Source organism: Capsicum annuum, chromosome 2 (assembly GCF_002878395.1).
Source record: "Capsicum annuum cultivar UCD-10X-F1 chromosome 2, UCD10Xv1.1, whole genome shotgun sequence".
Classification (NCBI taxonomy): Eukaryota; Viridiplantae; Streptophyta; class Magnoliopsida; order Solanales; family Solanaceae; genus Capsicum; species Capsicum annuum.
The window spans coordinates 68,969,477-69,041,565 of NC_061112.1; the positions used below are offsets into that span (position 1 = coordinate 68,969,477).

The 72,089-nt window shown below is 35.3% G+C and overlaps 1 protein-coding gene across 1 annotated transcript; it reads right to left on the minus strand.

Moving 5' to 3' along the window:
- Positions 1-18,236: 18,236 nt before the first annotated feature.
- On the minus strand, positions 18,237-40,916 carry LOC107857646. The gene is made up of 2 exons (XM_016702500.1): positions 40,808-40,916; positions 18,237-18,961 (listed from the first exon to the last, which is right to left on the minus strand). The coding sequence occupies exons 1-2, from the start codon at positions 40,914-40,916 to the stop codon at positions 18,237-18,239; spliced, it is 834 nt and encodes a 277-aa protein (XP_016557986.1).
- Positions 40,917-72,089: the final 31,173 nt, after the last annotated feature.

Consider the following 72,089-nt stretch of genomic DNA (forward strand, 5'->3'; position numbering starts at 1 on the left):
TATCATGTTACATGAAGGTTTTTTAACCCAAGCAACATCAAGTAACATAACTCGTAAGAAAAAAACTGAAGGACTAAACTCAACATCTTATACAATGTGGGAGGAGATGTGATAGCTACCTGGAAGGGCAAAACTGAACATCTTGTACAGTATCATTATGTCCATGGAAAAAATATCTAGCTTGAACAGTCTAGCCTTCAGTAGAAGGTTTTGGGTTACTTGATCCATACCCCGGACACTTTGCATCTCCCAGGTCTGCTGCCAAATTACACACTTGATCATGAATGCTCCACAAAACAACCAATTCATCCTTCCCAGCAAAAATGAATCCATGATTGGATTAGCTTTATTTTACACAAGCTTGGAAAAGTTCACATATGTGAGGTAACAACTAAAAGAGGTAATAATAACTCACTGAACGCATTAACAATAGTAAGAGGCTGAACTCTGAACCAAACTCATACAATAGTCGGCTAATCGATAAATAATGAGGCTTCCACACGGCTAACTTCACCACACACAACCAGGACAAATTTAACCACGAAAACCAGTTTAACGAAATGTAATATGGATGTACAAAGATTTGCATAATTGTTATTAGAAGGATACAGGCCCACAAGATTAACGCAATTGAAAGACAAAGTTGAGTTTAAGGAATTTCAACGTGGTAGTTTCATCGGCTACTTATGTCTGCTTTATACTTTTAATAAGAGAATGTAAGAATAATCTAGCATTCAACATTCCAAAACCAAATTAAACAGTGAAAAAAGTATCTTTAGTTACTCGTAACTTTCGATCCATCCTACAGAGCTGATCTGGAATGTCCACTAATGTTGATGGTGCTAAAGGCAGTTGCCGTCCCTTCAACTTGAATGGCCACTTAGAATCATTAGGAGACATAATAATTCTTGGTATTGTTACTCTTGAGCTGATGTTCTCTTCGAAGATGATATTTGCGGTAGAGAACCAATTACCAAGATGTATAATAATCAATCTTTTTTCGTTGCAAAGGCCTTCACTTTGGTTTAGATTTCTAAGAAACATAACTGGTGTGCCTACTTTTAAGTGTATGTCATGATTAGGGACACTGGGAAATCTTAGGTTGTTTAAGAATTCTGGTGGGTACAACTGATCTTCATCATTAGTGTTCACACTTGCTTTACACACATTGTCTGAGCTAAAATATGTTTTTCCTTCACCTGGTATAATTTTCATAATTATATCATTCAACTCCTGCACCATTTTATTTTTGGGTGTTAGTATTGCTCTTTCTTTCAAATATGTTGGGTCATTATAATTCTACAGGAGCGATGGGTAAACTGCCTTGATGATTGAGTCGGTTGGACCGTTGGATGATGTGATGCATATATTAGGAGGCAATTTAATAAGCTCATTATTGACACTGTCATAAAAAGTTCCTTCTCTAATTTGTAACAACCATTTGTCAAAAGTGGTAATTTCTGTAGCTTCAAGGTCAGTTATTTTGCCACTACAAAGTCGCATATTTTTCTTCAACTCATACACAGTTAAAAATGACCACAAGTATGAGGAGTTTAGTGAAGCATCTACAATATCAGCTTCAAATGGTTTGTCAGAATTGTTTTCATATTTCACACGAAGGATATCTCTCAAAGTTCTGTCTAAGGTTTCAAAATAAAATTTATTTGCCATTGGTGCCTCATCCCAGATGATCAAAGAAGTTTTTAGTAGTAGTTCAGCTAACTGACTTCCTTGTTTGATTTCACAAGTTGATTCCACACTTATGTCCAAAGGAATATGAAATCGTGAATGAGTTGTCCTACCATTTGGTAGTAACAAAGCTGCTATTCTAGAAGTAGAAACTGGGATAACTATTTTTATTGTGATCTCAGCTTGGAAATTATTGTATTCCATAGAAATGACTTTCCAGTACCCCCATGCCCTGTTATAAAAAATAAATGGCCTTCTTCGTTGGAAACTGATGCTATTATTGCTTCATATGCTAAATTTACATTCAAGGTTCAAGGAAAGATATATCATTTTATATATGATTTGGTTCCTTTAAATGAGAAGCCCCAAAATTTATAACCATACTTTTATGATCATGATATTGAACTTCCAAATAGAATAGCCGGCTCAAATAAAGTTAATGAATCAACAGTGCAAAAATTAATGAATATATTGAAAGTAAATCTGTATAATATTTTTCTCCAATCACTTTTAAATGTTCTTGACTTATCAAATTTTTATATTGCGCTTAGATGTGACTCAACCTTAGATCAAAGAAACTATAACTTACCTACTGCCTCAGAGATTGCAGCAATATGGGTTGAGAAAAATTCAACACACTCTATTTCTGCACCCCATATTAGAATCTAGACTCATAGTAATAAAACTCAATTAGTAAACTATTACAATGGGTGTTATCATCTGCTACAATATCTATTATTGTTTTCATATGAAGAGAATGGATGACACTGTGGAATCAAAAGAATTATTCAAACAAATAATGTGACTAGAAGTAGAGCTCACTGTGAACATGAGCAATTGCCCAGTATATAAAATATGTGTTCAATAGATCAATTTCTTGATATGGAAGCTACCTTAATGAAAAAAAATGAAAAAGAGATACAGTATCTTGCCGTGAGTATTATTGTTATAAATTTCAAATGAGAGATAATGAAACAAATAAAATGCTACATTTAGGGGCGGATTTAGGGATATAAATGAGGGTTCCCGAGAACCTAATAACTTTTGTAAGGATCCTGTATTTATATTAAGAAATTTAGTAAATATATAAAATTAATAAGTTGGGAACCCATAATCAAAGTGTGTTATTGGTCTAGTGAAACAAAAGAGAATGCTAAAGCCTTGAAAGCTTTTTGTATGGGTTCTAACCCCATCAACCACTATATTAAATTTTATTTTTTCCATAGGAACCCACAAACTTTAAATTCTAGATCTGCCTCTAGCTACATTGTGGAAGAATATTACAACAATTTATAGTAGATGTATACATAAAGCTGGAGACATAAAATTAGACCTTTTCTCATTCAACCAAGATTTATTTAGGTATTACAAGGAATTCTTGATATTTTAAGATCTGGAGAAAGGGAAGCCTCTAAAATTGAAAAGAAAAAAAATTATTCCTGTTACTTTTATAGAAGGACCAAGAGATACGCGTCGATGATATATGAATGCTATTGCATTAGTACAATATTTTGAAAAACCTAATTTGTTTATAACTATGACTTGCAATCCATCTTGGCCAAAAATAAAAGAACACTTAATGTACATTGATGAGGTCCAAAATAGGCACGATTTGATTAGTAGGATATTCAAATCAAAAGTAGAAGAATTAAAAAAGGACATACTAAAGAAACAAATTTTTGAAAAAGTTTTTGCTTTCATGTATACTATAGAATTTCAAAAACATGGTCTTCCTCATGCTCATTTACTTATTATACTTTCTATTGGGCACAAATTGTTGACTCATAAATCTTATGATAAATTTGTCTATACTGAATTACCAGATTTTGCTAAAGAGCGTAATTTATAAGTGTTTGTTATTAAACATATGATACATGGACCTTGTGGTAAAATAAACCCCACTAATAGTTGCATGAAAAAAAAAGGTTGTTGTAAATTCAAATATCGAAAAGACGTTGAAAAAACATCTAGAGGAAAAAATTTATATCCAATATACAAAAGAAGAAAAACAAGAGAATGTATAAGAAAGAATGGTTTCTACTAAACAATTCATGGGTTATTCCATATAATCCTTTTTGTTATGCAAATATAATTGCCATATGAATGTTGAAGTCTTTTCTGATATCAAAATTGTCAAATACTTCTATAAATACATTTGTAAATGACATGACAAAATTACCTTCCAAATATATAGTAGTGATATAGATATGGATGTTGATGACATAAAAGAATATCAATCCGATAGATGAATTTCACCTTCTGAGGCAGCCTGGTGATTATTTAGATTTTAAATAAGTGAGATGACTCTAGCTATATTCCATCTTCAATTACATTTGAAAGAACAACAATTTATTTCTTTTAAAAGTGTTGACAAAGTGGATAAAATTTTAAACAATCCAATCGTCGGAAAAACAATGTTAACGAAATTCTTCGCTATGAATAAAATGAATCCTGATGCTATGCAACTGTCGTTATTATATAAATAATTTCCGAAATATTTTGTATGGTCACCAACATATAAAATATGGACACGTCGAAAAAAATGTTCTATTGTTGGTCGTATTGTAACATCTCATCCAACTAAAGGAGAAAGATATTATCTTAGATTATTATTGATGAATATCAGAGGACCAAAATCGTTTAAAGATTTACTTAGAATGGATGATAAATATTGTACTGCATTCAAAGAGTCTGCAGAAAAAAAGAGGTTTGTTGCATTGTGCTAATAATTTGATAGAATGTATGTTTGAAGTTGTCAGTTACCCAATGCCTTATTGTTTATGCTGTTTATTTGGAACATTATTAGTCTACTGTGATCCTGCTAATTCAATGGAAATTTAAAAACAATTTGAAGGTCCAATGTCAGAATATTTTCAAATATTACCTAATATAAATACAAAAGATATTAGATATATGACTTTAAATCATATCAATGACTTTTTGCATTTAATGAGACATGATATCAATGAATATAAACTTATTACAAAGATAATAAAACCTGCAACTGCTATTAAGGAAGCCAATGATTGTCTGTTTAAGAGAAATATCATTGTTAAAGAAGAAGATTTGCTACTACAAAAAAAACTAAATACTCAACAACAAATAGCATATGATATGGTTCTTATAGAGTATTTTCCAATAAATCAGGAGCTTTTTTCATTGATGGACCTGGAGGAACTGGAAAACCTTTTTTATATTGATATTTATTAGTTGTTGTGCAATCAAGAGGTTTTGTTGCTTTAGCAACTGCAACTTCGAGTGTCGCGGCTTCAATTCCCCAAGGAGATCGAACTGCTTACTTCTGTTTTATGTTTTATATTGAAATAGATGAAAAATTTTCATGTAACATTAGTAAAAAAACCTCACTTGTAGCTTTAATACATGATGCTAAATTAATAGTGTGGGATGAAGTATCTATGACAAAAAAAACTACTTGAAGCTTTTGATATACTATTGAAAGATCTAATGGAAATAAACACTCTATTTGACAGAAAAATTGTTGTTTTTGGTGGTGATTTCAGATAAACCCTTCTGTAGTCTGCAGTGGAAAGAAAAATAATTTTATTTGAGAAAGTGTATTATATTCTAAAATTTGGAGTTAGCTCAAAAAATTGCGACTATCTGAGAATATGCAAGCAAAAACAGATCCTACATTTTGTGAATATTTGTTGAGAATAGAAAATGAAATAGAAAAAACACATATCAACGATAAAATTAAAACACCTAATTGTGTCATTATTTCATTTACTTCTAAAAATGAGTCATTAGATCTCCTATTTAAAGTAACCTACCCAGATCTTCATACTGCTTCCTCTAATACATCTTCTATGACTTCACGCATAATTTTGATAATAAAAAATAACTTTGTTGATGAAATGAATGATTTACTTATATCTCAATTTTCTAGTGATGCTAAAACATATGTTGCATTTGATGAACCTATTAAAGCAAATGATCAAAATCAATTTGAAGATTTTCTACACACCCTACATCCTGCTGGTTTACCTCCTCACAAATTAACATTAAAAATAAATTGTCCTCTTATGTTATTGAGAAATTTAAATTCTTGTGAAGGATTATGCAATGGTACTCGACTTATTTGTAATGATCTTCAGAAACATGTTATAAGTGTTACAGTTGCAAGCGGAGATTTCAAAAATACACATGCATTTATTCCAAGAATACCATTGTTGTCATTAGCAGACGAAAAATTATCTATTTCTTTCAAAATAACACAATATCCTTTACGATTATGTTTTACTATGACAATAAATAGAGCCCAAGGTCAGACTATGGACTTTGTTGAAATTTATTTATGAGAGCCTATTTTTTCACACAAACAACTATATGTAGCCGTATCGAGAGAAAAAAGTTTCAATTGTGTAAAAGTGCTAATTCAATCATCAACACCAGATGACAACAATAATTGTTCAACGTACAATATAGTATATGATGAAATCATTCATAAAATATTGGCCTAAATAATATACCTTTGGGTGGAACCAAATCCTTTCCAGTACATCTTTGTGCTTCTTCATGACAGAAAGTTATGTTGAAGATTAGCAAAGTCCTACGAACTAATCAGCTATTACTCCACAAGCACTTTTACTTTTATTTGTTTACATAAAACAAGTCTATATCTGAGTGCAGATACCCAACTATCCCCATATTCTATGTACTTCCAACCAAATATGGGGTAAATTTAGTATAAAACTTTATCTTGAGATACTTTACCTTGTTTATTACCAACTAATATGGCTCCTACAAGAAATAACATTCTTTTACAAGTTTTTTCCGCTGGAATCATATATGAGTTTTTCCTCTATGATGATCTTTTATATTGGTAGAATAAAACTATCATGATATTAAGACTCTTTAGCATATTAGATCTAAGCATGATTTTTTTGTTTGATGATAACCCTGGTGTTTGAGCTAGTTATTTGAGAGCTTGGATTTGAGCAGTACAAGTTCTCGAAAACCATGACAGTAGAGAATTGAAAAATTCTAGAGATTCTAAAGAATGAAATGGGAAAGATTGAGATTATATATTGATAATATACTTCAAAAATTACGTTTTACTAACACCGACTTTACAGATGGTTTTAATAGAATCAAACATTAATGTAATAATGTATATAATCTTGTAAAATAAAGACTCTTATTTGGAGAAACCATATAGGATGATCAATTAAACACCCTTTGTCAAAAAATTATCAATGTGTATCGCAATGATGATAACTCAATTACCTACTAAAGTAGTACATTTCTATACTATTTTTTGAAAGAACACTTATTAACATCCTATTCCTATCTGCCTTTCTCTTTGATTGGGAATTTGTTTTGTCTTATATTGCTTGCAATTTCAGGCCTCTTTCTTTCTGCGATTGTAAGCCCTATTCTGGACTCTTTTGAATCATCTAAGAATATTCCAGCATAGTCATTTCTCCCATCATATTTAGATATGTTTGTTGGTTTACCTGATCTTTCTTATACATAGAGGTTGTCTTCTTTTGGAGATAAGCATAAAAGTTTCTTTACAAATTATGCCAGTTCACATTCTTGTGGATGCTAAATGTGATTTTGTCAATGTCTTTCATTTTACTTTTATTTTCCATTGACATGCTTTGACTCAGACTGATGCTATATGTTGGGATTTCGTTACACTTTGAAAATTATAGCATATTTCAATGGAATGTAAACATCCACAAGTAAATGGTTGTCTCGTTTTGATTTCCTCAATTTTAACTTGATTTAAGAGGAAGCAAAGATAACCCACCTTCAAATTATGACTTTTGTTTCTATTTGGTTTCAGTGAATCAACAGGGTCTTAAACTAACCGACCATTTATTAGGCGGATTTGATTCAAAAAGAACTCTAGGTGATTTGAGAAGATATAATACTAAGCCTTTACATAAATCTTGCCAGGAGTGTCTATATGGTTTGGCGTATGTAGATTCCTGAATTATTTTAAAAAGAAAATCAGACCTTGTTGATTCATCCAAAGAGGTCTAAAAATATGTTACATACTGGAAGTAAAAAGGCATCCAAAGAGGTCTAAAAAGGTTTTAAAAGAATGTGTCTTTTTTTTAGTACTTTACTGATTCCAACTTTCCACGCGACATGTTTGAGTTCACAAGATAAAATAAAATTTTGGTACAACTTTCGACTCTAACTTTCCACATGACAAATTGATCACAGGATTAAAAGGCATTTTGATACATTTTAGGTATCTTTAGTTTATGACAAGAAGATTCTATTCATTTTACTTTGTTAAAATTTGTTCAAGTCAAAACAAGACAAACAAATTGAAACAAAGAGAGAAATTTCTTTCTTTACCACGACTTCATTTTCATAATTTAGCATTTTAATTCTTTCCTTTGTATTACAAAAAATGAGAATGAAATGCACGTTTATGGTCGTTTTTTGGTGCAGATTGATATATTTGTGAAGATTGTTCCTGGGGATACACATGCCTAGTCTGTGAGGTACAATGATGACGATAAATTAGCTATAAAATCTGTTGAAGAGTCTCATCAAGAGATGTTCGGATTACTTGAAAAACATCTCAAGTAAATCTTTCCTTTACATATGTTTGATAATAAAGGTTAGGAGTGTTTTTTTTCCCAACAAATGATTCCATCTGCATCTTATAGGAATATAACTTTGTTTCTTTCATCTGACAATGAAATGATTGAATACTTGAGAAATCAAACTGACATACTATGCAAATAAGTAAATAGGTTGAAGAGTGAAATAACATCAATAAGATCTGCACTCACGAGAAAAGCTTACTCTTTTCAATAAGAATAATAAAAATAGTATAAATGTGTACTTTACCTGGATACAGGTCTACCAGATATGAAGATAAGATTCAATACCAAAATCTTTTGATGAAAGAGAACCGGAACTATAAGTATAATGTCTTTATCTGTGTCTACCATTTGACAAATCTTCTTCTAGAGGATATGGTTAGGTTGAATTGGAAAATATCTTTTTACTGATAACTTCTTAACATGGCGATTTTCATCTGATGTCTACGATGCCTTAAATTGTCCAATTCCTTCCAGGTTGTGATCATAATTTCACACTCCTGGTTGTGTCCATCTCATCTTAGTGAGGAAAATTTAATTGTTTAAACTACGTTTTTTTCCGAATATATCAGAAACTTAAAGAGACTTATTGAAACAATTGAAATAAGGTAAAGTATTACCTAAATTGAAACTGTCAAACTATCACCAAGAAATACGACAGTCCAAACAAGTTCTATTTATGCTTGTGACTTTTGATATTCAAGTTATTATGTCTGTACTTTAAATTACACTTTGCACATAAGGCACACAATGCTGTGTTCCTCTATTTCTCTACTTATATATAATAGTATTTCATTAATTTAATGAGTGGATATCATCAAGGATAAATTCGACTTGAATTCCTCTTTCTTCGTATTTCATTAGACAACTTTCTTATGTCTCTAAATTTTCTTCTTCGTTATTGCAGGTCAAGATTTGAATACATCAGTTATTCTTTATTGAACTTACCAAGCAGAGTTGGTGAGATCTAAATATTGATTATGAACATGCTGGAGAGCTTCTTTGAACAAATTTTCATTATTTTTGGTTCTTTATTGGTGAATATTATTTGACTTGAAGTAGATCACATTTCCCCCTATATTTGTGCAAAACACAAACTTGTAATTTTTTACCAGAAAACAAACTTTTGGTTAGTGCAATTTGTTAAGTGATTTAGTGGGATTATAAGTATGTGTAATCTGTTAGTCTCAATTTTAGTGCCCATTCTTAATGATTTCTCTAAAGCATCTTGTGAACTATGTTGGGCCTGTACTTAGCACGGGCATCAGTATCTAGTATTATATAATAGAATATATAAATTTTCACAATATTATACAAATTTATACACAAATATATTTATATATCCATCTTCTCACCTTGCTTACAGCACAAAACACATTGCTTCGGCAACCATGGTCGAACTCACAACATCTCTTTGTGTTTTTGAGCTTCATCTTTTGTGTTGCTCACCTAGCCATCTTAATATTCTCTTGTCAGTGCTCAGCCTCCCACATGATATGTCAATCACGTGCTATCCTCAGTCGGTCTCAAAGTATTCAGGATCTTGTTTTGGATGTGTCGTAATAGGGCACTAGCTCAGAGAGTGCCCCAGGTATGAGTTAGTTGATCAGACAAGCTAACATGTATTTCCACACTCTTATTGAGTAGGTTATGGGATTCATTGGGCTGGGTCAGTAAAAAATGAGTATTTTTGCTTCCAATTAATAATGGAGAACTTTAAAATGTCTCCCCAAATAACTAGAATCATCAGTTTGTTCAAATTTTAAAATTTAAAACTCATTTGTAAGTCTTCAAGTTTGTAAGAACTCCAGCATTGGAGTTTTACACATATCCTTTAAAAAAATACTTATAAAATTTACATGTAATATTAATAGATACATTTATAAAAAGAAGAAGAAAGACTCCTGCAACTCTGCTCACCTAATGGGTTTTCACAAATAAAAGGCAAAAAAAAGACTTTCACATCTAATATTCAAGTTGAAAGAATGAACATGATTGATGTTGTAGCAACATTGAGAAACATCAAATAGAATCTTTCTTCCTGCTATTCAACGACCTAATGACATAACATCAGCTACTTTAATTTCTATATCCTTACAAATGGAAATCCCATCCCATGTATGTTATTCTATGAATCCATTAATTATCTCAACTTCTCCGGTTTTTCAAAAATTTATGCAAAAGGAAAAAAGTGAAAGAAAAATAAATGAATCAAGATATGCATATTTAATACTTTTTATGCATTTATTTTCTACCTCTAATGATTTAGTAGAAAAACTAGTTTAACTTGAGTGACTTTATTGATACAAAATAAACATAAATATAGATAATTGAGTGACTGTGTAGGTTATTCGCTTCATTGATCACTAATTTACGATCTTCACAAGCATATTGTTTCTGCTGAAGAGTCCAAATACTAAAACACCATGATAATAGATGAACTTTTTGGATCTTTAAAGGTGTATGAAGAAAGACTAAAGAAGACAAGACAATGATTAATCGAACAATAAGCTTTGCAAGCAAGCATATGTCCCCTATTGAATTTATGAATGCTAAGAATATGAATGCAAAGAAAATTGCACACCAAACTTGGACTACTTATGTCTTTGGTACATAATCTTCAAGGATATGGTCCGAATGTGCTAGTACATTGAGACTTCTTAATTAGCTAATAGTAAATAGCCCAAGGGCCATGGAACAAAAGGATTATCTGGGAGCTAGATCAAGGTATTGATGATAATTTTCTAATCTCATAGAATAGAATATGTGTCACGCTCTGATCTTACACCCTGAACGTAACATGACACCTGAAACCACGAGTGATCCCAAGCGGACACTTGGTCTGGCAAACTATTCATAAACTCAACTTTGAAACTATGCAAAAGCTAGAAATAAAGTTATGGGCTAAATATAAACTTTAATTTGAAATACTGAATATCAACTTGAAAGAACAAAACAACCAATTGTCTAATGTCTAATGAAGCCTTTATAACTCATGAACTGAAAGAGTTGTTGGGATATGACCTTAAGCTACCTTTATTGAAAACTACCAACTAGAATTGAAACTATCTAATAAGCTGAAAATCTAGCAAATCATCACCAAATCCTTTGGATGCAAAGGAGGACTCACCACAAGCTGATACTGGAAGGTCTAATGAAAGGTCTAATTGTGGTCCTGAGTCTGTATGCTAGAATATAAATCAAAAAATGATATAGCGCAGAAAACATCAATACTTGAAATGTATTGGTACGTAATAGCGAATTAAACAGTAACATGAACTAACTTGAAGCTGAAACTGACCAAACATTTGAATTAGATAACTTCAATTTACATGAATAAAGAGATATGAAATCAAAGACATACTAACCTTTTCTTTCAAAGCTGTCGGGACTAAAGTAGTACAAAAGAACGAGTTACTCAAAACAATGAAAACATATACAAACTTAAATATTAGAACTCATGAAAATTAAGCCCAAAAATAATTACTTGTAATATCGTAGAAAATACCTTTAATACAATCATCATAAATAATAAGTAAAATATTGATTCTTACTAAAGTGGGGGAGTTTCTCTTAACTGACATAAGCCATCTAAGCAACATAGAGTCAAATGTCTTGCCCACATTGAGAAGAATCATCCTATACCTTGTCAAGGTGTAAGAAGAAACGTAACTTATGGATCCAACCCTTAGCTCGAAGGCAAAACCTATAGTAGCAGTGTAGTTATGGGGCATGTAACCTTAGGCTCATACCCAACTCGGTGCTAAATAATGCTTCCCAAAACATAATAAATGCTCATATCAAAAGTCTTAAAATACTTTCTAAAAATATATTAATCTGTAGAATACCATATCAAGAAATTATCTTCTCTGCAAACCTTGACTCTAAATTATTATAACTTGCTTACTCTTTCCAAGATAGGATAACTTCTTCTCACTTTTTAAGTCATGGTATAATATATATAGGGTTTTTTCTAAACTTTCATAAGTTTATCTCTGAATATACTAAATAACAAGACTATAATTAAACCATTTAGAACATGAAATCAATTTTTAATAAAAATTTTCAAGTTTTAAACTTTATGTGAAAACTAACTCTTGTTTATGGGCATCAAATTTTAAATTCAAGAAACGACCTTAACTGGGGAGTAACTCATAATACTTAACACACATAGAAGAAAATTATAACAAAATCAAGAACAACACTTAGAATATTTAAATCTTAGAATCCTAACTCAAATTCATAACTTAACATGAAAGGTATTGCTATTATGTACCTTAGAGATGAAAGACAGAGAAGAATCCTTTGAATTTAGAGCCCTAGCTTGATTTCTCTTACAACTTGGAGGTTAGGAGTTTGAGAGAATAGAAGAGGATTTTGATTTGAAAGTGTGAGAGTTTTTGATGTTTTGAGGCGTATTTAACATAGAAGGGACAGTTTTTAAAAGAGAAAAGACCATTTTAGCCCTAGAATAAAATAAAACTGATAAAATTTAATATTAGAAAAGGAGGGTCCACAGTGCGGGGTCCACATCACCATACCTGGCTGTGTGGTGCGCCACTCAATGCAGAGGCCTTCAAGTGGCTCCTTTACTGTTGCTCCACAATGCGGGGCTTAAAGTAAAGGCCTTTGTTCATGGCACCCTATATCTAAAACTCACTTTTAAGTGTCGGAATGCATCCTAAGAGATTCGAATTGATTCAAGGGACTCAAAACTTGGTTTTCAAAGCGTAAGCTAGAATACCAGAATCATAGAATACCATTATCTCCCCCGTGGAATCATTCGTCCTTGAATGATGGACAACTCTAAGATAAAATAACAAACCAAACCATCAACAACCCTGTCCTACACTTAGGCTGGGAACATGAGTCTAGATGTTTCAACTTAAAATCAGGACGTCTACAAAGCGTACATAGACATGAAGTCTTTAGATCACGAAAGCCATGACTTGAAGGATATAAAATGTCCTTAAGAGTTAATAAGATAAGTAAGGCCTTTCTTTTCTTTCTCTAGGGATTGATTATGGACTAGGAGAGGTACTATTAACACACGAAAGCTGGAGTAGAGTAAAGTATCAACTAACATAGAGAGAAAATATGTAAGCAAGATAAGATACAGTCATGCACAAGGACAAATCTCCGAAAGAAACTCAGTGACACTAAGACTAGCCTTGGCTTAACAATTCACCATCTACCCCTTAGACTCAAGTCAATAACTTAGGACTTCAACTATTCCCAATTACTCAACATCCTTATTAAAATCCACAAAACAACATCGCATCAAATATACATAAATTAGAACTCCAAAATTAACCATAGCACCTTCGTACCATTCACTCGCCTAAGTTCTAAGCTAAGGAAACTCAAACAAAGAAATAGAGGTTTGGGGAGACTAACTTTCTACACACAAAAGAAGTTAAAATACATACTAGTCGCAATATCTAGAGGGTTTTTAGGATTCTACTGGCTAGTCAAGGAATACTATTGGTTTTGACCCCCATCGGTTCCTCAAGTAGTTCCATTCTAGGCAACTTGACCTGCTGTAGCATATGATGCTGGAGTCGGAGATCTATCTCCATGGCCTTGCTTTGTTAACAGGCAATCCTTTAGAAAATGACCTAACTGGTCGCATCTAAAACATCCATCTATACAGACCTTATATTCTCCTAGGTGAGAGCTACCATACTTAGCATATTGAGGGTACTTAGAGGACTTCTAAAAAATATAACCTTATTATTGGGGATCAAGTATAGGTATACTGGATGAAGATGGGGCTGGTCCATGTGACTCATAGGAAAGAAAGACATATTACTATTTTTATTATGGTTCACCTCATAGTCTGCTGATTTTGCCTTTTTTCGTTGATGTTCCACAACCTCTACTTTCTTTTTCTTTTCCTCCTCTACCTGTTGAGCATGCACCACCAACCTATAAATATCGATGTCATCATTCAACATTGCTTATTTACACTTTAGTTTTACATCATTAGACATCCTTTAGAAAGTGACCTAATTGGTCACATCTAAAACATCTATATACACCGACCCTATATTTTCCCAGGTGAGAGTTACCACACTTAGCACAATGAGGGTACTTAGAGGACTTCTAAAAAATATAACCTTATGATTGTGGATCAAGTATAGGTGTACTGGATGAAGATGGGGTTGGTCCAGACGATCTCACAGGAAAGAAAGACATATTACCATTTTTATTATGGTTCACCTTATAGTCTGCTGATTTTGCCTTTTTTTGTTGATGTTCCACAACCTATGCTTTCTTTTTCTTTCCCCCCTCTACCTATTGAGCATATACCAGCAACCTAGAAGTATCCATGTTATCATTCAACATTGCTTATTTACACTCTAGTTTCATATCATTAGACACCCAAACACAAACTTTTCTCATTTTGGCTCTTATATTAGACACCAAATCTAGAACATAGTGAGACAACTAAGTAAACTTTGATCATACTCTTAACACTCACAATTTCCTGCTTCAAGTTTACAAACTCCTCAGCCTTAGCCTCCCTCAACTTCTGAGGAAAAAATGATCAATAAAGGCCGCAGAAAAATATTCTCAAACTGTAGGTTCAACATTCTCACCCCTAATCCCTTTCAACTCATACCACTGATATGCCACACTCTTTGACTGATAAATCATAAACTCAACTCCCTCGGTGCCACTAACATGTATAACCTTAAAAATCTTCTCCATCTCATCAATAAAATCTTGGGGATCCTTCTCAATTTTGAACCCAATAAAAATTGGAGGGTTCAATCCCATGAACTGACTGACTTTAGTAGTGTCTACGAATCATGAGTAGAACTAACACTATCTAACCAGGATGACACAATCTAAGCAAGCATCTAAATGATCTATTTGAACTCGGCATTTGAAATTTCACCCTGAGGAGACTATGTACAAGTAAAGCCAATTTTGGGAGCCCTTGGAGGACTAACTAGGGCAGGTGGGACCTCAGTTGGTGCAAGAAAAAAAGAAGTGCAGACTCTATTATGGGTCTACATCCCATGAGTAGGATGTGCAAATGTGGAATTGGCCCCAGTTGGGACACTAAAATTGTTGTGGCTCATTGACCCAAAGTTTGCTTTGGGGGCATGATATGAAAGACGAAAGAGTATTAGGAGCTAAAGGATTTCTCTTAGAGTTTTGAACTATATTACACGAACTAACATGAAAGACGGGGAACTTTCCTAAATGCCCTATAGCTTCCTGATGATAAGTGTGGCGTGGTTCACAGCCATAATTAGGACTCTACTAGACATGACTTCATAGACACCCTAGGACACTTGGACCATATTCACTGATACCAAGTTTGTCACGTCCAAGCCTATATCCTGGATATAACACAACACTTGGAACCACGAGTGATCCCAAACGGACCCTTATCCTGACAAATTATTCATAAACTTAACTTTGAAATTATGCGGAAGCTAGAAGTACAGTTATGGGCTACTAGAAATAAGATAAAATTTAACTTGAAATACTGAATGTCAACTTGAAAGACAACAAAAAAACCAACTGACTAATATCTGATGAAGCCTTTATAACTCATGAACTGAAAGGGTTGTTGGGACATGGCTCTAAGGTACCTTTATTGGAAACTACCAACTGGAATTGAAACTATCTAATAAGTTGAAAATCTAGCAAATCATCACCAAGTCCTCTGGATGTAAGGAGGAATCACCACAAGCTGATACTGGAAGGTCTAATGAAAGGTCTGGTTGCGGTCCTAAGTCTGTATGCTAGAATCTACATAAAAAATGATGTAGCACAAAAAGAGTGTCAATACTTGAAATATATTGGTATGTAATAGCGGAATTAAAATAGTAACATGGACTAACTGGAAGCTGAAACTGACTATACATTTGAATTACATAACTTCACTTTATATGAATAAAGAGAAATGGAACTAAAGACATGTTGACCTTTTCTTTCAAAGCTGTCGGGACTAAAGCAGTACAAAAGAATAGTTCATTCAAAACATTGAAAACATATACAAACTTAAATACTAAAACTCATGATACTTAAGCCCGAAAATAATTAATTAGAATGTTGTAGAAAACACCTTTAATACAGCCATCTTAAATAAAAAGTAACTTGAATAAATATTGAGTCTTTCTAAATTGGGGGAGTTTCTCTTAATCGATATAAATCATGTGAGCAACATTGAGTCCAATATCCCACCCACATTGAGAAGATTTGTCCTACACCTTTCCAAGGTGTAAGACGAAACGTAACTTATAGATCCAACTCTGCCCGAAGGCAAAACCTACGGTGGCAATGTAGTTATGGGGCATGTGACCTCAAACTCATACCCAACTCCCTGCTAAATAATCCTCCCCAGAAACATAATAGCTGCTGATATCATAATTCTTAAAATACTTTCCCAAAATCATATTAATCTCTAAAATAGCGTATCAGAAAATCATCTTTCTCTGCAAACCTTGGCTCTAAATCATTATTACTTACTTTCTCTTTTCCAGGTACAATAACTTCTTCTTACTTTTCAAGTCATGGTATATATATATATATGGCTTTTCATAAACTTTTCATAAATTGATTATCTTTGAATATACTACTATACTTTCTAAAAAAATGACCTACTTTCCTTTTTAATTTATTTAAAAAAGAATCACCCTTTTCTTTTATGGAAATATTTTGATTTCAACTTTTCATGTGGCATGTTTAAGACCATAAGATTAAAGGACATTTTGATACATTTGACACAACTTTAATTTGGAACCACGGGATTAAAAGTCTTTTTTATTTTCTTAAACTCTGTGTCATGTCAAACTAGGTCATTCTTTTTAAAACGGAGGGAGTATGTAATAATAGGACTACTAGTTAAACCATTTGGAACATGAAATCAATTTTAAATACAAACTCCCAAGTCATAAACTTTGAAAACTAACTCTTGTTTATTGGCATTAAATTTTAAGTTCAAGAAACGTCCTTAACTTGGGAGTAACTCATAATACTTAACACATATAGAAGAAAATTATAACAAAACTCATGAACCACACTTAGAATATTTGAATCTTAAAACCCTAAATCGAAATTATAACTTAGCATGAAACTATGACTCAATTGTGGGGATGGACAGAGTTCCCCAAAAAAGGTATTTCTCTTACGTACCTTAGAGATGAACGATTGGGGAGGAGTCCTTTGAATTTGGAGTCCTAGCTTGATTTCTTTTGCAACTTGAAGGCCGGGAGCTTGAGAGAATAGGAAAGGATTTTAATTTGAAAGTGTGAGTGTTTTTGATGTTTTGAGGCATATTTAACATAGAAGGAACGGTTTCTTAAAGAGAAAAGATATTGTACCCCTAAAATAAAATGAAACTGAAGAAATTTAACATCGGGGAAGGGGGATCCGCGGAGCGGGGCCCACAACGCCACACCTCGCTGTGCGGCACGCCGCCCATCTTGGAGGCCTTCTAGTGGCTCCTTCCCCATTGCTCCGCGACAGGGGGCTCAAAGTAGAGGCTTTTGTGCGCAGCGCACGGGCCTGTTTCTATGTCTAAAATTAACTTTTAAGTATCGAAATGCATCCTAAACGATTCGGCTTGATTCAAGGAACTCAAGACTTGATTTTTGAAGTGTAAACTCGTCTATAGAATACTAGGATCATGAAAAAAAATTCCGGAGCGTTACAATGTGATACACTGTAAATCACTAATTTGCAACCCTTGCAATTTTTTTGGCTCTAACCTACAAAGGAAAACAAATACATATAAATACAAATGTAGACAAGATTTGAGGAGAAAAAAGGACTTGAAAATTGGAAAAGCTTTGTCCATCTTCAAATCCTTTCTCTTGATATATTACGCGCTGATTTATATATGTATATGACTCTTTAGAAGTATCTATACATCACAACAGCTTCAATAATTTTAAAATTCTTGAACTTCAATATGTTTATGCAGGTATCAATTCTCTACTGAGTAAGTACGTTGAGAAGAGAAACTCTCGTGCGGATCAAAAGCCTGAGTAACTTCTCCAATCCATTTTCAAGATCTTCAATGCTTGAGTCCAAACTTTCTAAATTTCTTTTAATGTTTTCTGCTTCCTCTTCACTATTGAGCATCAAGTAACTATTCAAAGAAATGTCCACTTTCTCCATTTCCCTTAGCTTTGTTCTCGGCTTCTCACCGGCTACTAATGTCCCTCCTTTGTGCACAAACTTTGAAACCAATGACCATTTGGTGGGCTTTGGTTTCAAAACTGGCATAGGAAGATTCATTAATAACGATTCAAAAGTCGAAATGGTTACAAATTTGCTTCTATTAGGACTCTTATTATGAAACAGAGTTGGGATATTGAAGTGAACCAAGTACTCGTATATATCAACTTCAGTTTGGTGATTGACATAGTAATTTCCTTCCTGAGTGTTTCTTCTGGATGATACATAATTTTCCACAGTGCTTTGAATTCTTAAATGATCATGATCTCCTGCTATTTTGCTTCTTCGTAGCGCAGACTGGAGTTGTCTGATCCCTGCCTTCATCAACATGACAGTGTCTCTAGTGCAGCTGCAGATATCTATGAATCTAACAGATCTTTTCAGTAGCTCCCTCACCAAATTATCAGATTCGTGATGCTGCAAAAGAGTACGCTGTGCTACTGGCAGCGCGAGGAGTTCAACTATGCACTCGTACAATTCTACAAGGACGTGACAAAGAGAATTGGGGGGCGGGGAGGTGGGGTGGGGGGGTTCTGTGCCAAAGTTTTGATCTTGTTAAGGACTTGTTAAATCTTGATTGTGCTAGGATGCGATCTAGCAGGAAAGCTAGCAGAACGGGTACGATAATGACTATGAGAATGAGACCTTGGAGAAAAACTAGCCGTTGTTTTAAGTGTTGAAAGGTTCACTTTCAAATCTACTTTTTGTCAAACATCATCCTTTTAACTCCCCATATACGTATAAGCAAAGTTCTTGGAGAGAAGTGGACAAAAGATTGGAGAAATGAACAGCTAATTTGGAATTAAGTTCTTTTTTTTTTTCTCATCTTTTTTGTGGAGGTTGCATTTGATCAAGCCAGTGAGGTTTTTCTTGTATAAAGGTTTATCTTGTCAAGCTCTCAACCAGCCAAACAAGGGACACTCTCTTATTCTATCAGCCTGAATTATGATATATGAGGCACATATAAAAGGGCAGTCTGGTGCACTAAAGCTCCCCATGCTTAGAGTTCGAAAAAAGGTTGAACCAAAAGGATTTATTATGTGCATCGTTATCCTTCATTTCTGCAAGAGGCTATAAGGGACACGTCTAATTTTAAATTTAGAGATTTATCTATGTACAAACTTGGATTTTAGGACTAATTTATCTGCTTATTGCCTAGCAGCTATGCCATGCCAGCTTTGGCAGAAACAAAGGTTCATTCATATTGGTTGGCATAGAGAATGTATATAAGGGTTTCCCAAAGTTGTCAAGATTGGACGAACTTTGGAATTGGAGATAAAAGCATGCAGAGATGGCATGATAATAAAGATATTGTAAGATTTAAGGTTCTCCATACTTAATAAATAAAATTCAAAATCATTAATTATATATAAGAGTAGAGCAACCGTAAAGTTTACTTCGTATTATAGGTCAAGGCTTTGAGCCATAGAAGCAGCCACTAATATTTGCATTAAGGTATGTTGACTACATCACTCACATTAGGCTAGGTAGTTTGCATCATATACACCTCTTGAATTGTGGCCTTTCCTCGGGCCCCACTAACGCGGGATGCTTTATGCATACTGTCCTTTTCACAATGAAACAAACTCATTGTGAAATCGGCAAATGTTTAGGATAGGAGAGAGTAAATGATAGAGACCAAGAAATGTGTTTTAAATGATTTACAAGATACACTTGGATATGGTGGTTAAGGCAAATTATTTTGAAGTATGATGCCCTACTAAATTATTTGGGGAGGAAATGTTCTCAAATTGAATGGAAGAAAATGGACTTATATTTTTTCGTTGTGCGACTTGCAGGTTCACAAAAATAATTGTCATTTATTTTAAGATGAAAAACAGCTAACATGTTTGTATGCATCAGTTTTGCCTGGCTCTGAATACTTTTTGTTTCTTAGTCCAAAATTAGGTGGCAATTGTTGGTCGTATGCACTGGCTTAATGTTGATATTTAAAATTTTAAGATATGTAATTCTATCATTTATAATTAATGTTTCTATTTATATTTTTTTCTTTGTAATAATATTTTTATTATACTTAAAACAAAAGGCGATATATGGAATTACGATTTCGTATAGTGTTATAGTTTATTCATTTTTATGTTATGTCTTGATTTTTAAATTTATGATTTAAAATAAGTTATATATTTATGCGATAGTAAATCTACCCATTAAAAGTAAGAGTTTTTTTTGTTTATTTTCTATTACTTTTTTAAAAAATACTACCCTTTTGACACACACATAATCATTAAAAAAGTACTACTGAATTCATACGTTTATTTTTACTTAACCATTATATTAAAAATAATTATCTACTTTTATTTGTTTAGCTTAAAAATCAAAACTTAATTTATTATTTTGTGTCTATTTTTACTCTTTTTATTAAATATTATTTATTTTCTAATACTTAGTGGCTTAATATAATTAGTTAAGAATAATATAATAAAATCACAGTTAAAGCAGCCGAAGGAGGTATGTCTATCATGAGCAGTCTGCTTCAGCTGCTTCATTGTGACTTAGTATATAGGATAACTAGTGTACGCACCCCGTCAATGCGCGAACTTAAGCATGATTTCTAATAATATTATCTTAAAAAATTCAATTATCATGTTATTTCTCAATGATATACTAAAAGAAAAATATTTTTCTACCCTCCCCCTCTCCATCTCCACTCTCCAACCCCCCTTCTTCCCCCCCCCCCCCCCCCCCCCCCCCCCCCCCCCCCCCCCCCCCCCCCTCCAAACCATCAATTTATTTTTAAAAAGAGATTAAAAGCTACCCTTTCACCAATTCCTCCACCTCTAACAAAATCTAGACGAAAAAACAATCATGTAATTGTAAAAAGAAATGAAAAAGGCTCAAAAATATCTTTGAACTATCTGAAATAGCTCAAAAATGCCCCTCGTTAGATTTTTGGCTCAAAAATACCCCTTCATTAAGTATTTGGCTCAAAAATACACCTCCCTCTAACGGAATTCAGAAAAGGATCAAAAATACACCTGAATATCTGAAATGACTGAAAAATATCCCTCTGTTAAATATTTGGCTCAAAAATACCCCTCTCTTTAACGAAATTCCACCAAGCATGCCACCTAGATAAAAAAAATACGTGACTATGCCACATTACCATCCACATGTAAAATATTTGTATTTTTTAATTATATGACATTCCTTTCTTCTTTATTTTTATTTTTAGTTTTAGTTTTTTGCAAAGCAGTGAAACGGAAAAACCAAAAAACCAATCTTTTGCTAATTACTTCATTAGTATTTTAAAAGTTCTAGATTTTACCTTTTCATTAGTGTTTTAAAAGTTCTAAATTTCATCTTGTTATTGTCGTTTGGGATGAGGGACAACTTGATCTTCATCTGATGTTGACTCGGAGGAGGAGCTAGAATTTTAACTTTTAAGCTATCAAATGTTGATGTACTAATAATTGAGTTGAATTTACTACATGCAAATTCTTTTTCAAAATAAATGAATTCCTTTTAACACTTGTTTAATCATTTGAAATGAATTCATTTTTCTAAATTCAGTTTTGATGAATAATCTTATTATTTTTAGAACAAGTTTGAAAAGAAGTAAAATAATACTTAATATTGATAAATTATTCTTTAATTATGTCATTCATTAACTTTTTGAAGATGTGTGCCACATTCAAAGATTCATTAATTTTAGATTAGAGGAGGTGTTTATTAAATCATTTTAACATAAACATTTTGAGTAAAAGCTAGCAAAGCCAAACACATCTTTTGAGTAACTAATTTGAAGTTTAGTTTGAAATTTGTTACTTTTACGAGTAAATATTAATTTTAACTTTTTATACTGGCCTAATAATTAATGGGTTTATCAATTTAATAAGACTCTTTTGTTGGGTTTCACACTTTTAAACCTATTAACAGGAAAAGACTTGTTTTTTAGATGATCAAAGGAATTTGATAATAGCGATGTTACATTTAATAAATTTTTTCAAAAAAAAAATATTATGTTACCACTATTTGTCTACTTTGATTAAAAATTTAAAAGCCGTGTAAGTTCTGTCCATTTCACTGACGTTTTTAAATAAAAATAAAAATAAAGAAGAAAGGAATGTCATATAATTAAAAAATACTAACATTTTACATGTGGATGGTAATGTGGCATAGTCACGTAGTTTTTTTTTTTATCTAGGTGGCATGCTCGGTGGAATTTCGTTAAGGGGAGGGGTATTTTTGAGCCAAATATTTAACAGAGGGGTATTTTTGAGTCATTTCAGATAATTCAGGGGTATTTTTGATCCTTTCTGAATTCCGTTAGAGGGATTGGTATTTTTGAGCCAAATATTTAACGGAGGGGTATTTTTGAGCCAAAAATCTAACGAGGGACATTTTTGAGCTATTTCAGATAGTTCAGGAGTTATTTTGAGCCTTTTTCGAAAAAAATTATGTTTCATATTTTTTAAATTATACTATTAACAATTTAAAGATATCCTCCACCGCCGTTTGCCCATACCTTAAGTTTTAATCAAATCTATATGAGTAAAAACAACCATGTAATTGTGAAAAAACTTTTATGATTTATATTTTTCTTTATTGTGTTGTTTACAATTTAAATGTTTCAAATTCTTAATATTAATTATTTTAACTTTTAAACTTTTATTCTTTCCTCATCACTTTTATTTAAAATTTATCGATAGTTATATATGTATTATCTAATTACTTCATTAGGAAAAAAATAACATACCCAGTATATCTAATTAATTCATTATATTCTCAAAATTAATTCAAATTCTCACTACCTATCTATAGTGTATATATTTTCCTACTATTTTTTAATTACTTAATTAATTCAAATCCCCCAACCTATTTTCAATCTGTATTTTTGTCTTACAATATTTTTATTACTTCACATTTCTCTAATGTAACTTTAAATTATTTTATTTTGTGTGTTACATGCATTAGCAGTTAAGTTTTCTTGTCTCTTATCTCAAAATATATAAATTAGAATAGTTAAATTTCATTATGCATAACAAATAAATAATATATAAATTTAGAAAAGACTCCAAAATAAAGCACGATTTATAAATTACCATAGGGTTGCATCACAAGCTACTACCTAGTCAGTTTATGTAACTGTTAGCTTTGATTATTATGTCCCTAATTCTAATAAAATAATAATATTCACAATGGTCATACATATATACACATCACACAGTTCAAAAATAAAATTTTAGAGGGGTATCATTTTTCTCAAAAATTAAAAACAAAGTACATCAACTGCCCTAGAAACTCAAAAATCTCCTAGTTACACAAAAACATGACATAATACGAAACAAAACATAGTACGACATAAAATTACCCTAGACATGTGGGTTCTACAGCCCTATTGCCGCAGATAAGAAAAAAATCATGTCAACAAAAACCTATGGCGGCTATGGTATACCCCACCCCTACCTAAAAGATGATGCATTATCCCAAGTACACGTAAATAATATAAAGTAAGGGGAATAAAGACATACCGAGGATGCACTAGGAGCCATGATTGTCCCCCTCAAGGGATATCTCAACTGACGGAGGCAGTGGTGGTGGCAATGCATTACTAGAGGATGCACTCGCAGCTAGATCAACATGCTTCTGCTATCAACAAATGTCGACTCTATCAACTCATGGGTGGTCCTTTTCAAGGCCTAGTCATATGGCATATTAGGATTCTACGGGTCATTATCTCTCTCTATGTTGGTCCCACCTCCGAGGATTAGCTCCTTCTCAACAAACAAATTTAAATACCTAGGTCGACGTGGTGGCATCGACTGGGCAAATAAGGGGATCTCTGGAAGAATGGATAGAATATGACTCTTGGTGAGAAAGTGTACCTTAGTATATAACGTAGACACCTCCCCCTAATCCCCGTTACATCAAGTGCCTCAATATATAAAAGAGAGCCTGATTAGATATGGATTAGGAATCCTTTATAGTAACTAATTAGTATTGTATATCCTAGCCGCCTAAGATGCAGTCTTGTATGTGGACACGTTATGTGGTACTAGCATAGTTGTGATAGACTTGAACAATACTGATAGATAGCATGTAGGACTCTCTATCTTTGATCCTTTGTCGTGTATAAATACATACATAGATGTACCATGAAAATCATACTAAAGAAAATCTCTAACTCATTAGAATTAATATTCTTAATTTCTTCATGGTATCAGAGCTAGGGACAATTAAAAAGATCCTGAAGTTTCTCTTTGTTCCAAACAGCCATGGAATCTTCGTCCAATACTGCCTTAGCCTTTTCACCCATTTCACTTTATTAACTTATTTCAATCTGTACAATAAAGTTGAAACCTTCGAAGTCTCTGGTTTAGAGGACACAAATATTTTAGCTTATGCAGACCTTGAAAATTGACAATATTATTAAGGACGACCCTCCATCTGAGACTGTAGAAAATGAGAAGAAACAAATCAAACCAAATCCTGAATTCACTGAATAACAGGATCATGACGTTCTTGTTAGAAGATGGTTGTCTAGAACAATGACAGAAGAGCCAATGTTCTTCATTATAGGATTCTCAACCACAAAACAAAAATGGGATTGCCTTTAGGACACCTACCTACAAGCAAGCAAAGATAAAGAATTTCAGTTGAAGCAATAACTTAAACTGTCGAACTAGGTTCCAGGTCCATTGAAAAGTATATCAAAGAATTTAAGGGAATTTGTGATAGTCTCATGGCTATTCGAAAACCACTAGATGAAGATAGTCAAGTAATTAATTTTGCTTGAGGTCTTGGGAGTAAATACAAGACCCTTTGCACGGTAATATTGGTTAAACCACCATATCCCACTTATAGTCAATTTGTGAGTGCCTTAAGAGGGTTTGACATAAGGAAAGAAGGAGAGAAACAAACAACACAATCTAATTATGATTCAACTTTGGCTTTCATGGCACAAAATACTTAAGGAAGAGGTCGTGGAAATTCATTTAGGGGACGAGGAAATCAAAGAGGTATAGAAACAGAGGAGGTTTCAATCAAAGGCAATATAATACACAATCCATTGGACAAAATCCAAAGGGATAGAATCCAACGAAAGATAACTTAAAGAATAATGCTTGTCAGATCTATGGAAGGAATAATCATACGATGCTCTCTTGTTTCTATGGATGGGATTATTCTTATCAGGCACAACAAGAAGTACCCCAGGCTTTAGCAAGTATATCACTTGCTGATCAACAAGATAATCATCTTTACATGGATTCGGGTACTACAAATCACATGGTACACAGGTACTCTTACGAATTCATCTCCATTTAATGGAAGTGATTTGGTTATGGTAGTTAATGGTAATACATTATCGATCACACACATAGGCAATAAAAATATTGGAGAGAACCTATTTAAAAGATGTTTTTATTGTTCCTAAGATCAAAAAGAATCTTATCTCAGTTAGTAAATTTGTTCAAGATAATGCTTGCTCTCTTGAATTTACTGATAAAGGTTTTATGGTTAAGGACAAGACAACATGAACAGTTCTGGCAAAGGGGAATAGAAGGCAGGAATTTTGTATGCTTTTTAAGAAAGCATACATAAACCTTTAACAACTATGAAAGTCGATAAGAACTCTTACACTATTTCGTATCAACGACTCGAACACCCACATTCAAGAATTCTTAATTTTATGCATAGTAATAAGATGATTGATGTTAAGACTCGGAATAAGAAAAAAAAATTTTGTAGTAGTTGTCAAATGGGAAAAAGTTGTAAGCTACCCTTTCAAACTTCAAATAAAAGGAATCTTGAGCCATTAGCACAAATACATAGTGATTTATGGGGACCACCCCCTGTTGTTTCTTCGCAAGGAATAAAATACTATGTTATTTTTGTTGATGATTGTACACAATTTACTTGGATTTATCCTATAAAGAAGAAATCTAATCTTCTACCCATTTGTTTGAACTTTTACAAATTAGTAGAAAATCAGTTTTCAAGAAAACTTAAAGTGTTTCAATGCGATGGAGGTGGTGAATTCAACAGTTTGGATTTTATAAATTACTTGGCTCAGAATGGTATCAAAAGGAAAGTTTCTTGTCCTCATACTCCAGAACAAAATGGAATAGCTTAAAGAAAATATAGATACATTGTTGAGACGGGATTGACTCTACTCTTTACTACAAATCTTCTGTTGTTCCTTTGGGTTGAAGCATTTATGACTGCAACCTTTTTAATTAATAGAATGACTACCTCTATATTGAGTATGTGACAGCGCTCGAGCACACATGCAAGTGTACGTGGTCTTATCAAGTAATATAGTGGCCTAATTAAAGCCAAGCATCAATCCCACGGAGACTTGATTTAGCAACAATTTGATTTCAGTTCAAAATTTAGATTCAATTGATGCAAGAGTAACCAAATAAAGAGTTTGGAAATTGTAAATTAAAACTAAACAATGCAGAAAGTAAAGTTCTTGAGAGAAACAATAGGCGAAAACCCAGGGTTGAAGCACTCTCAACAATCATATTATGCTATTGGATTTCATTCGTTAACTTGCTTATCTTGGTTGTTGATTCATAGGGTTAATTGCTGGATTATGGTTTCTCAACCTCTAATCCTTTATGTAAGTTGAACCTTACAACTACATTATTGAGCGGGGATGTAATAGTTCACTTAAATTCTATACAAATATCATCCTAGGTGTGAATCAAGTATGGTATCTAAGTACATCCCTGTACTAGATACTAATTTGAATTCTTTATTTCATAAAGAAATACAAACTATACTCTGCTTATTCCCATGTTCTATCTCCCTATTCCCTCTCCCGAGTTCACAAGGTTGATAATATATGTATTCTAAGGGTGATCAATCCTAAAAATAACTAAAACAAGAATAAACAAACAACTAATAGTGATAAGTAAAGAAAACAAATAAGTAAAGAAAACAAACTTAATCCATAGCAATAATACTTATGTTCTTGGCTTCAACCCCCGGAAAAATAACGTTTAGCCAGGCATAGTCATAATCATAATCACAAGGTTGTAATTAATGACTTAAAATATGTATGAACTAAATAAAATTATAAGAACCTAATAATGAAGTTGTAGCAGCTCCTTGATCTCTAAAATATGTCAAAAGATATGTAAAAACGTGATACAATATATATATAAACCATAAGAGTAAGCCAAGTCCGTGTAGAAGTCGATTTAGCTTGAAATGCCTAGGTGTGGAGTGGAGCATGAGTCGCACCCTATATTCCTATGGAATGGGGCATGCTTCACACCCTATATTCCATAGGAATAGAGCATCCTCCGCACGCCTTCTCTAGAATTTGTCCTCCGAATTTATGTTAAGTGTTGGTCCTTCCTCCTTTCATCCCTTATCTTGTGGTGTCTTTCCAATGATTTTCTAGCCTCTATATCATCCATATATCATAATATTAAGCTCATAAAGTATCCTACAAGAACACACCACACGAATTATAGGTACAAACAACACTATATCCACAACAATGAATCAAAAACAAAAACTTAGACTAAGCAAATTCCATGATCTTTCACTTTAAGTTTCAACTCTTTCCTTGACTCATTTGAACTTTGTACACTCCTAAAACTTTGTTCCATATACAATAACACATTTAAAACCTTAAGGAACACATAGAACACAATAGAATCCAACAAGATAGACTAGACAAGACAATAGCTCAAGCTAGAAAGACTAGTTTTCTTTATTGAACTCTAATTTACTCTTTGAAGTACCAACTTAATTGGAATTCACTTGGAACATTATAAACACCTGATTTAACACTTTGATACACATTTATCTCATAATCAACCCATATATCATAGAATCATCCTCATAATAAGGCTAAAAATACTACAATAGTGACACTAGAATGCATAAATACACCCAATATCACCACCCCACACTGAAAGCCTTGTTCATCCTCGAACAACTCTAAACTATAATCATCATCAACTAAGGAGACTCTACACTACTACTAAATGCAAGAAACCCAAGCTAGCACTACAATGACTACACATAATACAAGTTACTACACTAAGCATGTTATTTACACAATTGAAAGCTTATGAACACTACTCCAAAACATCTTAACCTCAAGAATTGACTCACCTAGTGGAAAAATCATGTATATTACTCAATCAAGGACATCATAAAAATCACCCACATTCATCAAACATGTTACCCTCACAACAAGAGAGTTATCCATAGCCACTCACAATAAGAGAGTTACCCAAAGCCACTCATAATTAAGCAATTCACAATATGATGGGTACAAGTATCAAATTACGCTCACTCTCACAAAGAATTCACAAATTACACACAATGAACCATAGGATTTCCCTTAGTGTAATGCTCCACTAATATCAAAATGTAAAACTTAGGATCAATTAGAATTTTTTCGGGTTGTAATGTAGGCTAAGGAATGGGTAGGAACTATTTGTGAATAATGCTTAACCTCTCTAAGCGCTTTAATACACTACATTATAAGTTTAAAATCACTCTCTAACAACCAAGTTACACTTATTCACTCATCCATACCTTTTGTTTTTACCCCATCTCTTTTAAGCATTTTCACAAACACTTGGTGGATGCATAATTTGCTACCACAAGAATTAATTTTTTTTCTTTTTCACAATTATGGAAATATTTTTAGCAAAAATTATATTACATCCATCCACCACACATCAATTATAAAAACGAATAACAATTACCTTTGGGCATCAATTTCACCTTTTTCTTCCTTAATTTCTCAAACTCCTTACTAATTAAATTTTTCATTAAAATACTTAGGAGCTCTTTGGATCAAATTATGATCTATCAAAGAAGGGTTTAGGCTACTTATGAGGTTGCCAAATAAAATGCTAAAGGCTCAATAGGGGTTAACTAGTATAATGCACACGGGTAGGACAAATAGAAGGTATAAAACAAGGCTATCAAAAAAATGCCTATATCATCTCCTAAACCCACATTCTTTATTTCGCTTCACACACACTCCGATAAAGTTCTAGACATCATATGCAACTAGGAATATACAAAAATCTCACACTCATATGGTACATGCTTAATTCAATAGGATTATCATAGACTCCCAACCAAATAATAGCACAAATTCAAAATTAAGCCAACTAGTACAAGAGTCACAAACAAGCGCCTAAGAGTCTAAAAAATAGTAATTCACATGAATCAACATACTATTGCAAACAAACCCTCTTGCATCATGTAATAAAAAATGGCACTAACTCAAATATCTCACTTATTCCTAACCTAAAAAATTTTATATTGAGCCAAAATTTGGAAAATTTCCCCACCCCACACTTAAAAATCTACTTTGTCCCCAAAGTGAATTTAAAGTAAGAGATAGAAATACTCCCCGAGGCCTCTAGGCCTAGCTAGTAGCATTTTTACACATAAAGGAGATCCATGGGACCTCACACTCAGTTTCTTCCATGCTTCTTAGCTCAAGTTTACGGTACTCAGACTTCCCCTCAACCTATGACTTAACCAAAAAGAAAAAATATGTGAAATAAAAATTAAAAAACTAAAAAGAAAACATACCTAATTAACTTGGGTCGCCTCTCAAGCAGCACCTGATTTAGTGTCGCGGCATAACCCAACTCAACTTAACCATATTCCTTCACCCTTTTACTCCCTTTTGGGAGCCATTTCTTCATTCGTTTCTGACCTCTTGAGTATGCACTCTCAAAGTACACATCTCTCTTTTCTTTAACCTTTATCATGTTGGGAAATATTGGATTCCTAGACCGCTCAATCAGGTATTCTGAAGAGGTCTTTTGTAGATCAACCACCCCACACTTATCCCCTTCAATAACATTAATCATACATAAATCTTTAACTTGGGATATTACATTGGGTGCTTTGTAAACATCAAATAATACCTCTTGATCATATATCCTTATCTTGAGCGTGCCTTCTATAGCATCAATTAAGGCCCTACCAGTGGCTAAGAATGGATGCCCTAAGATAATTTGTACCTATTCATCTGCCTCAAAATCAAGAATAATAAAGTCAGTAGATATAATGAATTTACCAACCTTAATGAGGACATCTTCAATTATTCTATCAGGATGTGTAAACATCCCATCTGCCAGTTGTAACACCACGGTGGTCGGTCTCGGTTCTCCGAAGCCTAGTATTTTAAACAGCGATTGGGGTATCAAATTTATGCTTGCCCCTAAGTCACTCAGTGCATGGACCGCTTTACTCCTAATTTGAATAGGGATTGCAAACTTTCCCTTATCTTTCAATTCCTTAGGGATTTTTTATGTTATCATAGCACTATACTCTTCAGTGAGTGTTATAGCTCCCACATCCTACAATTTCACCTTTTTAGCCACCATATCCCTCAAGTACTTTGCATATTTTGTCATACTTTGCATATTTTGGAATACTCTGCAAAACATCTAAAAGAGGTAAATTAATATGAGGCTCTCTGAATGTGTCAAAGAACTTTTTGAACATTGTATCCTCCTTTGCTTTAAATTGCCTCTAAGGAAAAGGTAATGGCAGTGTCTTCTTCACTTATGGTTTAAAACTTTCGTTTTTATGTACTCAAACTTCCTTGAATGCTCAGCAATGTTGTCATTTACCTGTTGGGTCACCATATCAGCATCTACCTCCTTTATTGCCTTGGGAGATTCTACTTATAGCTCTTTACCACTTCTCAAGGTGATTGCCATAACTTGCTTTGGTTTTTCTGTGTCAGCTGGCAAACCACCTTGTGGCCTAGTATTTAATGATTTCTGATTTTTTCCACATGCATCTCTAAACTTTGTGTGGCTGCTTGCAAATTTTTTAAGTCTACAGCAAACTGTGCCTGATTAGCCAAGACCTATTTCATCATCTCCTCCATATTGCTAGTTGGCTAATTTGGTTTTGCCTGTGGCTGTGGAGCATTCCATGACCGATTTGATGGCTGATTTTTCCACTTCATGTTTTAGGATTACCATAATTTGGCCTTTGAGAATTACCTACATACATCATAGATTTTGGATTTGAAGTACACATGGCTGCTGCATGACTACTATTTCCACATACCTTACACTAAACTGTAGCTTATTGGACAACATTAATTGTGGCTGTAGGTTGTGCGATTCTCAACTTCATGCTGCTGAATAATGTGTTGATCAAATTTTGTAATGCAAAAACTTATGCTGATAAGGTTGTGAAATAGTCCACCTTCAATACGCCCGCAATTCTTTTTGTGGTACTTCTAGAATCTGAATGCCACTCTAGATTTCCTTGTGCTATGCGGTTCAATAATATGTACAACGCTTGACTACCCATGGCTGAATCTAGTAAAATCTTTGTATTGTGATTAGGAGCTTCTACAAAAGTATGAGAAAGTACCTCATTGGACTATTGGTGGTGTGGACAATCCCAAAAAAGAGCCTTGAAATGTTCCCAAGCATGATAAAGGTTTTCATCAGGCTTCTATTTTAAGCTAACAATATTACTATGAAGTCTTGCAATCTTGCCTGATGGAAAGAATCTGATGAGGAACTCTATGACTAAGTCATTCTATGATGTAATTGAATTGGCCGGCTCTGTATTCAAACACCTTTGAGATACCCCAAAAGTTAATGGGGAAATAGTGTCAGCCTCACATAATCTGGGCTCACCCAAGTCAGAGTGAATGTCTCAATTTGCTCAATGAAGGTTTGCAAGTGGACTTGTGGATCCTCGTATGAAAGCCATGCAAACTATCCACTGCTAATAAGAGGCTGCACCATGTTGTGTTTTAACTTAAAATTCCCCCTAGCTACCAATCTTTGAATTGGGGAAGTCAAGTTCGTCGGAAGTAGGACAACCACTTTCCTAACTGTCCTTTAAGCTGGGTTTTCTTCAGCCATTGGAACAGTATTCTCTCGGTCTTCTTTGATTTGAGGAATCCTCGGGAGAAGGATTGCTTCTCTCCTGTATTGGTGAAAGTCTTGCATATGTTTGGAGCTTAGTTCTACCAACTCCCGTTCCTTCGCTAGCTTATCAACCTAAAAACCTATTTCCTGCAATAACAAAACCAAGACCAAGTGTTAAAACATCAAATAAATCTAAAGATAAAACTAAAATAAAAAATTACAAAAATATAAGTCCCCAGCAACAACCCCAAAAACTTGACAGCGTCCAAGCATACACGCAAGTGTACGTGGTCTTATCAAGTAAAATAGTGGCCTAATTAAAGCCAAGTATCGATCCCACAAAGCCTTGATTTAGCAATGATTTGATTTCAGTTCACAATTTAGATCCAATTGATACGAGAGTAACCAAATAAAGAGTTTGGAAACTATAAACTAAAACTAAACAATGTAGAAAGTAAAGGTCTTGAGAGAAATAATAGGAGAAAACCCAGGGCTGAAGAATCTGAAAAATCATATTATGCTATTGAATTTCATTCGTTAACTTGCTTATCTTGATTGTTGATTCGTAGGGTTAATTACTTGATTATGGTTTCCCAACCTCTAATCCTTTATCTAAGTTGAACCTTACAACTATATCGTTGAGCGGGGATGTAATAGTTCACTTAAATTCTTTACAAATATCATCCTACATGTGAATCAAGTACGGTATCTAAGTACATCCCTATCCTAGATACTAATTTGAATTCTTTATTTCATAAAGAAATACAAACCATACTCTACTTATTCCTCTGTTCTATCTCCCTATTCTCTCTCCCGAGTTCACAAGGTCGACAATATATGTATTTTAAGGGTGATCAATCCTCAAAATAATTAAAACAAAAATAAAAAGACAACCAATAGTGATAAGCAAAGAAAACAAACTTAATCCATAGTAATAATAATCATGTTCTTGGCTTCAACCTCAGAAAAAGGGTGTTTAGCCATGCATAGTCATAATCGTAATCACAAGGTTGTCATTAACGACTAAAAATATGTGTGAACTAAATAAAATTAATTAAAACCTAAAAATGAAGTAATAGCATCCCCTTTATCTCAAAAATATGTCAAAAGATATTTAAAAATGTGATACAACATGTATATATAGCATAGGAGAAAACCAAGTCCGTGTAGGAGTCGATTTAGCTTAGAACACCCAGGTGTGGAGTGGAACATATGTCGAAACCTCTATTAATATGGAATGGGGAGTGCGTCAAACCCTCTATTACATAGGAAAAGAGCATGCCTCATACGCTAATCGTACGCCTTCTCTGGAATTTTTCCTCCGAATTTTGGTTAAGTGTTGGTCCTTCTTCCTTTCATCCCTTGTCTTGTGGTGTCTTTCCAGTGATTTTCCATCCTATATATCATAATATTAAGATCATAAAGTTTCCTACAATAACACACCACACGAATTAGAGGTACAAACAACACTATATTCACAACGATGAATAAAAAACAAGAGCTTAGACTAGGCAAATTTCCATGATCTTTCACTTCAAGTTTCAACTCTTTCCTTGACTCATTTGAACTTTGTACACTCATAAAACTTTGTTACACATATAATAACACATTTAAAACCTTAAGTAACACATATAACACAATATAATACAACAAGATATACTAGACAATCCACAAGTACGAGCTAGAAAGACTAGTTTTCTCTAATGAACTCTAATCTACTCTATGAAGTACCAACTTACTTGAAATTCACTTGGAACCTTAACAAAACATTATTTAACACTTTCATACACATTTATATCATAATCAACCCATATAGCATAGAATCATCCTCAAAACAAGGGTAAAAAGACTAGAATAATGACACTAGAATGCATAAATACACCTAATATCAGCATGCAATCCCCATTTTCTAAGATATATGTGAAAATACCAGACTATAACACATTAAAGGTTTTTGGCTGCAGGTGCTTTCCATACCTGAAAGGACATAATAAGCATAAGTTTCAACCCAAAACCTTTCTATGTGTGTTCATAGGATATAGTCTACTTCACAAAGGCTATAGACGCCATCACCCTCAAACAAAGAAGGTTTTTATCTCAAGACATGTGATTTTTGATGAACTTATCTTACCTTATGTGTCTACTAGTGATGCTTTGAATGCAGATTCTAACAATTCCCATCTTTCTACATTCCATGATTTTTTGGATCATAAGGTTGAGCAACCCTCTATGAAAATTCCTCCTGATACTTAAACATCATGTTTAGGCCTTCAAGTAGCATACCTACATGCTTCATCACTAGTACAACTGGTAAACTCCTCTGAATCACAGTTGCTATATCCAGTCGACACGGTGTTAACTAGCCTAATGCCTACATAGTGTGGTACTTCCATCACTGTATCCCATAAAGCATCCTCGAAACAACTTTATGCAACTCCAAGCAACCCATCTTCTTATGACAGTAGCACATCGTCCTCTTCAAAGCATTTTGTAAACATCTCTATGCAACTTGATCTCTCCAACATTCCTGGTATCAACCTTTTTGTGGAATTACCAGCCTTAACTAAACAACCTACTAATGTTTATGATCAAGTCCTCATCTAACAGCCCACTGATAACACCCATCATATGCCCACAAGAATAAATACTCATGCCATATCTAATCCTACGTTTCATACTTTCTTGTAGACTTCTATTCACCCTGATATTGTTGAACCAAAGTCCATTAAAATAGATTTATATAAACCTCATTGGTTGGCTGCCATGCATGATGAGCTTAATGCATTAAAATCAAATAGGACTGGGTGTTGGTTCCATGACAACCTCATATGAATGTTGTTAGCTCACGATGAGTTTTCAAGACTAAACTTTAGTTTGATGGGTCTGTTGAATACTTTAAGGCTCGATTACTTGTGAAGGGATATAATTAAATATAAGGTGTCAACTTTGATGAAACCTTTAGACCCGTGGTAAAAGCTATGACCGTCAGACTTGTTTTAGCCATTTCAACACACTAAAATGGGAGCTTAAACAACTAGATGTTAAAAATACATTTTACATGGTAATCTTAGGCAAACTGTACATATGGAACAATCACCAGGCTTCAAAGATCATATTTTCCCGAATCATGTTTGTTTGGTCAAAAAGGCTCTTCATGGCCTAAATCAAGCTCCTAAAACATAGTTTCACAAGTTTAGTTCCTATTTACTTAATGTTGGCTCCATATGTAGTAAAGCTGACCCATACTTATTTGTGCTTCAGTCATCAGCAAGTACTATTTTACTTCTCCTCTACGTCGATGATATAATTCTAACTGGAAATAACTCTTCATGTCTATCTATGCTCATCCACAAGCTTCAGTCATGTTTTTCTATGAAAGATATGGGAAACCTTCACTATTTTCTTGGCATTAAAGTCCACCGTGATACGGATGGTCTATTTCTAAGCCAAAGAAAATATGTATCTAATCTTTTTAAATACACCAATATGGATGATTCACGGGCCATCCAAATGCCTCTTTCACTAAAACATTGCCTTCATTACTCTTCTGGTTTACAAATTTATGCCTCTGAATATCAAAGATTTGTTGGAGCTTTGAAATACTTGACTCTCACTCATACAAATAGTTCCCATATGGTTAACCTATTATTTCAAGTTATACAATGCACTACCTCTACATAGTGGTCTAGCATCAAACATTTGCTTTGATATATCAAAGACATATCTCAGTTAGCCCTCTGTATCTCCACCATGTCCTCTCTTAACTTAGTAATCTTCTCCAATAATGATTGGGCTGGTTTCCACTAACTCAACGATCAACTTCAGGCTTGTGTGTTTTTCTTGGATCTAATTGCATCAGCTGGTCTTCAAAGAAGTAAGTTATAGTAGCTAAGTCTAGAACCGAGGCTGAATATCGATCATTAGCATTTCAAGCTGCAGAAATTACTTGGGTGACCCCTTTATTAAAAGAGATTGGCATTTCCCATATCCATCCCCCACTACTCTTCACAAATAATATTAGTGACCTTTACCTAAGAGCTAATCCAGTTTTACATGCTCTTATAAAACATGCGGAGATTGACTACTAATTTGTGCGCAAAAGAGTTGTCCAAGGAGCTATGGTGACGAAGTTTATCCCCTCGCTGCATCAGGTAGCAGACATATTCACTAAACCATTGTCAAAGACTCAGTTTCATAATTTATGGACCAAGCTCGGCATTGTACCTTATTACCTCAACTCCACCTTGACAGGGGATGAAATAAAACCTGATTAGAGATGGATTAGGAATCCTTGATAGTTACTAATTAGTATTGTATATATTAGCAACCTAAGATCTAGTCTTGTATGTGGACACGTTATGTAATATTAGTATAGTTGTGATAGACTTAAACAATACTGATAGATAGAATGAAGGACTTTTTGTCTTTGATCCTTTGTCGTGTATAAATACACACATAGATGTACTGTGGAAATCATACTGAAGAAAAACTTTAACTTATTAGCATTAATATTCTTAATTTCTTCAATATCATCAAATCATGCCTATAATCTTCTCTCAAAAGAATAAATACGACCATGTAACTCATCCCTCATATCTATTATCTCATTCGTCATATCAGCCTAAATCCGAGTCTCTGCACTCTCCAAAGTTGTCTAGACCTAAGGTCGAATCTGCTCATGTAATGTGGTAATCTCAGACTCTACCTCAATCAACCAGACTATGGTCTCATCCTTCCTATCTACCAGGTACTGTAAGAAGTCTTGAGGTACCATAATAAAGCCTAGACCTGTAGAAGTGGCAGTGGGTCAAAGGGTCCTAAAAGATAGACCAACTAACTCAAAAGTGAAAGTCAGGGCTAAAGTAGACGTGGCCGGTATCCCTTCCCCTTGAATTCTCATCTTGGATGCCTCTCCTTACTCGCCCATCTCAAATTCCATACACGTAACTGCCTAAACACCCTATCTATCATTAGGGTCTATAGGAACTGATAGGCCCTTAGACTGGGTCGGAGTAACTATCAGAGGCCTACGGGCTCTCTAGGTACGGATTAGGTTTGCCGGATCCTTGATCAAACTCATCTAGAACGCACCCATAGCCTTAACTCTGTGGTCAACACTTAGAACATTAGGTACGCCAGCCTCATTGTATAACTGTTGGACAAGACAAAAAAAGTATAATGTAGTCAACTCACCAAAATCTCACTCATGTAGTTCATACCTGATAATGGGTGCCAGTTTATATCATATCTAGCCATCAGACACAAAATTAATGCAACACCATCCCATGTAAGCAAGTTGTCTACAACATATGTACATAATCGATAACAAACAACCATCCACTAAAACTTTGGGGCAAAATTCAGCATTGCCTTCTTAATCACTCATTTTCCCTTAATCCAGAGACTGCCTCACCAAGGTCTAAACTATAATGGGCTATCCATCTCGCTAACTCTAAACTCTATCTTTTATGATCAACATCCCTAATATAGTATCTATCTTCCATAAATGTCAATATAAAATCACACTCTGTAGTGGATACCAAAGCTACATAATTGTGGGCAAAGAGAGCTCAACGGATGGCGACCGCTGAAATATCAATCATGACATCTCTCTCCAGTGTCTGCTTTAACTAGGGTACTTTGTATTTCTACTACCTCGAGGTGTAGTCAAAGATACTATAGCTATTAGGAGGCATAAAACTCCTGAACCAATGCTTAGCTATATGCACCCTGGGGTCTAGTCATCCACCTCAACTGATACCGATCAAATGCAACCCATAAAAGTGGTGCTCCAGATAAATTAGATAAATTAATCCATCTCTCTTTTCAAATAGTCCTATTGGTCCAACCAGTACCAGTCACAAAGCTATCTCGCTCATAAATTATTCTTAACTCCTCAACACACCACCTTAAGTTCACCATAGTACATAGGATCAATCAATATGCAATTAGGGTCAAAAGTATGGTTAGTCTGGGAAGGTGGCTATGTGCTTGGTGCTGGCACTTGATGTGATGTCTGGGTTGTACCCTTCTTAGACTGAGTATTATAGAAGATAGCCTAGGAGCTACTGCTACAGACTCATACTTTGACCTCTCCTCAGTTTGGGGGTTCTCTACTAGTAGGTTAAACTCTACCTCCTTAGAATAGGAAGAGTGTGGAGGTGACACCTTAGTCGACTTTATCCTTGGCTTGTAAACTGGTCTACTAGCCTCTGGATAGGCACCAACCCAAGTAGATATGGGTTGTCTAACCCTCTGTGTTCGTGTTGGGAGCTAGATGCCTAAAGTGGCTCTACAAATACTCTTGGTTGTAGCCTGTCTTTGAGATTTAGTACATGGGCGTGCTACTCTAGTCAGGAAATAGGGTACTCCTCCACTGAGCCAATATGCTCGAGGGACTCATCCCGTCACCTTGATGGTCCTGCCTTCTTGTTGGAACTCTTTGGTGCCATAGTACCCAAAAAACCAAGTGTTAGTTCCTAAAAGAGAGTAAGGGACTGCAAAATTTGAAAAAAAAAACTTAAAATTATAAAACTTCAAATTTTTCCTAAATTTTTCATCCCTATAACCTTTACTCAGTCTAAGAAAGTCCAATATTTGAACATATAACTAGAATCATAATTCAAAAACGTATGTAGAATGCAAGACTTTTAGGTTTACTAAACCTTTTCAATTTCTTCTTCCATTAGGGCATGATCATAAAGAGATTGTTCAAGAATAATGCACCACTTTTGGCTTTTAGGCTAATTCTAGTCTCCAACACACAAGTTTGTTGGCTTCTACATATTTTGTAAGCAATTGAACATGCCAACTTACTTATGTCTAGTTTATTACAAGATAACACTATTAGGAGCCAAGTATTTTACCTTTGATTTGAAAAATCTGAAGTGAAATGTGAAATGATGAAGAGAAACCCTAGCTTGAATGTGTAATATGTGAAATTGGACAAGTTGGTACCGAGCAAAAGCAGAGTTCTTGTCCTATATAAAGTATAGAGGAAGTTGGGGAGTTTGAATTTGAGAGGGAGTTTGAAATTCTGAGTTTAATGTGGTTTAGGATACGATTAGGCTGCTTAAATAACACTAGGCCGATTTTGGGCCATTTAGAGTTAGGTTATGCCCAAATTTTAAAAACGGGACCCCAAAAATAGGTCACTTATGGCACCACCTACGGGGCGTATGTGGAACCTAGGCTCGTAGGTGCCCCACCAAAGGTTACCCTCATTTTTTTGGCTTTTTCCTAACCTCTTGACTTTTCGTTCTGACACATATTGTACTAATTCTGAGGTCATAAGTGGTACTTACTACATCATAATTAAATTTGCAAATTAAAGTTTAGAGATCCACAAAAATCCTCAAACTTTTTCTTTAACATTCAATGCACAACTTACCTGGCCCAAGAGGGACATATGACCACCATGCGTGGGTCAATCAGTCCCCTTACCTGGAATGTTTCTGAACTTAGCAATCATTTACCGTGTTCCAAGCTGCTTCTTATGGTATATAACTACAAAAAATAAGAAATTATGAACACTAAAATAATGGGTTGCCTCCCACCTAGCACTTGATTTAACATTGCGTCATGACATGTCTATGTTGGTTACTCAGAATTTACCAACAGGCCCTTGGGTTTCTCCTCATCCACTGCTTGATTTAACATTGTGGCACGATGTGGATACCTTAATTGCTCATAATTCATCAAGGTAACCGAAAGAGTGACCTTCTTGATCATCAAAAGAATTAATAACCAACACCATCCTCATATTAGTTAGTTGTTTTATAGTTCTACGAAGGTTAAATGTGACTTCCTCATCATTCACTCTAAACTTGATCTCCCCTTTCTCCATATATACCATCGCTTTACCTGTGTCGATGAACGGTCTCTTCAAGATTATGAGAAAACCAAAGTCAACCTAATAATCTAGGATAACAAAATCAAACAAAAAAATAAAGTTATCTACTTTCACCAAAACATTAAATGATATTCCCACGGGATTTTTTATTGTACGGTTTGCCATCAACAACCACATAGATGTAGGTTTTAGAGGGCTCAAACCCAAATATTTAAACACAACCACTGGAATCAAATTAATGTTGGCTCCCAAGGCACACAATGTTCTGAAAAACCTGTATGTCCTAATAGTGCATGGAATTGTGAATGCTTCAGGATCACCCTTCTTTTGTGCCAGAGATTTTGTATTAACCCCACTATATAATTGTAATCCACTGACATCCTTAAAACTCACAACTCTCTTCTTCATCATCAACTCTTTCAAAAACCTGGCATATCGAGGCATATGCTCAAGAGCCTCAAGAAGAGGTATATTCAAGATCAACTCCTTCAGAATAGGAATGAACTTCTTGAACTTCCCTTCTTACTTCTTCTATTTTAGTCTCTGTAGAAAATATGGGAGAGGTCATAGAATTTGCTTCACTATAGGCTCATCGGCCTTTCCCTTACCTTTGTCATTCTCATTCTCATCATCAACACCTGTAGCCTTTTTTGACTCTATTTCAGGTGTATCATCAACCACAACAGTAGCATTCTTTAGCTCATTAACAGTAGGCATAGGGGAATAAACAGTTTCCTTACCACTCCGAGTAGAGATAGTAGGAAAATGACCTTTGTTTTAAGGATTCTACACTGTGTTGATTGAAGGGTTCCGAGTGCCTCTAATTTAAGATTGCAGACATTTGTCCAAAATGCTGCTCTAATTACTTTATCACAGTTGTATGCGACTCTACCTTCTGGGTTAACCCTGAAATGTCTGCCTTAATCTCATTAAGGCAAGTTTCCTGATTTTACTGACCCTTTACCAGTTTGGACAACAAAGCCTCCATCCTTGAATCAGTGTCACCATTTCTTGGTGGCACATAAACACCACCTTTCTCTTTGTAATCATCCTTGCATAACCATTCATCGTTCTACTCTCTTCTCCTATGTTTGAACCTAGACCCGTAGTAGTTCTAACCTTGGTTTTCTTTCCCCTTGGATCAGAAACCCACCAACTCTCGATCTAGGTACTTTTACTCCTCTTCTAAATTAGAGTCATACAATCTAGAGGGCTTACCCTATAAGCCAATTGCATTTACCTTCTTAGAATTCATTGTTGCGAATTGCTTCATTAGTAACCTAATATCAGTTCTCAACTGAGCAACCCCTTGTGCCACCATGTCATAAATAGCCCAATGCTCACTGAAAGAACTAATGGTAACAGTTCTATCACCTCTCTTAGCCTCTCGAGTATGTCACTTTTGGTTTGTAAGAGAGATATAAGCTAGTATATCTGATGCTATCTCCCAGAACTGATGCATGAATGCTCCACAAGTAATCGTATCTACCATAGCTCTAGAACTGGAATTTAGCTCTTGATAGAATATTTCAAGCAAACTCTACTCCTAAATCTGATAATTGGTTGCCATCATTAACTTTTTATACCAAAACAATGCTTTATACATCGACTCAGAATGTGGCTTCTTGAAATTGTATATCTTATTTTTTAACTTCAACATTCTGGCCGGAGGAAAGAAATGATCTAAAAATACCTCCATAACTCATTCCAAGTAGTAATCGATCCTCTAGGAAGTTCCCCTAACCATAATACAGCTTCACCAGTCAAAGAAAATGGGAACAGACCAAGTCTAATATATTCCTGATCTTTCCTCGGTGTAGTGCATAAAGTGTGGATCCATATAAAGTTTGTGAGGTGCATGTTTGCATCGTCTAATGACAAGCCTGCAAACACACCTTTCAGATTCAAGAGCTAGATCATGGTACTCATGATATCAAACGTCACCCCTCTTTTCCCCCTCTTCATGGAAAAATAGGAGGAATGATAGCTCCTATCTCAGTAGGCTCAACACATCTCAAGTCCTCCTCTAGATCATCATATGGTTGCAGAAACTAATGGGCTGGGAGTACTTGAGCTCTACCACCTTAAACTCTATGTTGATTTTCATCGAGTGCTTCTCGACAATCAACAATTGGTCTCTACCTCACTAGCTCTACCTCCTGAGTTATATGAAGTGCCTTATCTTTCCTCCTCTGGTGCTCAGCTACTTCTACTACGAATTGGTCATTTTCTTGATAAAAAATATCCTAAATGCTCCAGGAGGAGGAGAAGGCACACTAATAAGATCATGCCAAACCCCTTCAGGATGGCCTTCACATACTTATTTTTGTCATCATACGATTCGTATGTTAGATTATCTTTGGGTTAAGATTTAGTGAAAGTTAGGAACTGCCTTGACTCCTTATTCTAGGCATACACCAACGTACACCTAACTAAAAATAAAAATCAAAAACCCAAAAACTTCAGCAACTTCAATCAACAATCACAAAGTATTCCACGACAACAACGCCAAAATTTTGATATCGCCCAAAGTTACACCTTAATTATAATTTAAAGCAATCGATGCAAAGTATAGTAACCCAACTCAGGTTGGGGTCAAACCCATAGGGAATACGCTGACTATCTCTTTAGATTACTAAAACCAACTAGCAGTACAAAAAAGTAAATGGGGGGATTATGGTTCAAATCTATGAAAAGTAACAAGATATAGAATGCTTTGGTAGTAATCAATAAGAAAAAAATACTAAGAATGTGTTCCCCTGGCTTCTCAACTCTGTAGGTTATCGTGCTTTGTTGAACTGGCCTAATATCTTGCATGCAGATTCTGAAAGTGATGTATCACTAATTGTCTTGTGGACTCACCAGTGAATTTCACTCTTTACCTTTTGAGTCTGAGAGTGTTGATTTACTAACTCTTATCCTAGATCCTAGATTAACTTTTACCTTTTGAGATATAGAGTCTAAGATCTTAAAATTTCCTTTAATTCCCGTATGTTCATTTCTTAGATCATGCCTCCTAGAAGATCTGATGCTTGTGGAAAATTATCTGTCCTATTTGAGGATAATGTGGATGGATTTCATCCTATTCAAGGAGTTCAGACCTATTCTAGGGTCACTACTTTTGATTGCCTAAGTGGAGTTCCACCGATTCCCCCTATCCGTCCCCAAACACCTCAAGATGGTGTGTCTAGTGCTGAGTTTTACCAGTCGATCAATTTACCAACCCAATTGGTGGCCTGTCAGATTAAGCATGTTGCTTTTGTTACTCCATCTTCTGAGGCCACTAGATTTGGCCAATTTATGAGGTTGAGTCCTCTAACTTTCACCAGTTCTAAAGATTTCCCATGTGATGTATGCTATTGGTGTATAGGGTGTGAAATTTAGTTAAAGGATATGGCCTATTAGTGGTATGAGGAATGGGACTAGTCCAGGGGCGATGATGCCAATTCTACACTGTGGGATGATTTCTCTAGTGCTTTTCTTGGTCGTTTCTTTCCTTAGGATTTGAGAGAGATGAAAGCTAAGGAATTCATGAAATTGAAGCAAGGCAGGATGATAGTAAAGGAGTATGCCTTAAAGTTTTATCAGTTGTTGCATTTTCTTTGAAGTTTGTGTTTAGCATGAGGGCTAGAGTGAGTAAATTTTCTTTCAAATTATCTCATGATTTGATCTTAGAAATCAGTGCCACCTTGTTGAACAAGGATATAGACATCGCTAGATGTGTGGTGTATATGTTACAAGTGGAAGAGGACAAGAAGAAGCAAGCAAAGATGAGTGACAGGATGAATAAGAAGTTTCAATATTTAGATTAGGGTGGGGGTCAGCAGCAGTATGGTAGAGATAGTAGAAAATGGTCTAAGAAGAAGTGGTTCAATTCCAGTTCCTACTCTACATCTAGTGCTCCTTATCCGAAGTCATTGGGTGATCATCATTTTTAGAATATTATTCCAGGGTATAAGATGCCTAGCCTCAGGCTAGTGGGGCTCAATTAGCTCCATCATATCCCTCTTATAGATTTTGTGGTTAGGTGCATCGTGATGTTTGTGAAGAAGAGAGGAACAAGTGCTTTAAATATGGTCATATTGGTCATATGCAGAGGGATTATCCTTCCAGGGTTTCTTCTGGGGAAAATAAAATCCCTATTGATACTTCATCAGCTACTGCACCAAAGGGTGCTACTTTTTCTTCTAGCTCCAGCACTGGTTGAAACTATTTGTATGCTCTTTCCACCCACCAGGTTTTTGAGGCATCCACCGATATTGTTACTAGTATGCTTATTTTCACACGTGATATATATTGTCTACTTGATCACAGGTCTACCCTTTCTTATTTGGCTATTCATTTTGGTTTTGATCCTAAGTGTATTTTGATTCCCTTCTTTGTGTCCACCCTAGTGGGTGACTCTATCAAGGCTAGGAGGATCTATAGGGGTTGTGTGATGTCAGTATGTGGTAGGGAGACCTTGGTAGATCGTATAGAGTTGTACATTTTAGTATGATAACCTAAAATCACCTCCTGGGACGTCACACGGTGCTTAGGGTTACAAGTACCCCAAGCTAACCCTTTGAGCCTATCACTTGTCACAATAACTCATTCAAGAAAAAATATACAAAACACTAGTACTATCATATCAAATGAAAGAAAATACAAAGGTAATACTCGGTCCAAACGACCACAATACTAGAAATCTCAACACAACCACAGTCTGATAACTAGCCTGACAAAGCCTCTATTACTCCATAAACTCGAGAGACGTTGGGACAAGTCCCCAACTAACTCAAACTGAACTGAAAGTAATAACATAAACACTTGAATACTGAAATATCTGAAGATAGTTCCTCAAACCATGAGGACTTACCACTGTAGAAATATAGGCGAAGGTACTCGGGAATTACTAACGAGGCTGGTACTAAGCACCTGAACCTACATTATAAGATAATGTAGCACATAGATGTATATGTGGATTAGCACTTAGGAATGTACTGAGTAAATGGGGGTGTATGCATTTACATAAAATAATATTAATACTCTTTAATCAAATCATACATACAAATAAGAATGACTCACATGGCTTGAGTAAGTCTAAAATGTAAGGCTCATAAATCATGTAGAATGAAGCATGTGACACAAATCTCGTGAGTCATTATACTTTGGCTTTAAAATCTATGCTCTCCTCTTTTTCTCATTACTCATAGGATGAAGGAAGTTTTAAATAATACTTTCAACTTATGCATATGTCTAATGAAGAGTAAAACTTCTTTATTGCTCAAGAACTTATAACTCTTTTGAACTCAAACACTTGGAACTCGAAATCATATGACTTTGGTTTAAAAATTGATGATCAACTCTTATTAGTAGAGAAAACTATTTCCTTCTTTGCAAAATACTCAAAAGAAATTCGTTCACTTTAGAAAATATCTCATCTCAAAGCTTTAGGGAAAATATTCTATCTCAATGGAAAATACTTTAGTTTAGGAAGGTTCTCTTAACCGACATAAACCATGTGAACTACATGGAGTCCAATGTCTTGCCCTCCAGAGAAAGAAACCTCATGTTAAGGAGAGGCATCATACTCTTGCCAAGGAGTATAACCTCAACTCAGTGATCACTTATCTCAGCCTCGAGCCAAATCATCTCAACCTCAGGCCCAAAATCTCAAACCTATGGTGGCACGTAGTTCTAGGGTAAGAAACCATGGTAACTTACCCAACTCGGTGCTAAATACTACTTTTTTTAGTTTATCTTGCTCATCTCATGGAAATCGACTTTCAAAATAATCTCATAGTTCATAAGAACCCAATAATCAAATTTGTAATCTCATATGGTAGAGTGTATTTCAAAGATCTATGACCATTAGGTCAAAACCTTTCTCATTAATCTCAAAATACTCAAATCATGGGTGCTTATAGCACAATGGTTCATAAAATTACAAGTCTCAAGTTGGGCTTAGTGACCCATAATTCAATCTCAAGTTAAAACTCATCATAATATATAATAGATAGCATATAGATTCATAATTCATGTAGAAATATGGAAGTTACAGTAATTTATCTCAGAATATCAACATATTCATATACTTCAATTTCTAGAACTTTGAAACGCGTAAATTCTCAAGGAGTCACAACACAAGGTATAAACCCAGCTTCAATTTCTTAAGAAAACATGCAAAATCATGTTATTTGACTTTCAATTCATGGGAAACATCAAGATATTGCAATCAATAACAATGGGTGAAAACCCCTAATTCAATATCATGTAAAATCTCATATATTGCAAAGAATTATAGTTTAAATAAGACTTTGCACACAAGGGTAAAGGATTACCCTTGTTCAAAACTCCACATACCTTAGATTATGAAATTGGATGAACAAGCTTGCTTCAAACTCTTCTTCTTACTCTTCAGAGAGGGTTCTTGCAACCCTCAAACTTAGAGAACTTAAATCTTAACTCAATTTGTAGAATCTATGGTGAGTTCTTGAATTTTATGGAGAAGGTTTTTAGATTTGATCTTGAGGGAGAAACCCTAGCTCTCTTGGGTTTTGGATAATGAATGAAGTCATTTACTTTATTTGGAATATATCTGGTTAATAAAAGAGTGGAAAAGACAAAAAAGTCCGTTTTTAAAAATGGCTTAAACTATTGAATGGGGGCTACGACGGTCAAAGTAAAGGTTCATCAGATCGTCCATCGCACGTCGGTCAGAGAAAGAACACACTGCCTCGATATGACAATCTCAGCGATGGTCTATCACAAACTCGATGGTCTATCGGATCGTCTACCGCACGTTGGTCAGGATAAGGCCACACTACCTTAGCGGCGATGATCTCAGCGATGGTCCATCACAAACTCAATGGTCTGTTGAATCGTCCATTGCACGTTAGCCAGGATGAGGCAACACTACCTCAACGGCGACGGTCTCAGCAATGGTCTGTCAAAGTCTTGATGGTTCGTCATCCTAGCCATCACACTTGTACCAAAAAAGGGAGTTACTACCTTGGTTATGATGGTCTGGTTGATGGTCCATCGCACACTCGATGATCCGTCAACCTGTCCATCGCACGTGGGCAGTTCCGATAACTCTCAGTAAAATGACCATAACTTCCCACCCCAATGCCGGATTTAGATGAAATTGGTATCGTTGGAAAGATAATTCAATTCCCTACACTATAGAAAGTAATTTTCAGGAAAATTTGACAAGATTAAAACACTAATAACTTGGAAAGTATCTTCTCAATTTTTTAGGGACAAAATTACACTTCACTTGACACGCTCAAGGCTTAAACTGCAAGGGAGCTCAAACACGAAGGGTCAGTTTCCATTTCCCTAGTGAGCCGGTGATCGAGTGGCAAGATCATTCCCTAGTGCCTAGGGAAAGTTTCATTCATATCTAAGAAACCAAAAAATAATTTCTAAGGGGTGCCTCTTTCACTTAGTGCATGTTAAGTATTCTAGATTCAAACGTCCTTCCTTGTAGGCTGTCCTTATGGTCTATGAATTCTCTAAGGTATTCCCTAATGATATTCCTAGTGTTCCTCCTAATAGGGAAATTGATTTTGGGATTGATCTTTTTCCAATCACTCGCCCTTTTTCTATCCCTCCTTATAGAATGGTTCCAGCTAAGTTGAAAGAACCCAAGGAGAAGCTAAAAGATCTTCTATATAAGGGTTTTATCTTCCTTAGTGTTTCTTCTTGGGATGCTCCAGTTCTATTTATGCATAAGAAGGATGGGTCTCTTTAGATGTGCATATATTACCGCTAGTTGAATAGGTGACTGTTAAGAATAAGAATCCCCTTTCGAGGATTGATGATCTCTTTGATCAGCTTCAGGGTGCTAAGTACTTTTCCAAGATTGATCTTCTATCGAGTTACCATCAGTTGAAGATTAGGGAGGTAGATATCCCCTAGACTTCTTTCCAAACTCGGTACAGTCATTTTGAATTTTTGCTCATGTCCTTTGGTTTGAATAATACCCCAATAATATTTATGGATCTTATGAATTGAGTATTCTGTCAATTCTTAGATTTATTTGTAATTATGTTTATTGATGATATTTTGGTGTATTCCAAAAGTGAGGCAGATTATGTCGATCACTTCCATCTTGTATTGCAAACATTGAAAGATTAGCGATTATATGTGAAGTTCTCCAAGAGTGAGTTTTGGTTAAATATTGTGACTTATCTGGGTTATGTTAATTTTAGTGAAGGGATTATGGTGGATCCATGAAAAATTTTAGTGGTTAAGAAATGGCCTAGACCCACGACTCTAACTGACATTTAGAGCTTCTTGGATTCAGCCGATTATTATAGAAGGTTTGTGGAAAGTTTCTCTTCTATTTCTGCCCCATTGACTAGGTTGACTCAGAAAAAGGTAAAGTTTTTGCGGTCTGATGCTTGTGATGTTAGTTTTGAGAAGTTGAAGAATAAGTTGACTTTGACTATGATCTTCACTCTACCTCAGGTTACTGATGATTTTTTTATAGATTATGATGTATCCTAGGTTGGACTGGGTTGTATGTTGATGCAGCATGGCAAGGTGGTTGCATATGCTTTAAGATAGTTGAAGGTTCATAACAAGAACTATCTGACTGATGATTTGGAATCATTAGATATGCTATTTGCACTGTAGATCTGGTGATAATATTTGTATGGGGTCTATGCAGATATTTATTCTAATCATAAGATCCTACAATACATGTTCACTCAGAAGGAGTTAAATCTCATACAAATAAAGTGGTTTGAGTTGCTAAAGGACTATGACACAAGTGTCCACTATTACCTAGGCAAAGCTAACGTGGTTGCTGATGCTCTTGGCAGGTTGTCCATGGGGAGATTATCTCATATAAACAAGGAAAAACAAGATTTGGTAAAGGACATTCACCATTTTAGTAATCTTAGAATCCATATCTTGGATTCGTAGGATGTGGTGTGATTGTTCAAGAGGCAGCGAAGTCATCTCTTGGTGCTGAGGGAGAAGCAAGTGTTGGACCCTATCTTGATGCAAATCAAAGAGGAGTAGATGGGCAGGAAATGATGTATTTCAAGATTGGTGGTGATGGTATCTTGAGGTACCAAGAAAGATTATGTGGTCCCGATATTGATGGGTTACGAGGAATAATTTTGGACAAAGCTCATGAGTTGCGTTATACAGTTTATCCTTGTTTAATAAAAGTGTATCATGATCTTAAGGAGACTTATTTATGGAATAACATAAAGCGGAATGTGGCCAATTTTGTGGCTAAGTTCATGGTGTGTCAGCAAGTGAAGGTGGAGTACTTGAAGCCCGATGGGTTGACTCAAGAGATTGAGCTACCGGTGTGGAAATTGGATATAATTAATATTGATTTTGTTATTGGTCTTTAGTGGCCCCATTATCAATTTGATTCTATTTGGGTCATCGTGGATAGGATGACCAAGTTTACTCATTTCTTGACTATGAGGACTAATTTTGCTACTGAGGACTATGGGAAGTTGTATATCCAAGAGATCATGAGGTTACATGGTGCTCCAATTTCTATCATTTTTTATCATGGTACCTAGTTCTCATCTTATTTTTGAAGGTCGTTCTAGCCCCTTAGTATTGTTTTTCACCCACAGATGTATGGGAAATATGAAAAAAAAAAACAATTTAGGACTTGGAATATATGCTTCGGGATTATGTATTTGATTTTGGTGGTAGCTACTTTGGTCACTTACCTATCATAGAGTTTGCATATAACAATAATTATCACTTTAGCATTGATATGGTTAAGTTTGAGGTTTTGACTAGTAGGAGGTGTAGGTCTCCTATTGGGTGGTTTGAGGTTGGTGAAAATAGGTTATTTGGCCCTAGTTTGGTTCACCAATCAATGGAGAAGGTGAAGGTAATTTGGGATAGTCTTAAGATCTCCCAAAGTCTCCAAAAGTCATAAGTAAATGTGAGACAAAAGCATTTGGAGTTTAACGTTGGTGACTGGGTGTTCTTGAAGGTGTCTCCCATGAAGGGCGTGATGTGGTTTGGGAATAAGGGGAAGCTCAGTCCCCATTATGTTGGTTCATATTTGGTTTTGAAGAAGGTTGCCAATGTTGTAAATAAATTAGAGTTGCCTTCTAGCTTGAGCTTCATTCATTTGGTCTTCTATGTTTCATTGTTGAGAAAGTATGTGGGTAATCCTTCATTGGTTGTTCCTTTGGAAGGTGTGAGCATTTTGAATTCCTTATATTATGCAAAAGTTTCGGTGGAGATCTTGTATCGACAAGTTCGCCGATTACGGATGAAGGATATGGCTTTGATAAAGGTTCTTTGGAGGAACTAAAAGTATGAGGAAGCTACTTGGGAAGCTGAGGAGGACATAAAGTCCAAGTATTTATTCCTTTTCCCTATTTTAAAATATTGTGCTTAAAGTATGTGTATAATTTAACATCATTGTTTTTTGCCTTTGTTAAAGGTAAGGGTGGGAGTGTAACTGTGCTCAATCGTGCTAATGTATGCCTTGACCATCATTTGAGGATGAATGATACCAATGGGGGGGGGATGTAACACCCCTAATTTTTTATCCTTATAAATTTTTGAAATTTTATCTACATTGTACTTATTACGACTTACCATATGAGTCGTAGGGAGTCTTGACGAGTTGTTGGGCCCTAATCATAGACCAACTAGTGTTTATGGCTAAGTCTTCTACTCTAAGTATAATGACTCACTATGAGTTATAAGGAATCATTAGGGGTCATTGCATGCAAATCGTAGGATGTCCAGAGTATACCTAAATAGTTTCTGTGTGGACTACGACTGGACCCTAAGAGTCATGGGGTTCCCTTATGAGCCATGGTATATAAGTCATAAGGTCAACAGTGTGTGTGCCTAGTGACACTATCTTGACAATAACTCATGGAGATGAGTCGTAATATCGTTATGAGACCTGTAACGACTGATGATTAATTTTTCCAGTATTTTAAATGGGCGATATTTTAGATATTTCCCTCTTATTCCAATAGTAACCCACAACCTATAAACATACTTGGGGCCCTATTTTTATTGATAACACACTCTAAATACTTTCTTCTCTCTCAATCATCCATGCTTAGGGCTTCAATGAAGTGGGTCAAGTAGTGCTTCAAGGATTGAATTCTCTCATAATCTTGCATATTTAAGGCATGTTACTCTTCCCAAATTATTAATTTGCTAAAAACATGTGTTTTAAAGTATTATTCATAGCGTTTTGATGTTAGTTTTGAACATGGGTTGAGGATTTTAAATTATTGTTGTATATATGATGTTTTATGTTTGTATATGCATTCGTTAGGTTTAAATGGTGGTTTTAAAACCAATTTGATGCATGGGTGATGTTGGGTGTATTTATGTATTCTAGTGCTACTATTCTACCCTATTTAGCCTTGTTTTGAGGATGATTCATGTGATTAATGGGGTGATAATGATATAAATGAGCATTTATGTGTCCAAGTATGTGTTTACAATGTTTAATGGTGGTTTCACATGAGTTTTGATTCAATTTGAGCATTTAGAGTTCAACCGAGAAAACTAGTATAACTAGCTTGAGCTAGGTGTTTTTCTAGCCTATTGTGTTGGGTTCTAATATGTTTTAATGAGTTACTAAGATTGTTATTATGTATTTATATGTGAAACAACTTAGTTATAATGTTCAAGGGTCAATTGGATTAAGAAAAGAGTCAAAACAATAAGTTAAAGCTAAATGTGAATTTAGCCTATGCTTAGCTCTTGTTTCTAGTTCATCGTTGAGGATGTTCTGTTGTTTTGAGCTCTAAATTATTATGTTTAATGCTTTAGGATGATTGTTTAATGTACTATGATGATATATTAAGGATTTACAAGCTTCAAAGCAAGTGAAAACAACTCAAAAAGGCTTGGAATGGATCACGGAAGCACAAAATGCAACTTGATGCCAATGTGAATACTTGAAAAGTATTTGGAAAGTGTTGGTGTGTAAGAATGAGTATTGGAATGTGTGACACATCAATGGATTCAAAATGCACCTAAAATAGTGAACCAACACGAAGTCAACGCGTCGCATCGATGTGCTCAACTCGACAATCGATGCAGTACGTCATTGGGTTCGCAGACGACCAGAAACTGTTTCCTTGTTCAACAAGGCATGGGCTATTTCTTACACTATAAATAGGACGTTATTCATATTTTTTAACAAACTTTTGGACATATTTGGAAGATATTGATGGTTAAACAACTTCTTTTTAGGGTTTTTATCATTCTTTTATTTTAGTTTCTTTCATGGTTTGTATCATCAATCCAAGAGATTGGATGACGAATATTTCCATTAAAGGCTAAAACTCCTATCTGGGGTTAAGGCCACGATCATGATTACTTTCATTTTGAATTAAGTTTGTTGATTTGCTTATCATTATTGGTTGTTTGTTTATTCTTGTTTTAACTATCTTAAGGATTAGCTACCCTTAGATTACATCAATTGTCAACCTTGTGATCTCGGGAGAGGGAATAGGGAGATAGAACATGGGAATAAGCATAGTATGGTTTGTATTTCTTTATGAAATGAGGAATTTATTTTTAATATGAAAAGTATGCACACTATTGAACTGTTGCATAATGTGAAGAGTTAATAAAGCACAATGATTTTGAACTGAACTTATGGGGTTTTGAAATTCCCTAAGTTAATGTATAATTGAACCAAGAAGTTTGTGAAATTCCCTAAGCTAATGTATAATTGAGGTTGTTGGATTATGGTTATAGAATTTGATTAATGTCTTTGGATTATTATTGTTTATCTAGTTATATGTTTGGGGTTCACCCAACATAGGGTATAGGTCAGTTATGGTTGGGTATTGGGGGTGGTCTCTGGTACAGGTTGGACTTTGAGATGCTCGACATTACTAGGCCCTAGTTTAGGTCGTGTCAGATTGGTATTAGAGCCCTATATTCATGGTCAAATAGGAGGCCACAAATCCATGTTGAGTAGAGTCTCTTTTAATGGTGTGTAGCATGCCACACTCATTAGTGAGAGGCTACGAGACACTTAGGAATATTTCTCTTTCTTGTGTTCTATTTTCAAGCTGTAGATTCTAAGGTCCTAAAATCTTCTCTAATTCCCATTTGTTTTGCTTTTCAGATTATGCCTCCTCGATGATCTAAAGCTCATAAAAACTCCTCTATCCCAAATGAGGATAATGTTGATGGGACATGCTCTACTTATAGAATCCATACCCGGTCTAGGGGTCCAGTTCCTGATTGTTTTGGAGTTTTATCGATTACCTTTAGTCCTTCTCGAGCATCTCAGGCTAAAGTGATGAATGCTGAGTTTTGTTAGTCTATTCATATGTTGGTAAAATTGGTAGCTTCATATTCTAAGCATAGTGTTCCTGTTACTCTATCTTCTGAGGCCATAAGGGTTGGCCAGTCATGAGGTTGAACCCTCTGACCTTTATAGGTATTTAGGTAAAGAAAGATCCTTAAGATTTTTTGGATACTATGGAGATGATTTTCTATGTTTTACATGCCACCAATGTGGAGGTCATGGAATTTTCTGCCTACCATCTGAAAGATGTGGCGCACCAAGGGTTTGAGGAATGGGATCAGGAATAGGGTGACGATGTTGAGTCGTCTTTGTGGGAGGATTTTTCTAATACTTTTTTGGACTGCTTCTTTCCTTAAGAGTTGATGAAGGTGAAATTTGAAGAGTTTGTTAATCTGAAGCAATGTAAAATGTCAGTCAAGGAGTATGCCTTGAAGTTTCACCAGTTATCGTGGTATGCTCCGAAGTTGGTTTCTAGCATGAGGGATAGAATGAGAATGTTCACTTTCAGTTTGTCCCAAGACTTGATCTTGGAGAGTAAGGATGCCTTGTTGAATAAGGACATAGATATATCTAGGTTGGTTGTATACATACAACAGATAGAAAAAGAAAAAAAGAAGCAGGTTGAGTTAGGAGAGAAGAAAAGCAAGAAGTTCATATTCTCTGAGTAGAGTAGTGGCCAATAGTAAAGTGTTAGGGATAGTGGTAAGTGGCCCAAGAATAAGAGGGCCAATTCTGTGTCTTACTCGACAGTTTGTCCTCCCTACCTAAATCCGTCAGGTGATAGTCATTTCCATTATGGCGACAACTATAGGTCATAGGGTGCCCATTCTTAGGATAGTGGGGCTTAGTCAGCTCCACCATACCTTCCTTGTAGATTTTATGGTTGATTGTATTGGGGTTACTATGAAAAAAGGGATAAATGCTTCAGCTGTGGTCAACCAGGTTACATGATGAAGAACTGTCCAGTGTCCAAGGTTGCTTTAGGGGCAATAAAGGTTCTGGATGTCTCTTCTTTAGCTCCGGCACCAAAGGGTGCACCATCTGGCTCCGACACCAAAGGGTGTACCATCTGGCTCTGGCACTGGTCGAAATTATCTATATGCTCTCATTACTCGATCGGTGTCTGAGGCATCACCTGATGTTGTGATTGGTATTTTGAAACTTTTTTCCCATTATGTATACTGTTGACTTGATCTGAGGTCCACTCTCTCCTATGTGACCCCTTGTGGCTGTGCATTTTGATTTTTGGCCCCAAGTGTGTTTCGAACCCTTTCTCTATTTCTACTATGGTAGGTTACTTTGTGATTGCCAGAAGAGTCTATAAGGGGTAAGTAGTATTTGTTGGTAGTAAAGAAATTGTGGTGGATCTGTTTGAACTATATATGGTGAATTTTGATGTCATATTAGGGATGGATTAGTTGCACTCATACTATGCATCTCTAGTCTATTGGACTCGTAAGGTTGTCTTTAAATTCCAAAATGAGCCGGTTATTGAGTGGGAAGGTGGTTCCCTAGCTTCTAAAGGGAGGTTCATATCATATCTTATAGCTCGAAGATTAATCCCCAAGAAGTGCCTCTATTATTTTATCTGGGTTAAGGATTAAAACTTGGAGGGTCCTTCTTTGCATTCTATCCCATAGGTGAGTGAATTTATTGAGGTCCTCCATGATGAACTTATAAGTGTTCCTCCTGAAAGAAAGATTGAGTTTGGGATTGATCTTGTTCTGGGAACTCATCCAATTTCTATTCCTCCATATAGAATGGCTCCGACTGAGTTAAAATAGCTTAAGGAGCAACTAAAGGATCTTTTAGACAAGGGTTTCATCTGTCCTCGTATGTCCCTATGGGGTGCACTAGTGTTATTTATGCGTAATAAGTATGGTTCTCTTTGGATATATATTGATTATCGGTAATTGAATAAGGTGATGGTAAAAAATAAGTATCCTCTTCTGAGGATAGATGATTTGTTTGATCAGCTGCAAGCTGCAAAGTTTTCTCTAAAATTGGTCTTTGATCCGAGTATCATTAGCTAAAGATTAGGGAGGTGGATATCACAAAGATAGCTTTCTGCACTCGGTATAGGCACTTTGAGTTTCTGGTTATGGGTTTTGGGTTGACTAATGCCTGACGGCATTCATGGATTTGATGAATGGGATATTCCATCTGTTTCTAGATCTATTCATGTTTGTATTCATTGATGACATCTTAGTGTATTCTAAGAGTAAGGTGGATCATGCCAATTACCTCCATCTTATGTTTTAAACCTTCAAAGATCGGCAGATGTATGCTAAGTTCTCTAAATATGAATTCTGGTTGAATGCATAACATTTTTGGTTTATTTTATTTCTAGTGAAGGGATCATGGTGGATCTACAGAAGGTTGCAGTGGTTAAGAAGTGGCCTAGACCTATGACTCCAACTAATATTCAGAGCTTGTTGGGTTTAGCTAGTTACTACGGGAGGTTTTTGGAGAGTTTTTCTTATATCGCTACCCCATTGACTAAGTTTACACAGAAGAAGGTAAAGTTTCTATGGTCTAATGCTTGTGAGGATACTTTTAAAAAACTAAAGGATAAACAAACTTTAGCTCCGGTTTTGACTTTTCCTCAAGGCATGGATGGGTTTGTGGTTTACTGTGATGTGCCCCATGTGTGGCTTGGTTGCATTTTGATTTAGTATGGTAAGGTGATAGCTTATGCCTCTAGGCAGTTGAAGGTGCATGAGAGAAATTACCCAACTCATAATTTGGAATTGTTAGTTGTGGTATTTCCATTAAAAATCTATTGAAACTATTTGTATGGAGTGCATGTGGATATCTTTTCTGATCATAAGAGCCTCTTAGAAGGAATTTAACCTTAGGTAAAAGAGATGGCTTGAACTTCTCAAGGATTATGACATGAGCCTTCACTACCATTCGGGTAAAGCTAATATGGTTGTTGATGCTCTTAGCGGGTTATCCATAGGGAGTCTAGCTCATGTGGATAAGGAGAAGTGGGAGTTGGAGAAGGATATTCACCATCTGGCTAACCTTGGAGTTCATCTCTTGGACTTTAAGGATGGCAGTGTATTTGTACAGGAGGTGGCACAGTCATCTCTTGGTGATGAGATCAAGGAGAAGCAAGTGTTAGATATTGTCTTGATGAGGATCAAGGGCGATGTTGATAAGCAGAAGGTGATGGCCTTTGGGATTAGTGGTAATGGTACCTTGCAGTACCAAGGGAAATTATGCATTCCCGATGTAGATGGTTTGTGAGAGAGGATTTTGGCTGAGGCGCATGAGTCGCGCTATGTTGTTTATTCGGGTTCGACAAAAATTTATCATGACCTCAAAGAGATGTATTGGTGGAACAATATGAAGTGGGATGTGGCATAATTTGTATCCAAGTGGATGGTGTGCCAGCAAGTGAAAGCTGAGCATATGAGGCTCGGAGGATTATACCAAGAAATTAGGTTTTTTTTTGTGGAAGTAGGAAGTGATCAATATGGATTTCATTATCGGTCTTCCTAGGTCTTGGAATTAATTTGATTCAGTTTGGATCATCGTGGATAGAATGACAAAGTCAGCTCACTTTTTCTAGTAAGGACTAACTTCTCGAGTGAGGATTATGCAAGGTTGTATCTCCATGAGTTTTTTTCCTTGGTATGTTTGTCTGTACTTGGTTTAGGGAGAAGTTGGTAATGTTGTGTATGAGTTGGAGTTTCCTTCTATTTTAAACTCCATTCACCTGGTGTTCCATGTTTTTATTTTGAGAAAGTGCATGGGTGATTCATCGCAATTTATGCCTATCAAGGATATTGGTATTTTGGATTCTTTGTCCTATAAGGAGGTCTCGATTGAGATCTTGGATTGACAGGTTTGTCAGTTGTGGACAAGGGATGTGGCCTCGATAAATGTTCTATGGAGGAACCATAAGGTTGAAAAGGCTACTTGGGAAGCCGAAGAGAACATGAAGTCCACGTATCTATTCCTCTTTTCTACAGAAATTCATGTGGAAGGTATGTGTTCTTCACAACCTCTTTGTTTTCTAACTTAGTTAAAGAAAAGATTAATTTTCTTGCGTCTGTCTTCTAACTTAGTTAAAGGTCAGATTAGAGGTGTTGTGTTTTAAATCATGCTTGTAGTGCCTTTTCCTATCATTTGAGGATGAATGATCCAAACGGGGGAGAATTAAAACACCCTAGGTTTTGGCCTTGCAAAATTTTGTGAGTTTTGCGCCTTCTATTAATCATACGACATACCATACCAGTCGTATAGTGTGGGTATGGGTCTAGGGACCCCAGTTGTATGCTGGTCAGTGTGATGTTGGCCAAGTTCTGTCCAAGGTATGAGAAAACTCCATGTGAGTCGTATGTTGATATGATGAGAAGTATAGCGTCCAATCGTATGTTGTCCAGTGTCTAGCCTTAGATATCCTTCCTAGGGTACAACTTTATGGTACTAGTCATATGGTGATGATACGATTTAGGCAAGGGAGTCGTATGTTGGACAGAATGTAGAGTCCAACTTTCTGATTTGGTGACTGATCTTGGGTGTATTTATACGCCTAAGCACCATAATTTATCCATATTTTAGCTAAGTTTAATGAACAAAGTGCCTAGTTTCTTATGTTTTTACTCTACTTCTAAGTAATTGAGCTAACTGATGTGATTAGCATAATTTTAGGTATTAATGAGGTAGATGAAGACATAATGGGACTATGGAATGTGGATGGCATATGACACAAGAGAGAGTAGCAATCTGGACCAAATATGGCGCCTAGAAACTATGTCAAAGACTAATTTATCATTTATAATTAGTTTAGGGACTTAGAAGGAAATTATGAGAGAAGAGATTATTAAAAGACTTAATTGCTGAATTATTATTCAATTATTCTGTATTATTTTGAGAGAGGAGAAAGGCGGCTTAGCTTGAGGACAGAGAGAGAAACATTTTTCTCTCTTGTTTTCACTGTTTGCACGCCAAGACTGTCTTCTAATTTTTGGTATGATGAATAGATTTATGATGCTTTTTGTTTTATTCATGAGTAGCTAAGTTTATTAGTTAGGGTTATGGAAGCCTTGTAGCATACAATCTATCACTTTGGGTTTTGAATTCATTATGCATTGATTTGTTTACATCATGCTCTCTTCGCTTATCTTGAATTCTCGTGGTTGCAAACATAGAGGATATGCCTTAAAATGCAACTTGTTCGAAAGAAAGGTTAATGTTCGGAAAAACGAGTATTGACAAGAAAATAGGATTACCAACCCCTATTTTATAAGTTAATGCCTTAGCAGGATTAACTACTTGGAGATTTCGTATAGTTTTTGCTGAACGCTTTTGATTCGAGAGAACTAAAGTGAATTAGTCCTTAATGGTTGAGAAATACTAGGATTATGTTATTAAATACAATACTTTTCTCTGTAAGCACGATGCATGTATGAATTCATAAATCCCATTGTTAGTAAGTATTGAAAACTACAAGGTGGACATAACCCTAGCTTGCTATTTCTTTGAATTTGAATACTACTACACATATTTTATCTTGTTAAACTGAAACCATTAATTTGTGAACTGAATCAAATCCCCCCTATTTACTTTACGAAAACGAATGATTAAAAGTCAACTAATCTGCACACAACTTAATTAATACCATATTCCCTGTGGGATTTGATCCCAACCTAGTTGGGTTATATATTTGACAACGACCACTTACTCTCTCATAAGAGAGGTGTAATTTGAGTGTTATCAGTGACAATTTGAGGGTACCACTCATACAATGTGGTTACCAGTTGAGGGGTCCAATGATACCCACCTATATTATATTTACATTTTAAGTTTGAGGTATTCTGGACATTTTCCCTCTTAACTTATTTTGACCCCACGACATAAAACACCTTTGGAAGTTTCATTAACCTTTTATTCTTAATCAAACACTCTTTAAACTCTCTCTAAAACTTCTCAAAAATAATTGGGCTAGGTTTCTTCAAAGCAGTCAATTAAAGACTTTCAAGAGTGAATCTCTCTATATTTTCCTTGGTATTTGAGGCATGTTACTCCTCCCTCATTGTTTTTTCAAATAAAAGCATGTTTTAATAAATAGTTTTCATGATATTATTGTGGTATTATTTTGGTTTTAAAATAAATGTTAGGGGTTTTGGTTGTTCTTGGTTGGATAATGCTTTCCGATGTTTTACTTATGATTTATGGTTTGAATATGTGGTGGCATGGGAATGGTCAATTGATACTTGGTTTTGGAAACTATATGCCCTCAACAGGCTTGTTGAAATGTCAATGAGAATGATTTTGTCACACAGTTTGACTATTTTTGAAACCTTTGCATTGCATAATATGGTAATGAAACTTAAATTGGTTTGGTTGGTTTTAAATGGATTGGGAAGGACTTGATGGCTATGGTATTGGTTTAATTGAAAACTTTGGAGTCAAATTGGTTTAATGTTTTTGGTATGGCATAAATATATAGACTTGCAAGCTCTAATTTTTGTATAACGATATCAATGGTTAATGCTTAATAAGAGACTTCTTTCTAAATGGTTGGAATATGTAAATGGTTTTAATATGGGCTTAAAGGGGGGTGTATAGCAAAACCTTAGAAGGTGGAGGTCCCCGGGGGATCAAAATTGGAAACTCATGTTTGCCGATGTGAGGTTTGGTCTTGGTTACTGTGTGCATGATGTCACACTTTATATTTTTGGGGATGTACTAGTCATCCAAGGTTCTTTTCTCTAGTCTTGCGGCTTCACACACTAGGGCCCTTTCAGCAAGGGGAGCTGAACCTATATAGCCCATGGGTGGTTTTAGGATGACAAAGCAATACATCCCAGGTAATGGTTTTAAATGCATAATAAGACTGCTTACCTTTCCCGACATGATATATATATATGTATATATCTATGTGATTGCATATCGTTATATACTATGGTTTTGAATATTGGCAATATTTATCCTAATTCCTGAGTACATGCTAGTTCTTACTCTGCTAACCGTCTTAGGGCAATGTATCCTCACGCAATGCAGGAACCGACCATTCTGCTACTCCTGCTCAATGACTTGGATTTGAGGACAACTCTGTTTCATACTGAAGTGGTGAGCTTCCATACTCCGGAAGACTCTATTTCATGCTATTTACTTATTTACATTATTTTTATTTCTTGGACTTTGGTTCTAAGCTATGGGCAGGGGCATGTCCCTACCGGATGTTTTTTTATATCGGTTAGAGGCTTTGTGGGACTACTTTGGGCATGGCGATGTCGGTATTGGTGTCAGCCTTGGTATTGGTATTGGCATTAGGGTTGACACCAGTTGGATATTTGATTGAGGATGTTGGATTATGGTTATAGACTTTGATTAATGACTTTATCTTATTATCATTTATCTTGTTATATGTTTGGGATTCACCCAAGATTGGGTGAAGGGCGGTTATGGTTGAGTATTGGGGGTGGTCTCAGGTCTGGGTCGGGACTTGAGATACCCGACACAACTAAGCCCTGGCTTTGGTCGTGTCAATATGCCAACTCAAATATGGATCGGGCCAGTTTGCCCCCTGATGTGCTATAGAAATATAGCACTTATGATGCTTAAACTTGGATAATATGCATGTACTTAAGGCTATTTTGTTAGATTTGATGTGTTTTGGAGTGTTTTGCAGGAAATTAGGTTTTGGATGCTAAATTCGAGAAGAGGATTAAAAGTAATATTTTTGGCTACATAATTAATCAAATTGGGATCTTAATTATACTTTATGGATTGTTCATGACCAACTTATGCAATTAAAGTTGAAGAAATTGAAGTTTTTTTGCAAGGGTTAGAAGCCCATGCACTTGCTAAGTCTACATGTGGACCATACATAGCACTTGTGGTTGGTAAGTGACGAAGGTAAGTGAAGGAATTCATGAGGTTATGATCCAAAAAGTTACAGAGTTGAAAAAGTGATGCTCGACACTTGCTAAGTCAACTTGCGGACCACATGTAGCACCTACGGACCATACGTGGGCAAAGCATGTGCAAGAGGACCAAAATCCCGAGAGCCTGGCTGCAGGATTAGTACTTGCGGCTTTGCTTGCACCCATCCTATAGATCATAAGTACCACTTGCACCCAAGGGCAGACCGCAAGTGGAGGGCATAACTGCCAAAGTTGAAGATCCCGAGAGTGGACAGTGCTTTAGTAATTTAGCCATAATCTTTCACCCTGATATTGAATTGAGGAAAAATTGGTATTGTTGAAAAGCTAATTCAATTATCTATCTAATGGAAGGGACTTTGCCACTTATGATCACTACTTGGGCCATCCCTAAAAACTGCAAGTACTATTTGCACCCAAGGATATAGCACAAGTAGAGACCATAAGTAGCTACTGAACCACGTTTCTCCCATTTTATTTGAACTTTTGTTCTAGGTTTTCCATATATCTCAATTACACTCCTATGATGCTTTGAAGCACTATTATGTATGGGTAATTATGTTTTCCTATTTTAATTAGGATTTGGTTTATAGGGTTTCTTGTAATCTATAAATACCCTTTAGTCTTTGTTTAGTTTATTCATAGAACATTCATTTAGAAATTCATACATTCACATATTGATAGATTGATAATAAGGCCCCTTTGGGGTCAACTTCTCTACCATCTTTTTGTTCTTGATTTGTTAGTCAATTTATGACTTTGGGATTTCTTCTTTCATTATTGTGAGATAAATCTTGTAATTTTATCAGTGCATTCCATGATAGATCTCATAATTATAAACGGCTAATTCCCTTATCTAGGGTTGTCGGAACCCTAGCAGTTTAACGAAGTAGAGGAAGTGCCAAGTCTTTAAAGATAAAGATTCTTACATGTATTGGGTTTTTTTCTTTGATTTCTTTCTTAATGGTTGAAAACGTTAGGATCTCACCTAGATTATTGCCATTTACTCCAAAAGAGGAGTAGTGACTAGGAAAAAAAGATCACAATAGTAGTTTAAAGTTTATCGGTCGATCCATGCTACTCGGTTCTATCTAAGTAAGATGGCTAGATTCATCTAATAACTAAAGACTAAAAAGGTAATAGTTAACTAGGATCAATATAAGGGTTCGAAAGGCCACATCCTGAGACTCAAAAGGTACAGGGTGAAATCTGTCAGCTCATCCAAAAGTCTAGTGATGGTACATAACTTATTGATTCTGCATGCAAGGCATTAGAATAGTTCAACAAGGCACGATAGGTCTACTAAGTAAAGACGATAGGGGAACACAAGCCTAGTGTTCATCTTAGATTGTTTACAACCATAAGCAAACAAGTTGTGCTACTTTTATCTAGTGACTACAAATCCCCCCTTTTAATTCTCTGTACAACCTAGTGATTTCAATAAATTTGAGATAAATTTCCAGTCTATTCACTGTGGGATCGACCCCAACCTAGCTGGGTTACTATATTTGAAAGCACCCGCTTCATCCTTCAATTGGAGGTGTATTTGGGTGTCATCAAATTTTGGCACCGTTGTCGGGGAATACAGTTTTATAGACTTGATTGAAATTGTTGGAGTTATCGGGTTTTATTGTTTTTATTTTTTTCCTAATCTTCTTGAGATAACAACTTGGCCAAAGGAACTATGGAGTGATGGTGACTCTTTATTTATTGATCTGATTCCTTTTGAGCGTGATTAATATATTGATGAACATAGTGAGAGCATGTTTGAGACGTTGATGATCCTAGCACAAGGAAATCAATATTGTATGCAAAGGGTTAATAGGTTTGGCTAGGATATCCACCACTTACCATTGGAGTTAGAAGCAAAGGTTGTTTCGTGTAACACCCAACAAATTAGTTATGGCAGTAGGAGACTGAAAGAATTCTGAAAAGCCAACTTTGGGACCTAAATTAAGGGAATCAAAAAGTGCTCATACTTTGGTGGATAGTGTCACACTTAAGGAGAGCATACTAGAGTTCTGTGGAAATGTAAATAAGACTACAAATCTGGAGTTAGGGCGTATTGGACCTCATTCTAAGTATTTTTCCACATTGTGTTTGGATAGTCAGATCTTGGTTGAGCTATCCGAGCCAAAAGAATAGTGCAAGAAGTAGGAAACATATGTCTATATTCTTGAATTTGTTGAGCCAGAATCAAGGAACTACATTCCTCATGTAAGGGTCAAGAAGTACAACATGCCATATCTATTTCTTGGGTCCTTTATTTTTATACCTTCGCCTCATGAGCATAATTGGAAATTAGAAAAACAATTAGGGACGCAGTTCATAAGTTCAAAGTGGAAAGAGAAATTTGAAGGCCAAATATGGGCTACCTTGATGAAGTCTGGGTAATCAAGGTACCCTTGGGCTTGTTGGTGAAGTCTGACTAACCAACATTTCCCCTTCATGTCGCGATATGAAATCAGGCATTTCCTTGGAGGCAATCCAAGGTATTTTTTGTTTGTAATTGTGTTTGTAATTGACGTCATATCTTTGCATCTATGGTGACATAGGTATATTTATAACTCTTTTATTTTGGTTTGATACATTGGGGACAATGCGTTATTTTAAGCTGAGGGTGGGGCTACTTATAGGTCTTGATTTCTTCTTGGGGGATTTGTTGTTGTGCCTCTCTTCCCCAGAGTCTTGTTCCTAGTACAACCGGCATGTTTAGGCGTATCGTGTTTTGTTTCGTGATGTTTTATGGTTAGCTAAGAGAAATATAAGTATCTAGGGAAATTGACATGTTTTTGAGATAAATGATGATACATTTCCAATTTTCTATTTATGAACTATGTGATATATATATATATATATATATATATATATATATGACTAATGTGACTCTTGTTATGGCATTAGGATTAAGGACATGATAATCACTTGCTAATAATTGCATAAACCGGATAGGTAGTAGCTTTTGATATTGACTATGTGTCATGTATGTGAGATGCTACTTAATTCACTTTGTGTGTTGAATTCAGAACTTGCCCAGTTAGTCTTGCCTAGGTTGTAGGATAATCTGTTAGAAAGGATCATTGGCCCTTTTTTTTAATTATAGTCCACTTTTAGCCCAAATTACCTTCTTATTGTGAAATAGTATCCCTTGATCCCTGTTTTGAGCTTTATATCCTATTTCTTTTTCCTACCTTTATACCTTCCTATTTGTGTTACAATTAACCTATTTTGGCCCTGGTCCTCCTTGGATATTGGCACCTCAACTCAAGTAAAATGCCTAAGTTTAGGTTGTCTATCATAGGGGTGCATAGTGTAAATTAGGTATGGATAAGGGTAAAATAAAAGAAAAAGAGAGTAAGGCTGGGTATGGTAGCAAAAGTAAAGAAAATAAAAGAAAAAGTTGAAAAAGAAATAATAAAAAACCACACCCAAACTGAATGTTCTTTATAATAAAAAGGGAGAAATAAGGGTGGAAAATAAAGTAAAAAAGTGTTAATAAGTGAGACCCCAAAGTTAGTGTAGTGTCAATGAGGATTAATCACTTTAAAATTCCATATGTAGCATACCATCCCCAGGCCTACATTACAAGCTAAGAAAAGTCCTATAGTGATCCTAACTTGACTTTTTGACAGGAATTGATTGGAACTTCTTTCTTAGTGTGAGTGTCTCTTGAATGTCCCTATATTGACATGATTGATTTCATATATAAGTGAGTGGGACTTCTTTGTTGTGAGGGCACATGGGTTGTATTGCTAGCTGCTTACTTGTTTGAGTAGTGTAACTTGTAAATATGCATAGTTGTTTGTTATTAATGTAATGGCATAGATTGATTCCTTTGTATCATATTTTCTTTATTCATTAATACACATAATTGGTTTGAAAGAGATTGAAATTGGAGAGGGTGATGTATCTTGAGCTATAATTGATGATTGACTGCCATAGGTATTTTAGGTTTCTCTTGGTTAAGCATCACTATATTATTTTGATATGTTTTGTTTCCTGAGGACATACAACATTCTAAGTTGAGGGTCTTGATGTGCTATAGAAATATCACTTACGATGCTTAAGGCTATTTTGTTAGATTTGATGTATTTTTGGAGTGTTTTGCAGAAAATTAGATTTTGGATTCTAAATTCAAGAAGAAGATGAAAAGTGATGTTTTTGGATACTTAATAGATCAAATTGGGATGTTCGTGATTCTTTCTAGATTATTTGTGACCAACTCATGTGAGTAAAGTTGAAAAAATTGAAGTTTGATTGCAATGATTGGAAGGCCTTTCTCTTGCTAAGTTTACATGTAGACCATAAGTAGTACTTATGATTGGTATGTGATGAAGTTAAGTGCAGGAATTGAAGAGTTTAGGACCCAGAGAGTAAAAGTGTTGAAAAAGTGATGCCCAACACTTGCTAAGTCAACTTACGGACCTATGGACCACAAGTGGGCAAAGCATGTGCAAGAGAACCAAAATTCTGGGAGCCAGGCTGTAGAATTTGTACTTCTAGCCTCACTTGCACCCACCCTGCAGACCACAAGTACCACTTGGTCCCCAAGGAAGACCGCAAGTGCAAAAGTTAAAGATCTTGAGAGTTGACAATGCTTCAGTAATTTCGCTATAACTTTTCACCCCATATCGGATTGAGATGAAATTGATATCATTGAAAAGCTAATTCAATTATATATCACATGGAGGGAAATTTTGCATTTGTGGTATTTACTTGGGCCCTCCCTGAACACTGCAAGAACTACTTGTGCCGAAGGACAAGGCACTAGTAGAGATCATAAGTAGCTACCGAACCACTTTTCTCCTATTTCATTCGGGCTTTTATTCTAGGGTTTCTATGTATCCCATTTAAACTCTATGATGTTTTTAAGTACTATTATGTATGGGAGATTAAGTTTTCCTATTTTAATTAGGATTTGATATATAGGTTTTATTGTAATCTATAAATAACCTTTAGGTTTTGTTTAGTTTATTCATTGAACATTCATTCAGAAATTTATACATTCACATATTGATTGATTTAGAAAGAGGTCCCAATGGGGAAAAGTTCTAAACCATCTTGTTGTTCTTGGTTTGCTATTCAATTTAAGACTTTGGAATTCCTTCTTTCATTATTGTGAGATTGATCTTGTAATTTTATCTGTGGATTCCATGATAGATCTCATAACTATGAGTGTCTAATTCCCTTAGCTAGGGTTGTGTGAACCTAGCAGATTAATAGAGTAGAGGAAGTACAAAGTCGTTCTAGATAAAGACACTCGCATGTATTGGGTTTTCTTTGCTTTGATTGCATTCTTTACGGTTGCAAATGTTAGGATCCTACCTAGATTATTGCTACTTACTCCAAAAGAGGATTAATGACTAGGAAAAGAAGATCACAATAGTAATTTGAAGTTTAATTGATGATCCATGCTACTCAATTCTATCTAAGTATGATGTGTAGATTTTATCTAATAACTAGAGACTCAAAAGGAAATAGTTAACTGGGATCAAGATAAGGGTTAGTAAGGCGACATCTTGAGATAAATGGTGCATCGATGAATGATAAGAATTATTTGAAATTTATGGAGTGGAAGACGCGAGTCATACCTTGTGCTAACATACTTTTCCAATTTCGTTTTCATTGTTCTTGAACAAACCAAATTTCCAGCCACCAGTAAACACCAGCGAGATGGATTACCGCATGGATGAAATATGGAAGATTACAAAGAATCAGTGGGGTCAGAAGACAAAATGAGACATTTTTGGTGGATTGCAAGTTTAATTATTTTGAATAAGGAAGAATCCAATTAGGTGATAGGTGGCCCATGAGTGGCCTTACAGAAGATTGAAAAGCAGACATAGAACTTTGAAGCCAAGGCATGGTGGACACTGGCTTGACAAAGACTGTGTCCCACTACTGGGGATAATGTGCTCATCCCAGTTTATGCGACATTGATAAATGGTTTTATGGAAGGTTTTGAGTTCGATGTGGGCTAGTTTTTAGCATAAGAAATACAAGATTGAGTTATGGGTTGAGAAAAGCTACTGGTAGCATATCCGTGTATGATAACCTAGATTTATTTGGATGCAGGGGTGTAGGAACTTTTGAGATCAACCATTTCATTGAGCCTACAAACATCACAAAGGTAGGGTTGATTTAGGATGCTGCTAATCCTACGACCAGGCAGGAAAAGTCTGAATAAATGTCTGAAAATAATCTAGTCTAAAAAGCCTCTAAATTTGTCTGAATAGTGGAATTGATGGGACATGTCCCCAACTAACTCCAACTACTAATACTGAAACTGAAATACTATAAATAATAAGCATGTCCTCAAACTATGGGGACTCACCACTACTCTGACTACTAAAAGCTAGATCTTTTAAGGATGCTCGGGAGCTCGTGCATCAGAACCTATGATATAATACATCATACTGAGACTGTGGGAGGTAATCATCTAACCAACATGCCCCTCTCTGAACTGATTGGGGTCCAACCTCTAACCCCAGCTGGAAAGGTGTCTATACCATACCATGGATAAAGACAAGCTGTGAGTTAACCCTCTCAGACAAGAAGCTCTTTCATCAACCCTCGCTGATAGGAAAAACTCAAATGAGATATATCAACCCCAATAATATCTGGCAGGAAGATATCTCAACCTACGCTGGCTATGTAGTTCTACAACAGAAGGATTACTTCTAAGGATTACTCCCTCTACTAGCAGGTGAGTCCCCATCCTTGGGTTCACTCGGTGCTGAATCCTACTCCCAACTGAATAGACACTGGACTGAGTTCTAAACTATTCTAGGCTGGACTGAGCTATTACTGATATTACTGTTTGATTAAACTGAATTGAGTTTAGTGGATTTCATAGACTAATGGAAACTACTGAATTTTGTTAACTGAATGAGTACTACTGAGGTCTAAACTAAGTACTGTGACTGAATTACAATCACTATTGAGATTTTTTGAGTTTCTGTAAATGACTGAGAACACTACTGATCGTGACGTGACTGATACTATTCTATAACTAACCATAGGTCTAGTTAATTAGCTAAATTATTGGGTACAAGTACTCCCAGGACTCGATAGCATAAATTAAAAGACATGGCATAAACTTGAAACATGTAAAATAAATATTCGATCATTCTTCATTCATTTTGGTATTTTAACAACCATTTGCATGACATGAACTTGAACATAAGCTAACATGATATAATTTTCACTATTTAACTCACATGCTTAATTCATCAATCACTTGAAAGGTATAAAATATGCACATACTACAAATCAACATGTAAGTATATGATTCCATATACCCAATTCACAATTTGATATCCTTAGCATGATTTTCACATGATAGGACATATAACTCAACTTACCTCACATGAACTTATCATAAAACATGGATTGAAACCATATTAATCGTTGTAAACATGGATATTATCAAACCCAACATGCAATTCATGAAATTCATACAATTGGAGTTTAAAATATATTCTTGGACTCCAAGGGTAGAAGGGACCCTTGGATGAATACTTCACATACCCTGATGCTTGATTTTGAGAATATTGATGGTAGAACTCTTGAAATTTGAATCTTGAATTGAAAATCCTAAGGCTTGTTCTTGAGAGATTTTGAGAGAAAGTGAGTATACTTTTGTCAATTAGGGCTAAATTTCATATTTTTGGGGGCTGAAGGTTGGGGGAAAAAGACCCCAAAACCCCTAAGGACGCAGTCTTTTAATGACTAAAAACTATACCATCGACACACAGACTAACGCACTGTATCATTAGCATTGACATGATAGCCTATGCATCGTGTTGAGTCTGCATCGACTCACTGTAAATTAATGCTGGGAGCTGGGGAAAACATTTATCAATGCGATAGTCGATGGGGCGCGTCAAGATTGCATTGATTCACTATTTTAGGTTTCCAAAGGAGTTTCAAACAAAGTCTGGAAAATCTGAAAATTGTCTGGAAATACCTACGGACATTCCTGATCATGAATTAACTTAAATATCAATATTTGGAGGACGTGAAGGTCATGAAATAAGATTGCCAACTTTCAAAGGCTAAAATAACACCAAGTCTGAATACTTAGCAAAAATATTCTAAGTCTGGGATCTCTTGTCAAGTCTAAAGGACTGATTTAAGCTAAGAATTTCTACAGGGTCTTACAGAAAGCCATGGGTCATATGGTCCAGGTACGACTTGTGAAGCTGAGCCATAAGGATAATAGAAAGTTGAAGCCTAGGATATAAGCTACTAGAAAGCATATTACTAAAACATTATGAAACGTAAGAATACCTTATGATTGGAACATGCGAGTCGTACCTTAATCCGACATACTTTTCCTATTCTATTTTAATCAAGCTTTTCGGGTTATTTTGAGATACTATAAATACCTTAGGGTTATTCCTTTATTAGGTTACATTCTTTAATATACTTTTATTCCCTTTTACAATATTTTTACTACTTTGATCATTGAGATTGTGTTCTTGAGATTTTTGGATTTTTATTCAATTGAAGAGTTTGGATTTTCTTCTTCTTATTCATGTGAAATTAATTACATGTGTTATTTATTGATTATCATGGATTGTTAAATGAATAGGAGCGGCTAGTTTCCCTGACTAGGGTTGTGGGACCCCTAGTGATGACATCCAAACAACATCTCCTTGTAGATGATGGTACGATCGTTGTCAAGATATAGTAACCCAACTAAGGTTGGGGTCGAATCTCAAAGGAACACATCGTTTGACAGATCTTAGTGGTTATATCATATGGGCAAAATAGAAAAGTAGATGGGGGAATTTGTTTGTAGCAGTCTTAAACACATAACAATATTAACTTGGTTGAAAATCAGTCGTAAGTGAACACTAGGATTATGTTGCCCCTGGCATGTCAACTCTGTTAGTTTATCATGTGTTGTTGAACAAACGCAATACCTTGTATGCAGGATCGATAAGTTATGTACCTCCTAAATTCTTTTGGATGAGTAGGAGGATTTCATCCTTTACCTATTGAGTCTCGGGATGTCGTGTAACTAACCCTTACCCTATTCCCAGTTAACTATCACATTTTGAGTCTCCAGTTATTATATGAAGCGTAATAATCATTCACATATACCGTTGTGCTACAAGGAATCGAATATTAACTCTTCAAATTACTATTGTCTTTATCTTTTCCTAGTTACTACCCCTTTTTAGAGCAAATAGTAACATATAGGTAGGACCCTAATGTGCTCACCTATTAAAAAAGCAATCATATTAAAGATAAAGTAATACATGCCATGGGTATTAGTTTCTGTCAATAATCAAACTTCCCCCACTTCGTTAATTTGCCAGGTTTTCCACAATCCTAGCTATGGATTTTATCCACTCATGATTGTGAAGAAATCAATAACATTCATATTGGAAATCAAAGATGAAATCACAATGATAAGATAAAAGAAAACCCACAATCGTAAACTGAATAATCAATCAAAGTCAACAATGAAATCCCAAGATCAAAGATAGATCTTGAAATCAAAATATGTTTTTAAGTGTTAAAAGTGGCAAACTTTAGCTAAAAAGTACACAAAGGGTATTTAGATACAAGATAAAACCCTAAAAAATTAGATCGAACAAAATAGGAGAAAACAGGATCGGTGGTCACCCACTTCTGGCACTTGCAGTTTGGTCCTGGCCGTAGGTTGTTCCTACACTCTGCTCTAGGCACAGGCACCAACCGCAGGTACCAGATGGGAATTTTCCTGCAAGTTAGCTCTCGGTACTTTGGACTTTATGGTACCCACTTTGCTTACGTACCGTTCATAGGTCAACATGTAGTCCTTAGGTTGACTTAGTAGGTGCCGAGAGTTAGTTTTTCAGCTCTAGTATGAATCTCAAACATGCATTGATCACAATCAAACCAGAAAACATCCCAATCATCCATAATCGCTCTAAAAATGGCCAAAAACATTTTTTTCTCACCATTTTATGAACTTATCATTAATATCATGGTTTCATGCAAAACATACCCGATACGAATCAAAACTAACAAAAAGGCCTCAAAACTTGCATATCTTCCTCATTTCAAGCATCTAAAGTACTATATTTCTATAGCATATCACCTGGCAAAATAACTACGTAAAGTAAGTGAGAGATTCATCTTTTCTATTGTAATTACATGTATCTTAATATTCTTTATATTAATTGACATCAAAGCTACTGTAGAAGCTTGAGGATTACTTGTATTCAAAAATGTCCACACAACGAGTTTAAGATTAGGAAAAAGGGATTAAGACAGTAATTTGAGATTCACATCTATCTTACAATTCCTCCATATTATCTAATCAACTAGAGACTCAAAAGGTGAAAGTTGAATTAAAGTAATAGAAAAGGAGAAATAAGGCAACGCCTTGAGACTCACAAGGTAAAGAGTGAGCTTCATCAACACATTCACAAGACGATTGATAATATATGGCTTGTCGACTTTTCATGTAGAGTAGTAGAATAGGTAGGTTGAACATGAGAAATTTATAGAGTTGAGAATCCAGGGGGAACACAGTCCTAGTATTGGTCTTCTATTGTTTACAAACAAAAAGCATTCAAGTTCGATTACTACTTACTATTGGTTTCCAAATTCCCCCAATTTACTTTTCTGCACTGCTCAAGAATTTCATCAAGTTAAGCAACTGTTCAATATTTTCCCTATGGGTTCAACCCCAAGTTGGGTTACTAT

Bases quoted from the DNA above. Each gene is read 5' to 3' on its own strand.
- LOC107857646 (XM_016702500.1), bottom strand. From the start codon at position 40,916: ATGCCTACTGTTAATGAGCTAAAGAATGCTACTGTTGTGGTTGATGAT. The intron at 18,962-40,807 runs GTAAGGGAAAGG...ACGTCCTTGTAG, and splicing joins TGAGAATGAGAATGACAAAG to AATTGTACGAGTGCATAGTT.